This window comes from Macaca mulatta, chromosome 9 (genome assembly GCF_049350105.2).
Source record: "Macaca mulatta isolate MMU2019108-1 chromosome 9, T2T-MMU8v2.0, whole genome shotgun sequence".
Lineage (NCBI taxonomy): Eukaryota > Metazoa > Chordata > Mammalia > Primates > Cercopithecidae > Macaca > Macaca mulatta.
The window spans coordinates 56,832,395-56,902,743 of NC_133414.1; the positions used below are offsets into that span (position 1 = coordinate 56,832,395).

General features: G+C 48.8%; 1 protein-coding gene, 1 long non-coding RNA gene and 2 pseudogenes across 7 annotated transcripts; all 4 read right to left on the reverse strand.

Moving 5' to 3' along the window:
• Nucleotides 1-22,194: 22,194 nt before the first annotated feature.
• Nucleotides 22,195-39,253, reverse strand: CXCL12 (C-X-C motif chemokine ligand 12). 5 transcript variants are annotated; one of them, XM_028853226.2, is made up of 4 exons: nt 39,109-39,253; nt 34,943-35,060; nt 32,865-32,951; nt 22,195-22,434 (listed from the first exon to the last, which is right to left on the reverse strand). In XM_028853226.2, exons 1-4 carry the CDS (start codon nt 39,167-39,169, stop codon nt 22,431-22,433), a joined length of 270 nt encoding a protein of 89 aa, XP_028709059.1. In that variant the 5' UTR covers nt 39,170-39,253; the 3' UTR covers nt 22,195-22,430. The 5 variants fall into 5 exon arrangements, with proteins under 5 accessions (XP_028709059.1, XP_015002379.1, XP_015002378.1 ...); XM_015146893.3 differs by lacking the exon at nt 22,195-22,434 and adding an exon at nt 24,383-27,567; XM_015146892.3 differs by lacking the exon at nt 22,195-22,434 and adding an exon at nt 24,383-30,276.
• On the reverse strand, nt 27,122-27,323 carry LOC144331039 (uncharacterized; the record flags this gene model as incomplete). The annotated part of the gene is made up of 1 exon (XR_013397873.1): nt 27,122-27,323. It is a non-coding gene; the product is annotated as an uncharacterized LOC144331039 (long non-coding RNA).
• LOC144331040 (uncharacterized) lies at nt 36,179-38,949 on the reverse strand (annotated as a pseudogene). Its single transcript, XR_013397874.1, has one exon. The product of XR_013397874.1 is annotated as an uncharacterized LOC144331040 (transcript).
• A 29,924-nt stretch (nt 39,254-69,177) lies between the features above and the next one.
• LOC705728 (large ribosomal subunit protein uL6 pseudogene) lies at nt 69,178-69,775 on the reverse strand (annotated as a pseudogene).
• Between the last annotated feature and the right edge of the window lie 574 nt (nt 69,776-70,349).

A 70,349-nucleotide genomic window follows, 5' to 3' on the forward strand; every position in this document is an offset into this window, starting at 1 on the left:
GTTGAGAAGTCCAAGATCAAGGTGCTGGCAGATGTGGTATCTGGTGAGGGGCCTCTTCCTGGGTCACAGAGGGTGCCTTCTTGCTGTGTCCTCACATGGTGTGAGGGCCGAATGAGCTCCCTCAGGCCTCTTTTATAAGGGCACTAATCCCAGAGTTCCCATGATCTGATCACCTTCCAGAGGCCCCACCTCCTAATACCATCACCTTGGGGGGTTAGGGTTTTGACCCTACATTTTGGGGAGATAGGAACAACCAGACCACAGAACTGTCCCTGGGATGGTTAGGGCAGCCGGTATTGCCTCCTGGGGTGCAAGGCCCAGGTAAAGGAGGGAGAGCTCTGATGGGTCAGTTTGCACCTCAAAGGCATGCTCACCACTGGGCCCTTTCCTTTTTCTAAGAACTGGCCCAGGAGCTGCAGTCTCTCCTCAGATAGAAAGACTTTTTAGATGTCAAAACAAGGAATTTTTTTAGATGTCAAAACATGGCAATATGCAAAAAATTAAAAATATATACAATGTACAGCCCAACAGAACAATGCTGTTATCAGGCACCCAGGTGTGGGGCCAGTGTATGCTCCACCTGCACGGCTGGGGAGCTGTGCTGCCTCTCCACTCGGCTTTCAACCCTGTAGCGAGGGGACAATGAGTCCTGACCTCACACGGCGACTTTGAAGAGCAGGCACGCTGCTGTGTGTGAGGCCCTCAGCCCAGGGCCAGGCACACAGTCGGTACACGTGTGTACGTGACAAATACTACGACACCTTGGCTTGGGAAAGATTTATCATCAAAGTGGATTGGAGTGGGGAAGCTGAAGAGGGGAGACCAATTAAGATCCTGTAGCTCAGAGACAAGGCGGTGAGGGCCTGAGCTAGGGCGGCCTGCGGGGAGTAGGAAGGAAGGCGTGGTGGGACTCCCCAGGTTTCACTGCTGAGGGGCTGCTAGAGCCCTTCATGAAGGCATTCACTCAGGGAGCAGCTATGAAGTGCCCACTGCATGTCCAGTGCCAAGTGATGCACGGGGAGGCAGGGACGCTGCAGACCTAAGATGCTGCTGCTCCAAAACCATTGTCCTCCCATTTCTTGTTTTTTACTCTATTCCCCTATATCCCTGTACATCGCTTGATGCTCAAAGGTTAGATTTAATAAGTTTGAGGCGTCCTTGGGATTTCATGCTGGTGGTGGCAATAGAAAATGTGAGACTGGATTTTGGAAGTGAAAATGAGGACAAGGTGGAGAATCGGGAGTGATCGACTTAAAACAATTGGAATATTTGAGGTCGGCCAGAGGGGCAGTGTAGGGAGGAGAAGAGAGCAGGGGAGTATCATCGGTGTGGGGCTAGACCCTTTTATTCCCACTCCTAAGTCAGCGTGAAGCTCCCTGAGGCGACAGCTCACCATCCCGTGTCCCCCAGCACCGTAGACTTGATGGCAGCAGAGGACAGAGCAGGTCCTCAGCCTCAGGAGCCTAAACGACCCATCCCGCCATGGTTTGCATATGTTTGCCTGCTTGACAGCCACCAAAGTTTTTCATCTTATTTTAAAAACAAAATACCCCCGTACATTTAAATGTATGTAGGCATCAGAGCCTATAAATCAGTTGATTTAGAGTATCCTGTTGGCATCCATAGTCCAAGTCACATGGGGCTCAGATATCAGCTAGAAATGCCAGTCTCCTATCCCCACTACCTACTGCCCTCTCAGGCAACAGGAATTTTACTGAGGGGTGTATGTTAGATTTTTAGATGGGAAGAACAGTGGAGAACCAGACTGAGAAGCAGAAAAAAGGCAGGATAAGGACCAGGGTTGCCTGGGGGGCTAGGAGCCCCCCGCCTTCCCTCTCAGACATCAGCACCAGAAGGAACGCCATCCAGGTACTGTGTCTCACCTTGACTCTCTGGATTGAGGGTCATATCTCCCGGCAGCTCATCCCTTGGCCCAGCTTGGAAGTCAGAGACCTGCTGGATGGGAGCAGGGACAGGGAAAGAAGATTCTGCAAAACAGAGTCGTGCTGTTAGGGAGGGGGAATGGGTGCTGGAAAATCAGAGAAGCAACCATGCTCAGGGAGCTCTATATGACACCAGGACCCTGGGCATAATCAAGTACCAGAGGCCTTCAGTGTCCCAGGTACCCAGAGGCCTGCGGGGGTGGGGGTGGGGGTGAAGTGCTCAGAGCTTTTGGGAAGCAGCGTCAGCACTGAGCACCACAGAGAGCCCAGAAAAGCCTGAGCCCCTGGGAGGCATCACTTTGGAGCAGTTTCTGCATTTACTCTCTGCGTTGTGTGCCAGGGAGTATGTGGCAAACACCACGGCCTCATTCACGGCCTCCTTGTTACTCCCCTGTTCTGAATACCTTGGAACGATTCTGTCAAACTTAGAGTCAGCCACAGAAATGCAGCTTAGGATACCACTGCCCCAGGTGTGCTGCTGGGGTCTGGGCCCTCACCTGCACTCCCTGAGAGCTCCGTGCCCTGGAGAAAGGCCTCTGTGAGGGAGGGAAGAGCACCGACCCTGGACACAGGCTGTGTGGTCTCAGAGTGGAGCAGGTGTTCTGTGGTCCTCCCAGGGAGCCTGACCGATGAGATGGCCATCACCCTGCCCTGGATGCCTTGCCTGAGGGTGTCTGTGTTGCTGCTGGGTGAGTGCCAGCCCTCAGCTCACTCAAAAGCTTCTGGGCTATTTGCCTCACAGCAGTCGTGACCAGCTTTCCTGACTGGGGCCTGTGGAAAGGGAGGGAGAACATGTATCATGCTCCTTACCTCTGTTTGGCAATACTTGCTGCTGCCTTCATAGAGAAGCAGGTATAGATATCAGGTGTGAATCTGTCCAGATTGCAGTGGGAAAGCATCATTTTCCTTTACCTGTTTCAAATAAATTTAATTCTGGTCCCAAGCCACCACTTATCAGAGAAGATGAGGCACCCAGAATCAATCAGCCTTGGACTCAGCCTGCCATGGTCAGGTGCTGGCCTCTGTCCCCTCACTGTGCTGTCCTCTAAGAAAGGTGGGTGAGGCTGGCACAGGGGCTGTGGTGAACGCTCTCCCTTCCTCACACTCCACTGGGCCATCCTTTCTGCTCACCTTGTCCAGTCTCAGCACTTTCCCCATCAAGAAGACAGGTCTAGGGAACAAGAGGCTGTGCTATTCTCAGACCCAGAGAGGCCTTCCAGCACAGCATGGAGGACCAAGCTGACATTCACTACCTGCCCTTCATTCGATACATGCATCACGTCCTGACATGATCCTACGTAGTCACTGTTTCCTTTCTGTCTGCGCCACTTGGATGTAGACTTCATGATGCCTGGCCCTTTCGTTCATTTGCATCCTCAGTACTTACATCGGGCCCCAGGATTTATTTGGAAATCTGAGTGCAGGAATCACAGTGTAGGCAGGGAGAAGCGGCCACCTGAATGAGGAAGCCCAGCACATATAGATGAACCATCAAACAACAAAAAGAGAAGATAAAGGGTGAAATAGACAGCAGAAGAATTAGAGACAAATGATAGAAAGAGGCTGCCTGCAGAAATGAGCCTATGTACGGACAGTGGGGCTGAGGTGACTGCTTTTTATTGTAAGCTCTGTTGCAACACTGGGTTGTTACCATGTCCATACAGTCTCATGCTTAGCAAAGACATTCCTCCTTAATAATCAATAGTTAATTAATTAATTAATTAATCTTAATTAATGTTCCTATGTTGGCTGGGCCAATAGTATCTTCCAATAGGAAGATATTGATATTTACATATCTCTACCCTACCATTGTCATGGTTCCTCATGTTTTATGATGGTGGCTTCTATAGTCTCCATATTTGTCTTCCTGTCTCAATTTGCTTCCCCCACTAATTTAGTCCCCATATTGTGATCAGGTAAATCTTTCCAGAGCACAGATCAGATCCTGCTATTGCCCTGCTCTGAGCATTGTCATTTTTCATAAGATAAAGTTCATCTTGCCATATTAAACATTTATTGAACTATGGTCCTGGAGATTCAAAGATTCTTGCCCTCATGAGACTCACAGTCTAGTGATAACAGACGATATGCACAAGGCATTAACTAAGTGTTATGGAACTGGCAGGCACTAAGAGAGCCAGGTATACAAGAAGGGCACCAGGGGAGGAGGCCTGAATTAGTCAGCTGAAAATGGGGAGAATACGTTGGTTGGTTCAGCCTGGCCATCATTCACCGGTTTCTTCTGCTAGTGGAACTCTCACTTTTCCTTTGGGTAATTACTCCTTCTCCATTCCCCTGTGGCCTTCAGGACATTGGCACTCAAGGTTCAACTGCCCCAACCATCCAGGGATGAGCACATGATCTCAGCATGGCTTGTCATATTCCTCACACCTCTCTCTCTCAAGTATAATATGTCCTTCACCTTGTGGGACTACTATATAGCATGGACAGTTGAGCAGGTTGGACACTGCACTCCTATCCCACTCCTATAGCATCACGTACACAACATCTTGCTCATTTTTATATCTATCTTCTTCCTGCTCCTCAATGTCCTCAAAGTGAAGAGCATGTCCTCTTCTTATTCTGAGGCATCTTTGTGCAGTAGTTACGGGTGAATACGTGGGAGCTAGCAGCCGCTAGTAGGCTCTGTCACCTAATGATTTAATGACATTTGGCTTTAACTCAACCTAATGGAGCCTCAGGTCCTCTCTCTGGAAAATGGGAATAATACTGTTTTAGTCTGTTTTCTGCTGCTATAACAGAATACCATAGACCGGGTAATTTATAAACAATAGAAGCTTATTTGGCTCATGATTCTGGAGGCTGGGATATCCAAGAGCATGATGCCAGCATCTGGGAAGGGCCTTTGTGCTGCACCATCCCAAGGCAGAGGGCGAAAGAGCAAGCAAGTTACACAGAGCAAGAGGGGGCTGAACATGCTTTAATAACAAGCCCACTCTCTTGATAACTAACTCACTCCCACGATAATGACATTGAGAGCAGAGTCCTCATAAACTAATCACCTCTTGCTAGGCCTCACTCCCAACACTGTTGTTGCATTGGGGTTCAAGTTTCCAACACATGAATTGTTACGGACACATTCAAAGCATAGCAAATACCCATCATACAGGACTATGGGAGGAGTAAAGAAGGCAGATCTGTAAAGCAAGCAGCCTCTTCACACCACACCAAGCCTGGGGTGTAGTATGTGTCCAGTTAGGCAAATTAGTCTTGAAAACCTAGGAGATATACCTTTGCTTTGTGCTGGGCACTTGGAACAGATGGAAAGTCTGCCAGATCCCCCTTCTTTGTAGGGAGCACACACTTTTTCTAAGGTCTTTTCAGCATGTGACCTAACCACCTGCCTGCTTGCACGCACCACATGAGATAGACGTGTGTGGCCTACAGGCAACTTTGCGATCTGATTTCCCTGTGGACATGGCACACTTTGGTTGCAGGTAACTTACTCTTGCTTATTCCTTCTGAACTTTAACAGTAACCTTGAAAGGTAGACACTCTTATTCTCCCTACTTTACAAATTAAGAAACTAAGGCTCAAGATGGTGAAGGATTTTCTGTGGGTCACTAGGAGCAGGTAGCTAGTAGCAGTGTGGTCTCACCTCCAAAAAGTGTTTCTTTCCCTTCTTTCTTTCTTTTCTTTTTGAGACGAAGTCTCCCTCTGTCGCCAGGCTGGAGTGCAGTGGTGTGATCTCGGCTCACTGCAACCTCTGCCTCCCAGGTTCAAGCGATTCTCCTGCCTTAGCCTCCTGAGTACCTGGGATTACAGGCATGCACCACTACGCCCAGCTAATTTTTTTTTTTTTTGTATTTTAGTAGAAACAGGGTTTCTCCATATTGGTCAAGCTGGTCTCGAACTCCCGACTTCAGGTGATCTGCCCGCCTAGGCTTCCCAAAATGCTGAGATTACAGGAGTGAGCCACTGCGCTCAGCCCTTTCCCCTCTTTCACACACTCTTTTTCATTTGAAGAGCACGGTCACCAGGATTCACTTGAATTCCACCATGACCAGTCCCAATGTGGCAGCAACTCTCTACCCAAGTCCCTCTGTTTTTAGGGGTCACCATGCTAGAGAGCAACAGGGAGGCCTCTGTGGGTGCCAGGACCACCAGGTATTGATCCCCAAGGGAACAAGGGCCACATCCCAGGCCCTGAGAGCCCAGGTGAGCGCGTGGGGTTCCTGACGAGACCCACTTCTGAAGGATGATGTTTCTGACTTCCGCGCTTTAAAAGCAGGGAGTGAGCAGAAGAGGTCAGTCATGGGTTGATCCCCCAGAGTAGCACTGGCATTCATCAACTCCTTTTGGGCTAGCTGCTTTGCATTAGAGAAACTACAAGGTCACTCAGCTCACTCTTCATCTCTCTCCTGGGGCCACACTCTCTTTGCTTCTCTTGTTATTTTCTTACCCTGCTAACTCTTTGTCTCCCTCGTGTTTCTGTTTTTTCCTTCCTACCTCCCTCATCCCTCTCTCTGGTTCTCTCTGTCACCTCTTGCTTCCATCCTCTCCCTCTTTCTGGTGCCTGGTGATTGAGTCAGGAAGGTGTGGAATCTGTTTTCCTGCCCCCAGAACTGTGACTTCAAACCAAGGGAGGAACCGTTTGGGAGAAAGACTGAGGAGGGTTTAGCAGTTATCAAAGGCCCATCAGCGTCTGGGCGGTAGACTTCCTGTTTATACAGTCCTCCTCCTCCGGGGAGGCTCAGCTGAGCCTGGCCAGCTGTGGCCTGGGCAAGCCGTCAGCTCCAAGGCTCAGGATCCCACTGGTGCTGGTGTCAGGTCCTGCCTCTTACCCTTGGCCCCAGGCTCACTGAGAAGCTCTGGGGTTCCTCACACCTGATGCTGGTTTCCTCTGCACCCTCCCTCGCATCTCCCAGTCTTCCTCTATCAGAGGGTCCTGGGAGTGCGCACTTTTTAGGAGGAAGATGCTGGCGCGTCCACCCTTACCCCTGCAGTGCACAGAGGGGCTTGGTTGGTGGAATGCCTCTGACTCTCTGTCTTAAAGGCAGGAGCCCCGTGTCTCTAAACTGGAAAGGCATCTGGGAATTCCTGCATCTGTCCAGCCCTCACATACTGATTAAATACCATTCAGGTGTGAAATATGCAACTGTTCTCCTGCTCCTTCTAGGGCCCTAGTGACACAGATGGAGAAAGGCATGGATCTCCATCCGCCCTTATGCTCTCCTGAAGTTCACGTGCTGAAGAGGACATAGGCAGTGGGCAAGGAAACAAGGGACTGTCAATGGTGATGCTGCTGTGGGGCAGCTCGACAGGGACAGAGGCAGGGCTGGGGTGCAGAGGCAGTCTGCCCGACCTGACCAGGGGAGCCTCTTGGAGCAGGGATTTGTGGAATTGAGACCTGAAGAGTGAAGAGGAGACAGCCATAAGCAAATGGGAGTGCTCCAGGTAAAGGTCCTGAGAGGGCCCAGGGTTGATGGCATGGAGGCCTAGGTAGTTTGGAGAGGGGTTTGAGGAATCCTGGAAGGTAACCAGAGGCACACCTCACTGGGCCTGCGGGCCCTGGAAAAGAGTCTGGATTTGATTCCAGTGGCACGGAAAAGCCATTGGAAAATTTCCCTCCAGAGGAAAGGCAGCACCAAATTTATGATTTAAAGCCCAAACTGGCTGGCAGGAGCTGCTGGAGGGTCTGTCTCTACAGAGGACCCTGTTGTATGACCTGCACCATCCAGCAGGGGTCTGGGTGCTGTATCAGTGATGACTGAACTAAGCCCTGAGGCACTTGGATATCACACGCATGAGCTCCTCAATCCTCCCGGAAATGGCCACCCATGAACAGAGACAGACAGCTGGGGGTAGAAAGCATAGTGGCATAGTCAATGAAACACCAATTGTCCCTCAAGTGCCATCCCCAAAACCTCTTGTGAGTGTTTGCTCCAGGCCCATCTGGGTTGGAGGAGAAAGCAAGTTCCCCTCGCAGGCTGGGGGCACGCACAGCTTCAGGCCAACCCTTTCTACCTCCACACCCGATGACTCCGTATTGCTGGTGTGGAATGTGTTCTATTGACTCACACGGGCGGTGGGGCCCTCTCACCGTGGGCACAGAGTGGCTTGATGGAGATGGGTAGGCAGCAAGGACAGGGGTGCCATCTTAGAGGATTATCCCTGTGTCCCCAGGGCTGCCCACGGGGGGCTCCCCTTGAATCCTCACTTGGAAAAAGCCTCTTCCTGAATAATAAATGTTTAAAGCAGCCTTGTGACCCCACCGAGTCAGTCATGGAGGCCTCAGGTGACCTGCCACAAGACACTTGTCCCAAACCAGCCACCCCAGTGGGCAGTCAGCGTTCTGGGGACCTTATCAGAGGACATGTCCTTCTTTGGCATCAGGTGATCCAGCCTCCAGGCATATGGGAACTGTGGGGGTTGCATGTGCCAAGACTGCAGATTTCCCTCATCAGTGATAAAGACATTGATAAAAGGCTTTGCCACCCTAGGCCTCAGGGTCATATCGCAGAGGGCAGGCAGAATCGGCTCTGAAAATGATGAGAGGAGCCCAGGCTAGATTGGGAAGAGACCATCTTCTTGCCACACTTGCCCTGTTAGAAAGAAGCTGGAAGCTGACGTATCTTCACCTCCCATGCTGTGCTCTATACATGGAGTAGTATTTAGAATAATGATAGTGAGAATCATCTTCACGCTTTGAGTGTGTATTAAGTGCTTATTATGCTAAACATTTTTTCATATAGTTTCTCAATAAGTTCTCTCCTAAATTTAGAAATATTTTGAGATGACAAGGTTGGAGCTCAGAGAAGTTAAGTGACTTGTCTGAGGTCACACTCACATAGGCTAATCTGGACTATAGCTCAGGTCTTCCTAACTCCAAAGTCTAGGCTTGTAACACCTGAACTTAATTCAGACTAAAGTTGTAAAGTTCCTATTCCAGAGTGTGAGTTGATTCATTCTCAGCAAATCCTTTGGGCACTGTCGTAACTCATTAAGCTAAAATCCCCTTGGGGAATGTTTACACACAGTGCTGGAACTGGGTCAGCTTGTGTCCCCTTTGGAGTTGAAACCTGGGCCCAGAGTGAGCCGAGTCAGGAAGCAGCTCCACTTGCAGAGTGCTGAATGCTGCCTCTTCTTGTTTTATTTTTCCTGTTTCCATGTACTATAAAAGCAGCACAGGCTTGTTTCAAGAAATGCAAACATCATGGAAAAACATCATCTGAAAGTGTAACAGTCTGTACGTTAATCAGGGTCCCAGCAGAAGACAGATGGCACACTCAAACTAGGGTCATTTCAGAGGAGTTTAGTAAAGTCACTACTTGCAAAGGTGCAGGCAGGTCACAGGGTGGGGAAGCAGTCATCCAATGCAAAGGCAGGGTGCTTTGGGTAGATGGTTCCCCTGGGCAGAGCTCCCAGCCTCCATCAGCAGAAACCGGGAGTAACCTGGCTGGAGGGCTCCAGGGAAGAAACATTCTGACCTCAGCTCTTCCTGCTGTCTCCATAAGTTGCTGGTGGTGCAGACAGCAGTGCTCCTGAGTGGTTCCAGGACAGAGGTCTGGGCTGAGACAGTGGGGATTAGATTCAGAGGGGCCAGAAGGTATTCCTCACATCCCTCAGAATTTTATCGCATAAAGTAACCTCTGTGGGCAGTGATGTCTCTAAACACACTCCTGCGGACTGAGTCCAAAGGTCACTCGCCCACCTGGATTGTTCTCCCCACGGAAGCCCCTGCAGTTGGCTGCCCTGGAGTACTGCCAGGAATTGAGAGAGTAGAATGCAGTATTTGCTGCATACACAGAGAATGTCATGAATTGAATGAGAGCAATGGAAACATGAAAGGTGGGCAGGGAGGTGGTGGCACAGAGATGGGCTGAGAAGCAGAGAGGAGGATGGGCCAGCATCCCCATCCAGGCTGCGGGGCTGGGTCCCCACATGCTGCTTCTGGAAACCCTCCCCTCCACTAACTGGCTCCCTGCTGGCTCCATACACACATGTGTACACACACACACACACACGTGCATAGAAAGCTCCCTGTGCAGCCAGGGGAGGTGGCAGGAGAGGGCAGGTGTGATCACACATGGAGGCCCAGAGAGCTCTAGGAAGTTATCGAAGTTTGAGTTTGATTGAAAGCCACAGTGGCTTTGACGATGGGAAGGTGCGTGTGTGTGTGTGTGCGCGCGCACGCTAGGGGTGGGGTGGGACCCTCAAGGAATCATGGCAGCTCCAGGTTTTTGGCTGGTGATATCACAAGACAAGGAAGCTGGGAGTTGAATGTGCTTAGGTGGTAAGGGGGATGTGAGAATCACGTTTTCTCTTGGTCTCTGCAAAGGTTGAAATGCCTTTGACATCCAAGTAGGTAACTGAATAAATGAGTTGGAAGCTCAGCTGAGAAGTGAAGACCCAAGATACACGTGTAAGATTCTCAGCATCTGGATGTAGCACATGGACTCCAGAAGCTGCCTCACTCTGAGTGCTTCTGTGGATAGGAGGTGGGTAAGCTCACCTGCTTCAGCACTGGTCGGGGACCTGTGTGTGTGTGTACGTGTGTGTATGCCTGCGCATGTGCATGTTTCTGTCTCTCTCTGCCTCTTTCTCTCTCTCTCACCATCCCAGGACAGGTGGGAAGCTGAGGAGGGGAGGACGCAATCCCCGGAATGGGCTCTGCATGCCTTGCCTCTGGGCATCGAGGCAGAGCAAAGGGAGTGGGAAGAAATCAGAGAGAAAGGAGACCAGGAGCAGCCTCAGAGCCGGAGCCCAGGGTGAGCGCTCCCCGCCAAGCCCTGGGCAAGGGCAGGCAAAACAGAGCTCTCCCGGGACTCTCAGGCCTAGCATCCAGAAAGGGCTGGCTCAGCACTCCCTAGAGAGAGAGAAAATGCCTCAAGGCTTCAAGGAGACCATGGGCCGGATCCCAGGCACAGCAGCATGGGTTTGTTCTGCGATACAGGTGGCTGCTGCAGATTCCAGGCAGCCTAAAAGGCCCTGGGAAGTCACTGGGCTCAGGAACAAGGAGGGGCTTTTTCAGGATCTCTAGTGACAGAAACGAGACCAAGTTTTACATGCCCTCTGGTGCCAGCCTTCACCCCTGCCGTCCTGTTTGTATTGTGGGGGCTGGTTAGAAAGGGAGCAGCAGCAGGGGCTTCTCCTTAGGGAGGGAAACATGCCCGAATGTGAGCCAGTGGATGCCAGAAACCAGGGAACAGCACCCATGCCTCTTTGCAAGACATCCTGGGGAGATGTTTGAATAAGAAACCCAGACAGTAACTCCCCAGTCCTCTTGTCAGCTGGACGATGGAACTTCTACTCCCAGGGGCACTGAAGTCAGTGAGGAAGATCTTCCAGGCTAGCTCAGCCCAATCTAATGGATGATATCACAGTAATCAAACCTGGAAGAAATGCCCCGGACTCCCCTGGGCGGGAGCGGTGCTCATTGAGTGGGTGAGCAAGAGGCAGAATTAACACCCTGGAGTTGAGCATCTCTTTCAATCTTGAAGTCTCATGTTTCTCTGTCCCTGTGGCCCTGGACAGCACACAGTCGCCACTGGCACACTGACCAGCCCCACATAACAAGGCCGCATGCCCGCGGTCTGGAGCACAGGCTCCCTCTCACCCTGTGGTCCTGGACCTGTCAGAAATGCATATGCCTAGGTTCCACCCCGACTTGCCAAGCCAGAACCTCGGGGGCAATCAAGAACCCTGTGTCTCAGCTAACTCTGAGGCTCCCTCAAGTTTAAGAGCCACTGGTCTAGAGCAGTGACTTCTCACCATGGCTGGGCACTGAGATCGCCCACAGAGCTTTAAAACGCACTGCCCCTGGTCCACCCGAGGCTCTGATTTCACAGTCCCCCAGAGTGGATTTCACGAGCCAAATGGGCAGCCGGGCTGAGAGCCCAGGCCCAGACCTTCCCCCAGGAGGCCCCTTTTTCCTAGACTCACTTTTCTCATCTCTTTCCTTTGCTGTATTTCATTTACTAGATTTTTTTTTTCAGAATTTTCTACTTCTCTTTTCTTTCATCCACTTCCCTGAAAGCAGGTTAGGGTGATAGTCTCCTTTCCAAATATTCTTGGAGGAAAAGTACTAAACAAGAGACTTATGAGCAAGTCCTCTGTCTGGGGTTTTGTATGTGGATAGAAAAAATAGTAGATTCCGTTTTTCTGAATGTTTCTGTCTGTCATCCTGGGGAGTTTCAGTGTTCTATATTAAACTGGCTAAGGCATATTATTTGTTTGTTAAATAAAATGAATGTATTTTATGTTAACGTATTTCCCTTGGAAATATAAGTATAAGAAAGTCTTAAGAGAAATATTAGCTTGACATATTATTCAAATTATGATAATTTGGCCAATGCAAAATCCTCAGGGCATATCAGCAACACCGAGAAAAATGGCACTGCTTTGTAAATACGTAATGTGTGACAGTTTTGCTGCCTTCCTTCTTGGGACAGTAAATCAGGCTTTAACTGAGGAGAAGGTAAACAAACTTGAACTTGGCTGCATGACGGAAAAAGACTTTCAGAGAGGCGAGATGTGGAACGGCCAGCTGCCCTGACAGGGCCTGGCAGCAGGCATGGCAGGGAGGAAAGTGTGGGCCTGGTGGAGCTCACATCCCATGGGGAGGACGAACCATGGGCACATGAGCAAGGAAATCAGATGATGCAGAGAGCTCAGGCTGGGAAGGTAGTGGTGTGGTGCCGAAAAGATGACCCAGGAGGTGTCGCACTCGTTATAGGGGAGGACGCAGCTGCAGCCTCAGTGGTGTCATGGGGCTGCCAGGCTGAAAAGAGGTCCTGGGCAGGGGAGGATGCATTTGAAGACAGTAGGGAGGCAGAAGTGAGCCTGTGTGACCAAGGGAAAGGGAAGCTGGAGAGGGCTGATGCAGGGCATTCTTAAAGGGTTTCAAACTATATTCGCACTCCTTTAGAGTGGAAAAATCAATGCAGAGCATTTTTAGTTAGTTCCTGCAGTAAGCTTCTATAGTATCAGGCACGGGTGGGGAACCTAAAAACTGGATTTTTGCTCCAGAATCTAACACATTGCTGCCTTTAAAGCACTTTTCAGTTTCCTTAGAGGAAAGTAATTGGTTGGATCCACAATCCTAAATAGTTCAAGACAGTGATAAAGACTCTCCTCACCTCGCTTAAAATTAAATATTTAATATGATTTTATAAATTCTATTTTTCACTAATTTCAACTTCACTTACCTCCCCCACCCGCACCCTCAGACTTTCCCCAGTCTCTGCATATTTTTTAATACCACGGATGACCCCCGCTGCCATGCACAATGAGTCGGGCAGCCTCCACGTTTCTGTTTCAGGACCCTGGGAAGTGCAAAGGTGCCTGGACTTTGGAGCGTGCCCAGAGCATCACCATCCGAGGCTTGAGCTGTCTCCAGAGCAGAGAGCTCCCTCTGGTTCACATGAGTTTCAGACTAGATTGGGGGCTTGGCACGGGGTCTCTCCTAGCTTCTTTAGTTCCTGCCTAGATTCCAAGCCCAAACTTGCCAAAGATACTTTTTTCTTGTCTTATTTTGTTTCATCTTAATGTTGAATGGTGTAAATATGTAAATGAAAATGATGAGGAAGGACATATCAGTGCTGGGAACCTAAAACGTGCTCTGCTTTGATTCAATTTCTGTAAAACAACTCATGGTGTGTGTTGAAAGGAGACGGAGATGAAAATCTTACCTCCAAGCTGCACTGGACATTTCGATTTATCCTTGTAAACAACCTCTAGGTGGGAGCCAGGTTGAGAGGTGAGCATGGGGGATCCTGGTGGACAGCTCTCGGCCCTGGCTATTTGTCTTATTTTACTTGGAAACCTTTTTTTTGGCGGTGGTGGGGGGTGGGGGCGGGTGGGAGACCATCTGGCTATGATGAGTAGGGATCCGTCTTTGTTACACTGGCATGAGCTCATGCTGGACCCCCTGGCAGGCCAGCTGGTGGGGTGAATTTGCTGTGGAACCATTGGGAGTGAAAGACAAAGCTGGGAATCTGAACCCCCAAGAACATGGACATCCAAACATGTATGTGGAAATCTGTGGTTTGTGAACCATCAGCACAATTAAGAGAGGGTAAAATCCAAAAGAAAGATTTTCTCTTCACAGGTGAAAAAGCAAAAATAATTTCAAACTCTGTCCTTGGCAGCTGAATTACAATTGGATATGCTCTTGTCTCTTACAGAGACAGGTGTCTAAGTAGCCACTGAGGCTACCCCATCCCATTTGAAGTTATAGGTCAGAGAGCTGCAGTGGGTGGCAATTCACATATCCTTAGGCTATTTGTTTAAATAGTCTGTTCAAAGTAATTAAAATGTCTTGCAATGAGATCATGATGGTTTAGGGTAGAATTTTAGGAACTGGAAATTTCCATGAAATTGGGAAGAGGTGATGACTCTGGCTGATAACTTGAGGAATGGAGCTTAAAGCCCTGGATGTGGGGGACATTCAGGAGGAGGCTAAGCTAGGAATTAAGTAGCCCCTGGTGTACCCAAGACCAAGGCCAGGCCCTAGAGCACATGCATTTAGGATGATTCCTGAACCCTGACTTCCTAGTAATGTCCCGCCCTTGGGCATTTCAAAGAGCCCTGACTATCACAGCAAGAGTACACTGGGGAAAAGTCTAAGTAAGGCGACTGCAATCTTACATCCCTGCCTGTCCTGCAGCTAAGGAATGTCTTTAACACAGACAGACAAAGAGATGTCACCAAGAGCACTTGTCACTAAGAGATGAGTGATGACAACGGACATAGAAGAACCCCAAGAATTAAGGGAAGAACATGCATGTTTGAAGGATTCCAGGGACAAAGCCAGAGAGGGGAATCTTACCTTAATACTGCATACCCTGGCCAGGCAGCATATGCAGCCTCAAGGCCCCAATGCTAGCTCAAGCCAACACAAGTAGAGATGCTGGGGAGGGACACAGGTGGTCTCCAAGATGCTATTCAGACCCCTTTCAAAGTCTTGGAGGAACAAAGTGACCACGCATCCTGATGTGCCTTGGACTGTCCCAGTATTTGCCTATTGTTCTAGCAAAATGAAGGACAGAGTCCTCTTCTCTGTCAGAATGTCCTGGTTTCAATGATAAACTCTATGGCCAGCCTGTCAAAGAGTGAGGGCAACCCCAGGTGGCCCTGTGCAAGTCATTCTCTTTCTCTTGCCTCCAGAGCAGCCAGCCCTGAGTGTGGCACAAAATTGGCACTTGGGAAGACTTAACTGGAGTAATTTTTATTGTTATTATCCCCCTTATTTTCTACCAGTCTCCTGGCTCCTGTGTTCGTGCTAACTGGTCAAGGCAGAGTCTAACCATTCCTTTTTCCAATTCCAGAGTGCATTTCTAGCTCCTCCCTTCTGAGCTCAGGGCTGCTCAGGGCCCAGGCCAAGTGTTAGCCAACATTGTCATATTGCATGGCCCTGCGTGTGCCGGACCCCTTGAGAGTTCAAGTAATGTTGCCCTCCACTCGGGGGCAGCTCACAGCCCAGCAGAAGTCAGAGAAGTGTCTGATGCCCTTTTGGTTCAAGGTGACCCCCTCTCATCATCACAATCCATCCCTACCCACTGATACCTTCATTTATCCCTCCACGGCTGTGGCTCAGACACACAGGAAGGAGGAACTCAATGCAGACAGCTCAATAAAAAATGTGGAGACTCAAGCTTCACCTACTTTTCTGCACATGGCTTAGGAAAGTGCTAACCTTGCCTGTTTTCTCATCTGCAAAACAGAAATATTATCTCCCTTGCAGGGAGCAGGGAGTATTAGTCAGAATGTGCTAAGCACCTGGAATGTAGAAGGGTGCAATGAACGCTAGGTTGGTATTCTTACCTGCATTCAGGCTCCAGTTCTGCCCACCTCCAGGCAGTCCAAGGCTGTCCCTTCTCCCTGTTCAGGGTGAAATGGATGAGGAACCATAGACAAGGAGACCAGGGCTTGAAGAGCCTCAGAGACTTCCCTTCCCAGATCTCCACTGTGGTTTGTGATGGGTGAACACTGACCGCATTGACTACATGACTGGCATTCCACCTCAAACCCTGTGGAACTCGAACTTTTCTCTTCCTGGGCTGGTCTCCCTGCTTGTACCTGGTTTACAGGGAGTATGAGGAACCCCAGGCCAGGCCAGGGATTCAGATGCTCCAGAAAGCAGCTCCAAGTTTGGGTGAAGAGAAGAAGCATCCAGGGAGGAAGTGCAGCAAGAACCTGGGGCTTCTCCAGGCTTTCCTGGAGGAGGAGGGGAGGGTGACGGAAGAGGGCTGGAGGAACAGGAGGCTTTGCATTTCCATCCATGAACGCAGCAGATCCCACAAACTCCCTCACTCTTTGACAGGCTGGCCATAGAGTTTATCATTGAAACCAGGACATTCTGACAGAGAAGAGGACTCTGTCCTTCATTTTGCTAGAACAATAGGCAAATACTGGGACAGTCCAAGGCACATCAGGATGCGTGGTCACTTTGTTCCTCCAAGACTTTGAAAGGGGTCTGAATAGCATCTTGGAGGCCACTGATTGTCCAGGGCAATGACCCCCTCAAGTCCCCTCTTGGGAATCTTAGAATTTGAGTTTCCACCTTTCCAGGAAGCCATGCTGTGGTCCCTGTCCCTGTGGCTTCCTGAGAAGTCAGCAGGGGGCTCCATGAGCCTTGCCCTGCTGGACCAGGCTCCCTGAGAAGGTTCTGTGGTGGGGTTCAAGATGCGCCGCACTCAGCATTGGGTTTGTGTACACAAGAGCAGTGCACTTTTTCGACCACAACCTACGATAAACATGGTATTTTACATCATCATCATGTGTTCACCCCCCCACCATACACACACACTCAAGACTTGTTCTTCCCCATAGTAGATGTGACATATGCCAAAATTTCTCATTTTATTCTCTTCTTTCTTTTTTATTTGAAAATACATTTTTCTTTCTTTTCTATTTTGTTTCTTTAAAATGCTGTTTCTACTAGTTTATGTTAATTTCACAACCTGACTTTGTCCAACATTTCCATAAATGGATTCTCATTTAAACCCCAGAAATATCCTTGGGTCATCCAAGGCAAACCATGGACCTGAGCCTGGCAGCTCCTGTGCTGCCACCTCTGCCAGGGAGACCGCCTTGCAAACCACAAGAGAAGGTTGTTAAGTGCACTGGCTCCAAACAGCCCAAGGATGGGCTCCTGCCTCCCATATCCCAGCTCTGAGACATGGGGCTCATGGCTGCTCTGAAGCTCCGTGTCTGTGTCCATTACATGGAGAGGGCTGGTAGCTCATGGGATTTTTGGGACAACTGGAGGACATGGTACCTGAAAGTCCTGTGTGGGCCTGGCAGGCACAGGCTGCCCTGGAAGGTGCATGACCTAGGTGTTGGTCTGTCCCTAGCAGGAGTTCTGTCCTGAACTAAGGAAACGTGCAGTGAATGCATTAGGCTCCAGTTCCCCTTGGCCTCCTGAGCAGGGAGAGGCCCACACAACCTGAAGGGCAGGCGCTCTCTCAGAGAAGGAACTGGAACAAGCTGGTCCCTGGCAGGCCTCCTTCCTCAGTGAAGGCACCAACAGGGCCCTGGAGGGTTCCCACAGTGGCCAGAAAGAAAGCCACCTCCCCCAAGGCTCAGGAATGCCCAGAATAGTTGTTTCCTCACGGCCTACAAGTCCATGTGACCCAGGCTGAGGGTCCCACGTTCGGGGAAATGCCTGGGAAGGGGAAAGGACAAGGGTAGCCTGTGGCTGCATCTGGGGCCTTCCAGACTGACCAAGGCCGATCGCTCCTCCTCCCCATCAGCTTGCCTGGCTGCAGCATAGACTTTGGCCACTGTCTGGGAAAGCTGAGCATAGCCACCAGTGCCAGCCACCATCCTGAGCTCTTGGCCTTTCCCTCAGCTCCTCCCTGGAGGCTGGCCATCTTGCTCAGGTCTGGCTGGGAGCATCAGCCTTTAGGCCAAGCCAGCAGCAGCCAGAGTGGACGGAGGCCTCCACCTGGCAGGGCAATGGGGAAGGCATGGAGAACCCTAGAAGGGAGGCAGGGGTTCCTATGGTTACAGGATCAGGTTTGGAGCCAAACCGACTCACATCCAAATCCTCACTCTGTCACTTCCCAACTGTGTCCATTTTTGGAAAGACTCAGCCTCGGCTTCCAGTACTGATTTTGTGAAGAACTCCACTCGGTGCTGTCTCTTTCCTCTAGGGCCCTGGCTATGTCCTGAGGTCTGGCCAGCCATCCGCTGCCGCATGGCAGGCCTGTGCTGAAGCACCAACAGCAGAGATCTGTTCCAAGGCTCAGGAACGGGACCTGCGGCCGCTGTGGTCACCCCCTGGGGCCACCGGCTGCAAAGCCCAAACCAGCTGTGTCTGTCCCAGTGCTGGCCTGCGGTTTGCACAGGCAGCATGTGCAGGCCCCACTGGGAGCAGGGAAGCCTCGGAAGGGAATGCCTCTAGGTAAGGGATAGTTCTTAAATTCAGGCTCACAGGGAATAAACACTGTAGTGTTTCTCATGTGCTGGGACTCCAGGGGGAAGGGCCAGACACAGGGGAGTCTGCAGAAGGAGTAGTGCGGGTAACTACTGATGTACCAATATTGGAGTGAGATGGACTTGGGTACCAGTGTGACCTTGGGTGTGCAAATGAATGCACAATCCTGGAGGTAGTTTCTGTCTTCATTGCAGAGATGAGTGGAGAAAGCGTCCAACATAACTTCCTACTTAGCTATTGTGCCATCATTCCAAAATTATTGTAGTACCTTCTATGTGCCAGTCACAGCAACTGATAGGCAAACACAACAGACCAAGTCCTCCCTTGCTGCACAGCACAGGGAAGCAGGCAAGAAATGAACAGATGTGCTGGGCAGTGTGATGGAGAGGAGCAGCAGCAGGAGGAGGCTGGGGGCGCAGCAGCAGGGGAGGAGGGGGCTTCTGCAAAGGCTTTTCTGACAAGGCCATGGTGAGCAGAGGCTGCAGGAAGGGAAAGGTGAACCACGTGATGATATGCAGGTCAAGAGACCACCTGCTGCAAAAGTCCTCTGCCAGGGGTGGGCCTGACCTGTTGAAGTAAGAGAAGGAGGCCAGTGTGGCTGCAGCAGAGAGGACTGAGGTCAGAGACATGCCAGGCTGGTGGGGCAAACCTTTGTAGGCTGTTACGTCACATGGGCTGGGAAGCCACTGGAAGGCTTGAGGAGGTGGGCTGCAGCCAACCATCATCACAAGCCACTTCAGCTGCTTCTGAAAAAGCCTGAGGGTGGACAGTCAGGGGTTAGCACAGTGATTTAAGCAGGAGGCCCCTATGACTTGGACCAAGACAGTAACAGTGAGAAGTGATTGGATTCTGGAAATCTTTTTATGATAACTAACTGGTTTTGTTAATGGTTTAGCTTGGGGTTGTGTGAGAATAAAATCAATCAAAGATAAATATAAGGGCTTTGGCGTGAGCCACTGAAAGGATGAGTTGCCATTTGCAGAAATGGGGATAAACAGGTGGAAATTCAGAGTGTCATTCTGCATATGGTGCATTTCAGAGGAGCAGCTGGGTGTACAAGTTTGGGCTGGAGACAGCACTCTGGAATTCCTTCACGTTTCCATGGTGTTCAAGACCAAAAGAACAAGTGAGTACAACTGGTGCTCAAGAAGAGCTAGGGGCCAGGTGCAGTGGCTCCCGCCTGTAATCCCAGCACTTTGGGAGGCTGAGGTGGGCGGATTACCTGAGGTCAGGAGTTCGAGACCAGCCTGGCCAACATGGTGAAACCTCGTCTCTACTAAAAATACAAAAATTAGCCAGGCATGGTGGTACACACCTGTAATCTCAGCTACTCAGGAGGCTGAGGCAGGAGAATCGCTTGAACACAGGTGGCAGAGGTTGCAGTGAGCCAAGATCATGTCACTGTACTCCAGCTCAGGTGACAGAATGAGACTCTGTCTCAAAAAAAAGAAAAAGAAAAGAAAAACAAAAACAACAACAAAATAAGATGAGCTAGGAGCACTGAGCCCTGAACGCTGTCACAGTGAGCTGTCTGGAGGAGAAAGAGGAAGCAGGGAAGGGGAATGAGAGGGTGCGAAGCAAAGAAACGGGCAAGAGTGGCCTCCTAAAGGCCAACCAGAAAATGTGCTTCAAGGAGGGCGATCGACAATGTCAGGCGATGCCAAGGGACTGAGGAAGCTTAGCATTGATAACTGGCCTTTGGATTTCCCAGCATGGGGCTGACTGGCCTCCTAGTGCCCGAGCACCTGCAGCGCATGAGCCATAGGGTCAAAATGCTATTGGGCGTAGGCTCAATGAAGGGAGAAGTGGAGAGACAATGGGCATGGGGAACACAGACAACCCTTTTGAGGGCTTGTGTGTGATGAGAAGCAGAGATACTACAGAAGATGCAGTGGGATATAGCTCAGAGATCGTTTTCAATGGTGCTTTGCTTTGTTTTTGATAGGAGATATTATAACATGTTGGCAGGTTAATGTAAGCAGTGAAAAAATTATGGTGTGGTGAAAGGGGAAGTCAGGAGAGGCATCCTTGTGCAGGTAAGGACTGCTTGTCTCTACGTCCCAGATGCTGCGGGCCCGGGAGGGGGGTGACAGCAGCTACAGTGCATATATATTGGATGAGAGGGTGGACAAGAGGTGAAGCTTGTGAAAACCCCCTTCTTCTTCTTCTTTTTTTTTTTTTAAAACTTTTAAGTTCAGGGATACATGTGCAGGCTTGTTGTATAGGTGAACTCGTGTCATGGGGGTTTGCTGTGCAGATTATTTCATCCACACGTATTAAGCCCAGTACCCATTCGTTATTTTTCCTGATCCTCTCCCTCCTCCTACTCTCCACCTTCTCACAGGCCCCAGTGTGTATTGTTCCCCTCTGTGTCCATGTCTTCTCATCTTCTAGCTCCCACTTATGTGGAACATGTGGTGTTTGGGAAAACCCCCTCCGTAATGCTCCCTTTCATTCTGTGACAGAGGAAGCCAGATCATGAGCTGCAAGTTGACAAAGGAGAGGAGGAAGAAAGCTTAAGGAAAGGCAAGAAAGTATGGAACAAGCCCCATACTGGGCTGAGTAGAATCAGGCAGCTGAGTATGAATTTTGAGAGTGGACAGCAGGGAAGAATTTTTTCTAAGCTCCGATCAGCTTTGGAGGTGCAGGTGCAGGTGCAGGGTGGACTGAGTGAGACTTAGCTGGGGAAGGTTAAACAGCAATTGACAGCTGGGTCCTTCATTCTAGGCCCGGGGCTCTTTCCACTCGGCTGCCAAGTCCACAAGCCCCACTTGCTACCCCAGGCCCCTCCATTCATAGCAAGAATAGGAGGGTTGGGGAGTTCAGAGGCTTCACCTATGGCTTCACTCAGCTTTGTTTCTGTTTGGTTTCATGGGCCAAGAGGTGGACACAATTCCTTATGCTCTTACATGTAGCAAGGCAATAGCCTTGAAATCCGAGAGCAGCTAAGATGGGAACCCCAGGGTTGGGCTCTGACTTGACCAGAGGCTGCCGCCCAAGGCCTGGTGCTGCCTTGCAGCCTGAAGAGTCAGCTTACTCATTAAGTCTGTGAAACAACCATGACTAGGCACTGGCAGGAAACCCTGAAAAGGCATTATGGAGCTTCCTCCTAGTGGTGGATGCCTAGGAGCGGACTCCACCTGAGGACAGCTAAGGATTTAGCTGTCTCCAGTTTGCTATGCTCAGCAGATACACAGACTGTGTGGTGGACCCCAGCCTTCCCTGTACACACCTGTGGCTGTGCCAGAGCTCTCCTAGGCTGACAGATGTTCACCTGTCTCTCCACAGCTGATGCTGGGCAGGCAAGGTGGGTGCTGCCTGGGTCCTGTGTGCCTTATGTGGAGGCTTCAGGAATGCCTCTGGGTCTTTGATCAATCCTAATGGGTAGCAGGCACGGCTAGGGAATCTGTGTGGTCTAAATCAGGGGTCCCCAGCTCCTAGGCTGTAGACCAGTAGGGGTCCACGGCCTGTTAGGAACTGGACTGCACAGCAGGACGTGAGCTGTGTGTGGGGGAGCACTACTGCCTGAACCCCGCCTGCTGTCAGATCAGTAACAGCATTGGATTCTCCTAGGACCGAGAACCCTATTGTTAACTGCGCATGCCAGGGATCCAGACTGTGCACTGCTTATGAGAATCTAACTCATGCCTGATCCTCTGAGGTGGAACAGTTTCATCCAGAAACCACACTCACCCCACCCTGCACTGTCTGTGGAAAAATTGTCTTCCAAGAAACCAATCCCTGGTGCCGAAAAGGTTGAGGACTGCTCGTGTAAATGGTCTTTCTTTGGAGCTTGCAAGTTGACCCTGGTGATGATTATTTGAGTGTAAATAGCAGAAATCCTCATTTTAGCTCCAAGAGGATTTACTCGGAACACACAGAACCCAAGGCAAGGAGTGCGGCCAGACCTCACCAGGGACCAACGCCCTCCGAGGTTCTCCAGGCCCTCCATGGGCAGCCACAGGTTGCTTCCCTCTAGGGCTTCCTGGTCTTGCATCCCCACTTCTCTGAATCTGTTTCAAGCAGTGGAGGCTCCTTCCGCTTCTGTCTCCCGGCGGCCCACACTCCAGAGTGCCCAGTCCTCAGCTGCAGGCACAGAGAAAGGGAGCAAAGTCTGATGCTGTTGAATCACAGCCGTGTACTCCTGTGATAGAAAATCAGATTGGCTTGCAATATGCATCTGGTGTCCACTTCATGCAATCAGCCGTGCTGAGGGAACCCCATCACTGTGGGGGTCCAGCTTTCTCAGCTGTGTTTGTACCTCCCACAAGTGATGGGAATGAAGAGGCTGCAACCCAGTGCCCTGTGCCCCCCGTGCCAGACTCCCTGTGTGAGCTACACCTCCGGCTTCTAGAATAAGTCCTCTTTCCAATTCACAGGAGGATACCACCTGGGCTCTCCATGCCAGCCCTCATGGGCTCAGTAGACCACCCCTCCAAAGAATTCACTTTTCTCAGGTTTCACCTTCACAAGCACTTTTTAAGCGAATCCTCACTGATGCCTAAATTAGGGGTCTTTTCTGTTTTATGCTTCCCTGATGCCTGAATACACCACAATCTATGAAAATACCCACTTCTCACACGGCAGTCGTCAGACTGCAGGCTTCGTGGAATTAGAGCGAGTGTGTCTTGCTCCCCACACTCCTGCGGTGCAGGAGTGGCATTGCAGCTGTTGTTGGCCGAGTAAATGGGGGACAGTGCAAGCGTGCCAGGGCTCAGGCTTTCTTTCTGATGCCAGGTCATTTTGAAGGATTGCCCGTTGTTGATTCCCAGTGCTAGGATAGCTGTGTGGTGTGCTGGAGACACAGGGGATAAGACCCAGTGACTTCTCCTCATCCTTTATCTGAGGGGCAGGCTCAGCTTCCAGATCACTTCCTGCTCCCTTGGTCTCTGAGCTTTGTTAAGGGGCTCAGCAGAGGCAGATGTGGGTCTTATTCTAGCTCTGTGGACTCCAGGAAACAGGAGGTGAAGAGAGGGAACAAAATGGGGAACTTTTGGGGTGGAGGGGTGGGCTTTGTCCTGTCCCTCAAAAGCTAGCTGCTTCCACACACTCTCCCAGTCTAATCCTCCTGACCCTTGGCAATAATAAGCTTCGGTGTTGCAGCTGGGAGACTGGAACTCACAGAGATCAAGGGATGCATCTCAAATCACAGAGGGAGCAGAGAGTGAATGGGACGCAAGCCCCAGTCTACTGATCTTCCATGAAGCCTGCACAGGTCCCCTGACACCATGCTGCCCTTCCCGGCCTGCTCTAACCCTTCTCCCTTTCCCAGTCCATCTGCAACTTAGCGCCCACATGATGACCATCCCATTAAGTCACGGGAAGGTTTGGCACGGGATGATGTGATCACATCTGGACCAATGGGGAAGAGGGCTTGAGGACCGGATAATCTGACTCAGACATTCGGAACTTTTGTGCTGACCTCTCCTTTCCAGCAAGGTTGACTGTGGATGACAGCGAATGTGCTAGAGAGTGTTAAGGGCTGACCTCTGTGAGGACCAGAGTCTGTTTGCCGGGCTCATCTCCTATGCCCCATGTCCAGGACAGTGCTGGCTAGTCATTGCTAGATGACAGAATAGTGTCTGGATTCCAGCAGGGTCCCTGTGCAGAGCAGGAAACACACAGAGCATTGGTCCTCAGCAATTATCATCAGGGCCAGACCTCTGTTGCATTCTCCCAGGACTGAGAAGGGCAGTGTGGAAGTTTTCCTCCTCATAGCTGTCAGGAAATACCTGAGACCCTTGCACAAAACCATCCCTTGTGGAGTAGAGGAGATGCTGGCCTTTCAGAAGCAATTCTAGCAAAACCAAGGACACGCAGAGAAAAGGGAGCACCTTTCCCTGCTAAGGATCAGCTGTCCAGAAGAGGCAAGTATGCCTCCAGAGTTCTCAGCTGTGATTAGCATGATTACAATGCCCTGTTTTCCATGAACCACTGTAGCCAGGATTACACAACCCTCAGGTTTGGGTTTGAGGGGAAAAAACCATGTCCAGAAAATTCCAAGTAGTAACACTAATTTCAAACTGTTGGTGGCTACATTTGAGTACAGATCTTTATTAGGAAAATTATAAGTGCATATACATTTTTTCATTGGTATGACTTCAAAGTAGAAATTGTTGTTTCTCAAAGAGTTGTTTCTTATTGATTTATTTTTTAAAGCACACTGCATATAGGAATCGGCCTTCTCCTGGACCATTTTCACATTATCTGGGAGATGCAATTGAAACAATACAATATACAGTATTCATCACATTTAACACTGAATTCTTCACTGCTCAGAGACTGAGAGTTCAGCGAGGTTGCAAAATAACAAATTTTCTACATGGTTTTGTCAGTGGTCTGCTTAGGGGATTTGGAAGTTTCTAGGGAGTATTTCCCAGGAATGAGGCTCCTTCAGAATGGGTCAGGGAAGCTCTGTAGAGGGATCAGAGCACTCAAATTCTCATCCAGCTGGAAAAGGGTGTAGCACCTGGGAAAGGCGATCAACTCCCAGTCAGGGAGTCCACGGTGATAACACCAGTCAGAAGATCACACCATGGAAGGGTCCAATGAGATCCAATGGAAAGACTTAGAATGAACATCTAAGGTTGTGGGTCGTGGGGGAGTGGGGGGAACTTTCTGCTATTCAGCCCCTCTGCTCCAAGCTGAACCTTTTGTCTCAGGAAGTAATGTCTAATAACAAGCAGAGTGCCCTCTGGAGCCTCCTCGCTGGTGTCTCAGTGCCTGGACAGAGGGGGACACACAGTAGCACAAACACGTGGCACAGACTCAATCCCAACACACAGCCAGTCCATGAGCCTCTGGCCCCTTCCTCTGGGTCCTGATGCAGAGCTGGCAGTGAGGGCCTCCAAAGAGGTTACAATGAGCCCAAGGGAATGTCAGGTAGAGGCAGCACCAGGTCCCAGGACAAATGAGGGAGCCCTACTCAACAGCTCGCTGACACACTTGACTAGCAGTTTGAAAGCAAAAGGAGATTTGGATTACAAGAGACTTTTCCCTTGCAAAGGAAGACTGTATTTAAATGCATATTGCTTTAGCTGGGCAGTCTCCACCAAGGAGCTGATTGTTAGCAGAGGAATTGTTATGCAAATAATCTTCCCTGCAGTTTCTATTCTTATCTATTTTCTCCCATGAAGGAGAAATAGAAATGATTCCTCTCCTGACTGTAGTCAAGATTTAGGGTCATGTTTGTTTCCTCAACCAAGAATTCAATGGTCTAGGTTCATGGATTGGGGGCAGGTAAGGCCAAGTTCTACATGACAGATTTTAAAATATCTTGGATTACCTGGATAATGACTGCCCCACTGAAAACTCAATTATACTGCTATAGTGAGAAGTTAATTTCAAAAGGTTTTGAAAGAGTTCTGTATCTTTATAACTAATAAAGATCCCTCAGGCTCTAGTTTTTCAATGTAACATAGCTAGATTGAGGATTTTAATTTTTGTTTAAGGGACAATTTTGGTTGATGGATTTGCCTTCTGCCATGAAGATCTAATTTGAAATACTTATAAAAATACGTAACACATATTACTAATAACTCTACAGATTATTAAATTCAAAAACATTTACAATTCAAGATTACGCCACTATAATTTACTTCCTACTTCCTACATGTTACATACAGTTTCCTTGCTTTGACTTCCGTGTTTTCCACTTTCTTCATTAATTTTTTTTTAAACTGGGGTCTTTAATCAAAGGGGAAAAGTATTAGTAAGACTGAATGAAAAACAAAACAAAAACCCGCAAGTGCTTGCCTTTGTCAAAAGTGAACATTTTAAGTGGCTTAGTACAGCTCTACTGACTGTCCTCAGTGGAAGGGGAACACTCCAAATGTCAGGCAGGTTGACTTACTCTTTGCACAGCACATCGCTCTCTTAGAGAAATGTCCTGTGGGAAGGGCCCGAAGCACAGGTGACACGCAGAGCAGAGAGGGCCCGGGGAGGAAGGCAGGAGATGATGGCAATGCCAAATGGTGAAGAAGATGAGGTAAGATGTGAATTGGGAAGAAATCTTCATGTCCAGGATTGATTATTTTACGGGCTGGGTTTTAAAAACCAAAACCAAGTTGTGAATGCTTGTTTTCCGCAAGCACTGCTGGGCTTGGACCTACTTTGAAGGTACTGACAACTGAGGGAGAACTGATGGGGCAGCAAGCCTCTGGGGTCAACCCTGGTGCACACCAAATTCCCTTGGGCTCTGCCCATGGACCCAGCATGGTTTTGTGATCAGTGGGGGAACCAAGGTAGTTCACCCCAAAGGAACACGGCTCTGATCAGGACTGCACTCTAAGGGGAATCTCCTCGCTCAGAGGCTCCATAGGGGGAACAGTGCATGCATCAAGACACTGGTCACAGAGGAGGATGCTGGCTTTGAACAAAAACACAAGATTGGACAATGGACAATATTTCAAACAAGACACAGATGTGCACAGTTTTCAGGTAACACAAGACATTTTCATTTCCTGCTTGGTGCACAGTTTATATGAAAGCTTTGGTCCTGAGAGTCCTTTTGCGGGGCCATGGAGACAGTCGTGGACACACATGATGACGGATGAGACACAGAATGATGAGCAGAACGTGGAGGATGTGGAGGATGTGGAGGTGCTCGGGATGAGGGCTGGGTCTCACTCTGCCCTGACCTCACACTGCTGCCTCAGCTCAGGGTAGCCCTGCTGCCCTCCCAGAAGAGGCAGACTTGGCTCCCATGTGGATGGAGAAGTGGGTGAGCCTCCCGTGTGGCCCTCCACCATCCCATCCCAGAGAGAAGCCTTCACTAGGCTTTGCCCAGGTTGACTGGTCCTGGCACCCACAGGCATCCCTCCTGGTGGTTCTCCACCCTAGGGCTGACCACGGGGGCGAGGTTCCTTCAGCCCAGTCTCCCTAGCTGCACAGCTCAGAGAATACAAAACCCAGGAGCCCTGAGTCAGAGGAGCGGCTCCATGGAAAGACACTCTAATAAGGCAAGTACAATAATGGCCTTAGTCTAAGCTCCTATGTGTCACCAGTGACACTGAATAATCAAACTAAATGAAAAATAAATGTCATGTATTTTGCTACATAATCAAATGGTGAAAATATGGCAAAGTGTGCAAAACAAAGCCCTGGGACCCTGCCCTGGCAGGGGAGGCTGTGGCAGGCCCTTCCCTAACACTGGTTTCAGAGCTGGGCTCCTACTGTAAGGGTTCCTCAGGCGTCTGACCCTCTCACATCTTGAACCTCCTGTTGACAAGAACAGAGGGAAACACCATTAAGGCAGGTTCCCCCCACACCCAGCTGGCTCCTGCAGGGCGACTGCCTGCGCGGAGGCCCTGGGGCCACTCCCTACTTCCAAGTTGCCACCTTGGCCATGCATCTCCCTTCAGAGGCCCTGGGACAGCAGAGGGGAGGGGAGTGCGAGACGCAGCCAGGCTGAAGCGGAAGGACCCATGGACGGCAGAAAGCAGAGAACAGACACGTGGCAGACATATGAAGGCACAGAGAGGCCCATCAGAGTGGTCATACGACGGGGACAGGGCACACTGCTTACCCGGCACTGGCGTGGGACTGGGGCTCAGGATGCTGCTGCCTTGCATCCTGGCCTCGGCTCTCCCAAGAGACACTTTCATGGCTTCCAGTAACCCCTCGCCCTCGGAGCCTCTCAGCCAGGGGCCATGCCACTGCAGGTGGCCCCAGGTGGGGCTGCTGGAGGTGGCACAGGGCTGGGTGCACAGGCGGCCAGGACTTCCCAGGAGGAATGCATGCTGGACAGAGTAGTGACCATGGCGCACCCCTCATCTGGCTCCGACTGGTGTGAGCACTTCCTAGTTTCAACCCACCAGGAATCCCGGTCAGGCTCTTCGCTCTTCCATGGCGACCCTGTCTTCAGCAGCGGGTGTACCACCTGCTCCTAGGAGCTTCATAAGCCACTTGGAAGCCACAGTGAGCCCCCAGGGCATGTGCAGTCACATCAAGACATCAAGACAGGACAGACCTTGCGAGCGTTCTCAAGGTGGGACCCACTCTCAGTCCCTGCAGACCCTGCTCCCCAGGAGTGGGACGGGAGGGAGGCAGCATTGCTTGTCACTGCAGCAAGCAGTTTGTATCCTCAGGCAGCCTTAGCCGGGCCCTCTGTCCCTGGGGAGCCAACAGCTTTTCATGCTGACCTGGACAGACTGGCCACCCCTCCCCAGGCACAGAGCCCTGCTGCATGTGGAGTCCGAAGAACACAGCCAAGCAGGGGGGGCACAGGTTGGCCCTCTTGGGGCGCTTTTGTCAGAGTCCCATGGAGCACAACGGCTACTGGCTTCCACAGGAAAGATGGCAGCCCCAGGCAGCCCACCCAACAGCCCTGTGCCTTAAGACGTGGGGAGGGCAGAAGACTAGGGCACCCCTGTATCCAGGGCTCAGGCCTGTTACCCCCAGTGCTGGCAAGAGGAACGTAGGCCTGGAGAGTTGTCCAGATAAAAGGGATAGTGGCTGGAAACAAAGGCCTTTGGCTGAAGCATCCTAGGATGCCTCCACAAGGAGGAGAAGGCATGGCTCTGATCACAGGGAGCTCATTAAAGCTCAAGGGGACACGGCGCTCCGGGTCGGGGTGTGTCTGACATGCAGGGGTCTTGGTGGGTTTTCTCCTGAATTCCATGTGCTCCATCCTCCAACCACTTCCTCTTTTTGCATTTATTAAAATTATGACCCAGGTTCGGGGTGCAGGGTGGGCAGGTGTTTATGTGAGGTGGAGAAGGGCTGAGAAATTCAATGCATCCTTTTTCAGAGCACTACTGAAACGGGGGCCTTGCTCTTCCATCCTCCCAGTCCAGATTAGAGAAACTTGGCAAAAAAAATCTCACATATACATCTACATGGGCAGGGACGGAGGGTGCAGGAAAGTTCTAGAGCTTAAGTGGTATTTGCTTTAGGCAGATAAGGTATTTCCCATGAATGAGGACCGAGGCGGCTGCGCCGTGCAGCCCGAGCACACGCCATCACACAGGAGGCGGGAGGAGACAGGCTGGGATCCCCAGGGATTCAGGACCCTTGCAAAGTTCCATAGCACATCTGTCCTCCACGTGGAGGACCTGTTTAAAGCCTCTAAAGAGAATTGCCCAAAAAGGAGCTCCCTGAGAAGTGTTTCCACATCTGCTCTCTGAGAACGCAGCATTCCCTCCGGCTCACCCCACACAGTTTGCAGAAACCCACCCGGGCTTGGGGATCAAGCCACTCCCACAACCCAGGAAGGAGAGGCTGAAGAAGCCCCTTCCCAGGTGGCAGAGTGGTGGAGGGAAAGGCAATGGGTATTTGGAAAAAGCTAGGGCCCAGCCCTGAGGCTCAGTCAGTTTTCACCTTTCCTGAGGGCCACAGAGGGGTGGTACACCCCCTTCCTGGCAAGGCCACCTCTACTGGGCTAGCAGGTTGCCCTGCACACTGGCCAGGTGGTTACAGCCTGGTCTCCACAGGAATGCAGACTGTAAGTGTGTGGAGCTGGTGAGCTCCCCAGTGAGCATGGGCCTTCTAAGAGAGGAAGTGGAGGGTGGGCTGAGGGGCTCAGCAAACCTGGGCAATCCTGGAGCTCCCAGGCTATTCTGGACAGAGTCCTGAGCACACAGGCTCCACGTCACAGACCCCTGCCCCAGTCTCTGCACAACTACTTTCTTCATAACTTAGCAGACCAATAAGGGCCTTTAAAAGCACATAAATACAGAAGTTGGTGTGGCTGGCAGGGCAGCAAAGCACTGCTCCCCCACGGAAGTCTGAGACCCTGCCCGGTCTGCATGGGGGTCTGTCCTGGAGGAGGATCGAGCAAATTTACAAAGCGCCGAGAGCAAGTGCACTGTGGTCCATCTCGAGGTGGCAGATAACTAGTTTTTCCTTTTCTGGGCAGCCTTTCTCTTCTTCTGTCGCTTCTTTTTTCCTATCTTTTCTTTTTTCCCCACTTTTTCTTCTCTGCGCCCCCTTAGATAAAATTAGTAGAACCATTAATAATGTGGAAATAAACAAAACTTCGTCTCAGTCTGCATACGATTTAACACTGGCCCATGTACCAGTTAAACTGTGCTTTCAGTCTCAGACCTGGAGGCCCCTGGTCAAAGCACTGTTTATCAGTGATTTACTAAGATAAATTGGACATTTCCTTCCATTCAAACAAATGTTCTATGGGCTCCTAGAACACCTTTGTGAATGGGTTACGGTGACTGCCAATCTGCCAACCTGAATCTGGTTCCCACTGGGGACAAGGAATCCACATCTCAGGGTACACCCAGGGCCAGGCTGGCCATCGTGGTCCTTGTCACCTTGCCCTGCCCTGCTCTCATGGGACTTTTTCTCCTCAACGCAGGGCTGAACTCTTAGCTTTCTCTAAGAAATGCCTGCATTTGGACATTTGGAGGCTGCGGGCCCCAGGTTCAGACTGCCATTTGGAAGAGGAGAAAAAAGGCAGTGGTCCCACCTTCCCCTTTCTAGACGCCTGTGAACCCTCCTGGGAATGAATGCAATTGTTCTGGAGAGCAAGGGAGAGAGCTGGTTAGCAGATTTTTATTAGAGCAACTGGCTCGTGACTGTCACATTAAAATGATTCAAGCTGAATGGTATTTAATGATTTATGGGGTGAGGCCACCTGTCCCTGTGAAAGCTTGATATTAACCACGGCCTGGAGTCATGGGATTTTTACATGGGAAAATGTGAAAGGTTGATATTACTAGGGTTGAGTCTCTGGGGATTACATGGGGATGTTAGGAGAACCGAGGAGGAGGAGGGAGGGAAGAGGAATTAGTGAGTCAAATATTATTCTTCAGAAAACCAGCACTACTATTTCAATTGGGTTTAAAAAAAAAAAAAAGATCCAAAAACTTGAGCTGCAGATCTAATCTGCTCGTGAGAAAAAGCCCATACACTGTCACACATGGGCTGTGAGAAGGGGTCTCAGGCACCTGACCACAGGCAGGCTTAACTGTATAAACCAGAAACGTCTATGAGCTCCATCACTAACAACTAATGAATTTTATTTCAGGTAAATAAATTCCCACATACAGTAGGAGGTTTATACCATGAAACAATTAGCATTTTATTGCTAGTGCATATAAAGTCACATTTGATACAATTTTAGTACAAGTGAAAAAATACACTGTGGCTAACATTGAAAAGCTGCAATCACATTTATATATCATATATATTTCTTTACAAATTGCCAGTAGTTTGAGATAATAGAGAAGTATAAACTACTGACATTCATATGGCTCCACTTCAAATATATGAATTGTTCGACTATAAATATATTCTGAAATACATTTGTTTTCTAAAGAAACGTAAAAAAAAATGTGCACAAAAATATATATAAAAATGCCTTGCAAAAAGTTACAAATAACACCAGGACCATCTGTGGATCACATTTATGCATGGAAATGTCATCTTGCCAACAGTTCTGATTGGAACCTGAAACCCTGCTGTGGCTTCAGGGGCGGGCAGTGGCAAGATGCTGGTTTATTCATTGATTTTTTCACTTCTGATTTCAGAAACCTCAGAGTTTGTAGTGCCTCCATGGCATACATAGGCTTCAGAGGCAATCACAAAACCAAATCGCTCAAAGCGAGCTCTCAGATTTAAAATTGCGTTTGATTCTGTAAAGACTTGTCTTTTGTGGGTAAGCAGGGGGACCATCACACATCCCCAGGACAGGGCCAGCTCCATTTGGGAGGAGGCCAAAGATAGATCTCACAGAGGGCCCGAGCTAGGGGGCAGGCCCTGGGAGGAGAGGGATGCAGGGCACAAACCCCAGCGATCACCCTCTTCCCGGCTGGTGCGGCGCTGATCAGGCTACAGAAATGAGAAGCAGAAGCAGGATTAAGCATGCTCTCGGAGTCGGAGAGAGGGTGGGAATAGCTGGGAGAGGGGTCTCTGAGCACAGTCCCAGTGACAGTGGCTTCTACATGGAGCCTACAGAGCCAATCACTGAGGTTGAAAGAGGAGGTGAAGGCGGTGGCAGTACCCAGCCCCAGTTGGTATCTGAGCGCCACAGAGGCCTTCCTCCTGGGAGGGTCACTGCTGCAGGAGCCTCAGCGTCTGGAGGAAGGATACTTTTTGTAACTCCCTGTTGAGCCACCACCTGACTGTGCCCAGACTCCCCAGGGGAGCAGAGGAGATGCTCCAAACAAGCCAAATTCAGATCTTAAAGTAATCGTTGGTTTAAAAAATGAGAATGAGAATGATGATGATTGTGATGATCATGAAGGAACTAACTGCTTGGAAATGCTGTTGATAATACAATTTCTTTCTTAGAAAAACCCCAGTAATAAAAGCTCCAACGTGCACGGGTACAGGGCATGGATGAATACAAGCTGCAATATCATACCGTACGCTATAAATGCGGTGTCTAAATGCTGGCAAACCTCAGGCCCGATCCCAGATCAATGTGCCCACCCCACACACACACCCGGTCCTCATGATTAAGGCCCCCTCCCCCACATCTTTGCCCTTTCATCTCTCACAAAGTTTTAGTTTTCCTCAAGTGGGTCTAGCAGAAAGTCCTTTATGGCTGTTGTGCTTACTTGTTTAAAGCTTTCTCCAGGTACTCCTGAATCCACTTTAGCTTCGGGTCAATGCACACTTGTCTGTTGTTGTTCTTCAGCCGAGCTCTGTGAAAACAGAATGGCAACAGTGTGCGGCTGCACAGGAGGAAGGCACTGCTGCCACGTGTGCATCCGCTCCCCCAACACCCATCTAGGGCCCTTGCTGGCACCCCGTGCTCCACTTGGCATGCTCAGGCTCCAGAGGTGCTCGCGATGTGCTGGGGAAAGCTCAGCGCTGGCAGTGCAGGAAGTTCCATTACAGAGACATGGAAATGTGAACAGAAGTCTTTCCATGGCAGTGCAAGGGGAATTCATGTAAGGGAGCATTTGAGCTGTCTTTGAAGGGTAAGTAGGAGCTTGGAGAGTAAATAAAGAGGAAGGGAAAATCAGAAGCAAATACGCCAGGGGGGTTATCAAAGCACGCAGAGGACACTGAGGAAGGGGAGGACAGGATGCTCTAGGCGCCTGTGGAGGGGAGAATGGAGAGCAACAGATGAGAGGTTTATTTGGATGGGTCATCTTGATAGACATAGGGCCGACTTCAGGATGGGCGTGAGGAAGCCTGGAGGCAGGAGGCCTCCAGAAGTCACCGCAGTCTGACCAGGAGGGTGACCAGCCAGGGAGGGGAGGGGCAGTGCAGGTGGCTTACCAGAAAATAGTTTCTAGAAAGATTTTACAAGTTCACTGAATGTTTCTTGGTCTCATTTGTTTTTAAGTTCACACTCTCAAGAGCTTCCCTACAGGCAAACTCCTGGGGAAGGCCTGATTCATCTCTCTGGATCTCTTGCCAGAAAGCCCTAGGTGCCAGGGAATGTCACACAGCCCAAGTACTTAAGGGTCTTGAGGACAGCTAAGCCCCAGCACAGTGGCTCAGGGGCACCCAGGGAGTCTTCAAGTCCATTAGGTGAAGAGGGTTGCAGAGGTGGGTGTGGCTCGGAGCAACCCACAATGGGGTTCAAATCTAGGCCCTGCCATTTGTTAATTTAGTGTCTGTTTAGACCTGAGAATTGTATTTGGCATCTTCAACTTCAAGCAGGTCCATGCTAGCTAAATTCAGTATCTTTAAAATACTCTTCACAAGAGATAAAGTATCATGTTGTAGACAAAGTACTGAAAATATATTCATCTTCTAGGGCCCTAAAATATACTGTAAATAACAAACACATTCAAGGCAGTAAAGGGTGAACTCAAAACTAAAAACAGTTTTCTAAAATCAAAACTGAAAACTGTTGGTGTCGGGTGGAAAAGTCTTTGGGAATTTGTAACTTTGATTCCAACTGCTGTCCCCACTCCATTTTTTGCACTGGGACTTCTGAGCAATCAAATCCTCTCCAAGAGACTCCCCGAGCCCTTGCTTCCCCGTGTTCAGACACAGGACCTCGTGAGCATGAGAGGGCCAAGCTATAGGCTTTCAAGCACATGGCTTTCTTCCTGCACTTCTTGCGGTTTTCTGCACCCAGCTGAGATTCTCCTGTCTTGTGGATGTGTGAGATTTTGGCCTTTGTTTCCCAAATGAATAAAATCAAATGTTAGCGGCTGCCATCCACACCAAATAACACCAAAACCTCATATGCTGTACTTGAGAAAATACAGGTAAGTGAGCTGAAAATGTTGAAGTTTCACCCAATGGTTAAAGAGGACTTAAACTGAATTTAGGTCTTGTAAGTTAATGGAGGGCATCGGATCCCTGAAACTGGCAGGCCATTTATCACTGTTATTAGCTAAGGGCTGGCTAATTTAGTAGGCTTCAGTCAAAACCTTGGCAAAGCCCATAGTTTCTCCAACATCTAGCTGTGCTGTGCTGAAGAAAGGAGGTTTGGAAAGAAGAGAGAACTACTACAAGCACAGCAGGGTGTGCAGGCCAAGAACTGCTTTTAAAATTCATGGCTGGTGGCACACTAAAGGTCCTCATGGTAAAAATAGCTGCCACTAATTATGCCAAGTTCAAGGTTGGACACTTGGCTTATGTTACTTCTACACCTTTAACAAGACTTGGGTTAGATGTTACTATGTTCGTTAGATGCAACTTTGTTCGTTAGATGATGTTCAAGACTTACACAATCTGAAGGGCACAGTTCGGAGTGTTGAGAATTTTGAGATGCTTGACGTTGGCTCTGGCAACATGGCTTTCGAAGAATCGGCATGGGCATCTGTAGCTCAGGCTGACGGGCTTCCCTAGAAGAGGTAAGGAGAACAAGGCACTTGAGTACCCTGCCAGATTTTGGTAATGTGTGCCTGGGTCTGCAGCAGTTGCTGCAGCCGTTAAGGATCAAGAGATGGCATCACCGGGGTGAGTTCCAGGTTACTGGTGCATTTTGGGAAAGGCCATCTCCTCAGGCAGCACAGTGAGTTCTGGCTAAGCTCAGACTCAGCTTCTACAGGGCAAGGAGACCAACAGGGCTGAGGAGAGCTGGACCCTAGATGAGGGGGGAGATTAAATTAGAAGCCACCTGCTCAGTGTCTTAAGGTAAAGGTAGTAATTATAGGAGATAACGGTTTCAGTCCAAGGTACTGAGATTCCCAGTTACTCTTTGTAAAATAAATTCCTCAAGGGACAGCTGAGAAAGATCTCTTTTCTCAGGGAAAAGGAAGGGGGACAAGAGGCTCCAGGCTCTCTGGCCTCTCTCCTCTGGCCCAGGCCTCTAGCCAGGAAGCACAGTAGCGCTCAGGAATGCTGCCCTCCCCAACCCACAGCCCCCTCCTCACATTCACCTAAAGCTCTGGAAGGCACAAAAGAATCCTGGCTGGCTTCCTACCTGTGAGTCCCCTGAGAGCAGGCCAAGGGCCCACCTTCTGCCCAGCACTTCCCCCAAGGCTTGGAGATTAGTGGAGCTGGAGTCAAATGTGGTTTTCATTGCCTAGGCAGGGATTCTGTAGCCTCAGGAATTGTATTAAGATCTTTACAAAATCACCAATTTACAAAATGCCATAATTGACACTCATTAGTGTAAATTAGCAAGGGGCTCCTGCAGAACCCACTGCTCAACCTTTAAATATAGAATTGCAAGCCCTGGAGGGCTGGGATTTGTGTGTGCTTTTTGTTTTTTTGTTTTTTTCCTTGCAGATTGTATCCAAGCCCCACTTAATACCCCAAATTATTTGAACTTGTGGATCCTTTCATCAGAGATTAAATGTATGTCCAAGAATATTTAGTCCAGAGTTTTTTTTTCTTTTTTCTTTTTTTTTTTTTAAGCTTGCCTGTTTACAAAGTTCTGAGAGGCCTCTGTCTGAAGTTCTGCACCTTTGGGAAAGAATGCTGGGGAAGCAGGAAGAAATCTTGAGTAAGGGGCTCATTTTATTTTATTTTTTTCTACAGGCTGCAATCAATTGAGGGATGATGTGGACTAAGAACAGCAGTGTGTATTTAGCCACCAAGTTGCAGGAAAAGGGGACCACTTGTCTCCCCACTTCCTTGTCCCCGGGACCAAATGCAACTCCCTGAAACCCAGGAGAAAGCCGAACATCAGGTTGCTGGTGACTCATGGCACTGGAGAGACCCAAAGCAGCCTTCACTTTTGTACCTGATCTAACTCCAGAAAGGCACCTCTGGGGCTCGCTTCCAGCAGCTGCACTGGGACCCTGCAGGTGAGGTCAGCACTGCACTGTAACCAGATCACCTGGGAAAGCCACCACCAGGGCCGCGGCCTGCAGCCTGGGTAACTGAGGAGCTAAACGCTCCTCTCTGAGTGTTGTGCCTACAGGTTTCCCTGGATTTCTTTTGGGCCCTTCCAAGCTGAGGCAGGGGGTGGGTTGGGGGTGGACAGGAGAATAGGAGCCCAGTAGTGAGGCACAAGCCCCCCTCCACCCCGCCCCCAAGCAACAGTGAGCTTGAAGGTATGCATCCAAGGGCAAATGCCGCAGCCGCCCCCGCTGGGGTGGGTGGGGCTGTGACTCTCCAGCGCCCAGAGAAGAGAAGCTCCTCTGGCTCCCCTAATCAAGCAGCGGTGATCAGGCCAGAAATCAGAACCTATTCAGAGCTCAACACACAGGCGCTCTCTCCTCTCCCCCTACACCCCTGGGATTATCCGTTTCCTTCAAAAGCAATTCTTGTTTCTACTTTCAGGACCTAAGGCCCGCCTGTCAAGCAGCGAATTTCAACAGGTCTTTTTAAAGTGACAGAGCCCCCAGGTGTGCTTACCAAAAGAACAGGGTTTCGTGTGCACCTCATGTGCTCTTTCCTCCAGCTTTTTGTCAGTAAGACTAACTTTCCCAACCGTTCTGGATGTAAATCCGTGTACTGGCAAGAATCCTGACTGGCTCTGATGGTACCCCGGATTTGGGACCCAGTGAGCTTGGCTCCAGGAGTTTTCAGAAAGCCTTCCAGTCTAATGCAGAGACAGGAGCCCAGCTGGCCCCTCCAAGCAGGCTTAGGAAGGGGGCCCACCCTGAGTTTAACCCCGGGAAGCCCAGGAGCCCAGCTGCCTGACGGAAGTCAGCCAGTGGGGGAGGGGCAGGACCCCTGGCCGAGCTCTCTCCGTAGTTCAGCTTTAGGACTAAGTGTGGGGCCAGAGGGAACATAGGCACAGCGAGGTGGGTGGGGGGGGGGGGGGAGGAACAAGCATTCTGGCGATGTGTACAAGGAGAAGCAGACCTGCCTGGAGCCTGGCCCCTGCCCTGGTTACTTGGCTGCCAGTGGGGCAACTCTGAGGGCCATGTCACCCTTCCCAGGCCAAGAGGAGACTGGGACGGACCCCACGTCTCTGTGCTTCCCCCAGGTCAGCTGCACCCATAACTCAAGGACTGGGGTGCCTCATTCCAATCCTCTCTCTAGCCCTCTAGGGGAGGGGGCAGCACCGTTTCCCAGAGCGGTGCACTGTGACACCTCCAACCTCATCCCACCTCTCAGTCAATAACCGCCCAAACCAGAGCCCTTATAGGAACAGAAGAATATCCAGCAATAAAATCTAGAAACATGCCCCATGACTTGGGGGGTCAGTGTGGAGACACTGCCTCAGGGACTTTTCAACAACGACAAACATTCCCAATTGCCCTCAGTCTGTGTCCTGAACACTTCTCAGGCAGTCCGCCACGACCCCGGGCGGCCCAACCTCTCCTGCGCGGCTCAGCTGCGCTGGCCCTGCTCACATCAGCGCGCAGTCCACGGCCAGCGAGGACGCCGGGGCCGCGTCTGCACGAACCCAGTCGAGGGCCTGAGGCGCGCTGGGCCCGCACAGCCCGCGGCTGCAAGAGCACTCGGGGTGTCCTTCAACTCTTTGCAGGAAACTTCGCAGCCAAGGAAGCGCAGCGGCCTGAGCCACAGGGTTTCGTCTCGTGTGTTCAGAGGCAATAGTTTATTTTGGTTTGCAGCGGTGTCCTATGACAGGGCAGCGAGTTTCTCTTCAGCGAAAGAAAAGAAAAGAGCCCTCTCCCAGTGAAACGGGACACTAAGGTTCCCAGTGGCTTAGGGCCTTGGAGATTGAACTTTGCTGCAGCTCTCATTCCGGGGCAAAGCGCTTGGCCGGCTGGTGACAAAAGCGCCTGTCTGCAGGTGTGTTTGGGGATCTGGGGAGGGGGCGTGGGAGGCCCGGAGGGTCCCTAGGCTTCTCTCGGGTGAACCCGAGAAGAGGCAGGGAGGTAGAGGCTGGACGCGCGCCCAGATCCGCGTCGCTGCGGACCGCGGAGCTGTGCAGAAGCGCAGCCTGGCGGGTGGCACAAGCCCGACAGCTGCGCCGCGCAGCCCGCCCGCGCCTGGCCCAGAGCCCCGCGAGGGTGTGGGGAGAGGATAGGCTTCGCAGGGAGCCGAGGCTGCGCGGCTGCATCGGACCTCACAGCCTCGAGTCGCGGCATGAGGCGAACTTTGCAAAGCGCGCTCTCACCATGCACCCTCCGACCTCCAGTACTGTGCTCAGCGGGACCTCGGAGCCCATTCGCCGCTGGAAACCGAGCCCCGCGCGGGAATGCAATGGCCGCGGGTGTGGGTGGGCAGGGGTCTGGGATCCGCGATTCCCCACCTCCGCGCCTTCCCGCGCCAGCCCCGAACGCTCCCTCGGGGCATTCCTGCCCAGTTGTCCCGCCTGACCTCGCTCTGCAGCCAGCCTGAGGTCGGGCGGTCGCTCTCTGCAGGTCACAAAGCCTCGGCGCAAAAGTAGCTTTGGACTCGACACCGCCGGAGCTCCCAGCGAAGCGAGCTGCCTCCACCCCCACTGTGCCGGGCGGCTCAAACTGCAGGCGCAAGCAGAGGAGTTGCGGCTCTGCGCTGGGCCTCCCCGCCGAGGGCACTCACCGTCGCTGAGGCAGAGCGTGGTCAGCACGAGGGCCAGCACGACCACGACCTTGGCGTTCATGGCGCTGGCTGGCGGGCTGACTAGCGCGGGTCGCGGGCCGGACGCAGAGCGGGCACTTCGGCTAACAGAGAGTGAAAGTGCGGCGGTGGGAGGCGCGCGCCGGGCGCTTTACATGCGAGAGCCAGGCGGGGCGGGGCCGGGCGCACGGCGAGGGGCGGGCCCGGAGCCGAGTGCTGGCCGTGGCCGGGGTCTCTGACGCTCTACTCCCTGGGCGGCGTCCCCCACCCCTCCCCCTCGCCCCTCCCCCTCGCCCGCTGTGCTCCGGGGCCGCAGTGCGCTTCGGCCTTTGACCTCAGGCTCCGCTGGGCCACGCACCGCAGGCCCGGTCTGCAGTGAGGTCCGCAGCCTGGGTGACGCCGGCTGGAGGGCCGCTTGTTGTCCCTGTGACAGGGCCCCGCTGGAGAGACTGAGGACCTTAGGAGGAAAGTGGGGCGCGCGTGGAAAGCTGCAGGATGGGGCCGTTCCATGGCAGGAACTGAATGAGAACCAATGAAAAGCAAACGAATTGTTCCCGGGGCTGAGGGACTGCTGGTGGCGGCGGTCCAAGGCAGCCGAGGGGGTCCAGCTTTCTGTGCGTGGGGGCTCAAGCTTGCAACCTGCCCGGCTAGCGGTGCTTGGTCCGCGGGAATGAGACCGGTCTTGTCTTTGCAGTCAGCGTGGCTCGGACTCCAAGCCCATGGCGCCACCAGCCGAGCCTCAGTTTCCTCACTTGTACAAAGCAGAAGGCGCCGGCGGCCGTCAGTAAAGGGAATATAGCTTTTGTAGCTCCGACCTCTCAACTGTGAAATGAGCTAATCACAGGCCCACCCTGCGTTGTGGGACTGGGGAGATTCAATGAGACCCGCCCCACGCCGCGAAGTCCTCTGCATCGTTTCTGACAGGCAGACGGTACTCAATAAATGGAAGCTGTAAGTCCTTTAAACCTAAGTATTTCCTGCCTTACCCAAGAAAAGCTCCACGCGACCCAAATTGCTGAGACAAGAACTCCTCCACCCGGACCTCCACCTCCTAGGACAATACTACTGGCGTCTGCCATTTGGGTCCAGAAAACTCTTCCCATGGAGCCGGCCCTCGGCGTTGCTTAGCTCTCCGGATACCACCGGGACACCTCAGATGGCCCCAGCCCGGCGGCGAAGGGAGGGTGCGGGCCGGCACCCAGGAGGCGCGGGGGTGAGGAGAGCGCCCCTTTGGGCCTCTCTTTGTGACCGCGGGCTGCCCCGGCCACCTCTCGGTGTCCTTCCCCGCACAGCGTCCAGCGGAGTGGGGTCAGTCGCCGCGTGCATCCAGGGGCCTGCCCTGGGGACACGTCCCTGGTCCTGGGGAGTCCTGGCCATCGGGGAGTGGGCTGGCCCGCCAGGCCTGCGGTCAGAGGCTCCATTAGGCGGGGGCGGTCAAACAGGAGGCCGCGAGGGCTCCGGAACTCCGCTGGTAGGAATGGGTGTTTTCTGCGTGTTTTTTTTTCCAAAACCACTTTTGTCGTTAGATGGCTGTGTGCCGGCACTCCATCCATCCATCCATCCGTCCATCCATGCACCCACCCACCCACCCACCCACTCTGGGCACTGGGCTTGGAGCTGGGAACCCCACTGACTTGGCCCTTGCCCTTAAAGAACTGAAGGCAGTGAGGTCCAGTGAAGAAGGCAACTGTCGGGCGTCCGCAGGTCTTTTCTGGGCTGGACGGGTGATCCTGGCCGCGTACTAGCAGCAGCGCTGGGGCTCTGGCGCCCCCTGGTGGCAGCGCCTCCCTCCCGGCTCCCAGAGCTCTGGCGCGCTCCGTTCCTGCGCAGCTGGTGAAACCCGGGAGGGCGAAGGGGTCCACGGGAAATCTACACCCCGGCGGAGGGCCGCCCTGGAGTTCGGAGACCGACCCCGCGGGAGCCGGGCGGCTTCGCTTGCCCTTAAATCTAGCCAAAGCAAAAGCCACCGCCTCTCGCTGCGTCGTCTTCTTTTTTTTTTATTTGCCACAAAATCAGGTGGGCAGCTGGACCTAGGATCTGTTCCAGAAGCCTGAAAGGCCCGCGTGGGCTGAGTCGAGAGCGTACTTCAGGCCTGGCCGCCGCCCCTCCTGCAGGCGCCCTGCGGCCCCAGAGCGGAAGCTAGTGTGGCACCCATCGGGGCCATCCCTTCCGCTAGTCGTTCGTTGAATACTTACTGAGCGGCACCCATCGAGGCCATCCTTTCCCCTAGTCGTTCGTTAAATACTTACTGAGCACCCACTATGTGCTAGACCTGGGCTACATGTTTGAAGTACTTTAAAAAAGGCACTAAACGTTTAGAAGCACATGGCACTAAGCCTAAGTACGCACAAAATACTTAGAAGGTCATTAAATGCTAGCGAAAGATGCAGCACAGGAAAGTGGGGTGGGAGTTAGGATTTTAAATAGGGTAGCCAAGGATCCATATTTTAGTTACAAGCCTAACAATTTTATAATTTGGCGATTGAAATTTAAAACCCTGTACACTCTGGGGGCCTCTGCACCGCCTGCACCGCAGGCGGCCATCAGACCAGGCCATTTTAACATGGCTCCAGCTCACTGGGCCACAGGGGCACCTCTCAAATTTGGGTCAGCGAAGCTCCCCACCCTTTTCTCTGTGTCCTGTGCTTATGCTTATGCTCAAAAGGTTCTACCTTTCTTTCTCTGCCTGGGAACTCTTATTTCCCATAGAGCCCTACAGCAACCCACCTTCTCCCTGAGGTCTTCAGACTCTGTGCCACTCTGCCAGGTAGTGCAGGGCACTTCGACTCCTCAGGGATGCCTTGTTAAGCACAGTTCAAGTTGGGAGGCGGGGTCTGGCTGCTGAGTTAAAGGCAGGACATCTCCTGGGCTGGCATGTGTGCTATGTCTCTAGACCCTTGGGCAGCATCTGCCCACGCCCCTCTGCCTGGCCTGGGCTGTTCACTCCTCCAGGGCCCAATGACTGGGCCTGCAAGAGGGTCCCCAGTAGGGATTGAAGGTTTACACTAAATCCGTGTTGTACAGTGTGTAATTGACAAGGTGACTTCAGGTAGTACTCTGAAATTTGTAAAATATAGATTTATGTGTTTATTTTTTAAAGTAATAAGAAAAAATATAACTAACAGTAAAGGCAGATATTTCAGATATTGCTCAGTTTTTTTTTTTTTAAATATATGGTTCAAGTTTTAAAAAGTAAGTCATTTGAAACTAACAGCAAGTACTAGTCTAGGTGGCTGGAGACATAGCAAAAATTTTGACAGCAATACAAATAGATCTGAAATTTGAAAACCTTTTCTACATGAAGAATATTTTTTGTATTTTTTTATACCCTCCCACCCCAATCCCCCTTTTGAAATAAATATTTGGCCCCAAAGTGCTGAAACATAAAACCATACAAGGGAAGCACAATGTCTTCCTCACTCGCCCTGCCAGGTGAGGCTGGAGAACGCTGGTCCAGGAGCGCTCAGGTTGTAGGAAGATTGTGAGGCCCTATGGGATCCCTGGACACCCTCGGCCCTGCCACCCCTCCAGGAGTGCTGCTCTCCCAGCTCCCATGCAGTCCTGGAGGGACCCACGGGAGAAGGTTGCAGGTGCTCACCCCTCCCAACCACCCACATCTGCCCTCACCCCTTTGACACCTGGCCCTGGGGTTCAAGAGCAGGTGGCCTATTCCAGGAACCAGGAAGCCTGGTGTGGAAGACAAATCCTCACCACCTTGCTGATGTCATCTGTGCAGCAGGTACACTAGCTGGCATGGTGGGCTTAGTCAGTGTGAAACCACTTGGCCCAGAGAAGGCCCTTAGGAAGATACTGAACAGTGTACTTACATAGGACTTTAGTTTGCCTTCTTTGAATTTGTCACATTTGGTACTTTCAAAGACCAAGCTTGCAGAATAAGTCCCACTGTCTCAGCTTTGAAGACATGGAGTCCAAGTCTCCATGGGCTCTGAGCCCAAGGCTCAGAGCTGAGGGCCTTGGCCAACATAACAGAGCCAGGCAGGAGCAAGGGTGCATCTCTCTGGGGCCAACATCTCTGGATCATGGAAAATCAGCCAGGCCCTGGAAGCACGCTTGGGGACATAAGTCACTCCCATGGCAGTCGTCCAGGAAGCCTTTTGGAATCCCGTACCCAGCGCCAGGACTTGGCATTTGACCAGCTGGCCATATTTTTCCCATCTAGATCCCCACTGGCCTCAAGAGCCAGTTGCAAACAGCCCCAGGTTGCCCTAGAGGGAAGGACCCCTGGGAGACAGAGCTGGTCCCCACTGGCTCTGGGCACATGTGTAGGCAAGCAAGGCACACGGTCAGGGTATGTGCATGTACAGCAGGCCAGGACTTCTGTCTGAGCAGGTCCTGCCCAGAGACTCCCTTGCTTGACAGTGCTGAGGCAGGGGGATCTGAGAATGTAAGAATGACAAACTCAGTTTCTCCTTACTCTCTTTTTTTTTTTTTTTTTTTGAGACGGAGTCTCGCTCTGTCACCCAGGCTGGAGTGCAGTGGCCGGATCTCAGCTCACTGCAAGCTCCGCCTCCTGGGTTCATGCCATTCTCCAGCCTCAGCCTCCCGAGTAGCTGGGACTACAGGCGCCCGCCGCCTCGCCCGGCTAGTTTTTTGTATTTCTTAATAGAGACGGGGTTTCACCATGTTAGCCAGGATGGTCTCGATCTCCTGACCTCGTGATCCGCCCGTCTCGGCCTCCCAAAGTGCTGGGATTACAGGCTTGAGCCACCGCGCCCGGCCTCTCCTTACTCTCATAACACAAAATACTTCTGTTACTTCAGATATGTGTGTGGGGTGGGGTGGGGTTTCCCCACATACAAAGCCAGTAGTCCTTCAGCTGCAGACACCAGCTGGCTGTCCTCTAATTCAATTCAACTTTGAAACTCTACCTGGAGGTAGGCTCAGGCCCCACAGGTTGAGGCCCCAGTGCCACAAGGCTGCCCCTACTTCAGATACCAGTTGCAAGCCCTGGGTTGTTTTCCCCGTGCTTCTGACCAAATGACCATAAATTAGGGTTTCTACGACCCCATCCTTGGGTTTCATTAATTTGCTACCACAGCTCACGGAGCTCAGGGAAGCACTTATGTTTACTGGTTTATTAAAAAGAGTATTATGGGCTGGGCGCGGTGGCTCACAGCTGCAATCCCAGCACTTTGGGAGGCTGATGTGGGTGGATCACTTGAGGTCAGGAGTTCGAGACCAGCCTGGCCAACATGGTGAAACCTCGTCTCTACTAAAAATACAAAAATCAACTGGGCTTGGTGGCAGGCACCTGTAATCCCAGCTACTCGGGAGGCTGAGGCAGGAGAATCGCTTGAACCCAGGAGGCGGAGGTTGCAGTGAGCCAAGATCACACCACTGCACTCCAGCCTGGGTGAAAAAAGCGAAACTCTGTCTCAAAAGAAAAAAATAAGGGAGGTATTACGAAGGCTACAGAGGAAGAGATGCACAGGGTGAGGTTTGGGGGAAGGGGACATGTAGCCTCCATGCCCTCTCAGGGCACCATCCTCCAGGAACCTCCACTGTCCTGAAGCCCTCTGAACCAAGCTCTGCTATATTTGTATAGAAGCTTCATTACATAAACATGATTGATTACATCACTGGCCATCAGTAACAGCCTTCAGCACTGTTTTCTTTCTCAGAGGCTGATGGGGTGGGGCCATAAGTTCCCACCCTCTAATCCTGCTTGGTCTTTCTGGTGACTAGCCCCCACCCCGAAGCTACCCAGGGTTGCCAGCCATCAGTCAAGTAAACCAAAGATTTTAGGAGTTGCATGTCAGGAAGCTGGGACAAAGACCAAATATATATTTCACAATAGCGCAATTGGTATTTCCTGGGACATTCCCAGGGACCGTCGGACTACCAGGGCTCATGTTCTAGGGCAAATCAGACCCAAGGCCCCAAGGGTTCAGATCTGTGCCCTCAGTCTCCACACCAGTTCCCAGGAACCAAGTAGTGAACCCCTCCTGTGCTCAGTCACCACAATCAGGCCTGGATGCCTTCTGCCTCCCTCTCCTAGCTCCACCGCTCTCTCCTATTCCCCTTGCCTCTGGGCAGACTGCACTCAGCAGCCAGGGCTCCACTGAAGGTTCTAATACTGGAGTATACATCAGTCCCTACCTATCAGAAACCCTTAGAGTGTGCACACTGAGAGTGTGAACAGCATTGACACTAGAGTCACCCTGTGCTGGGCGCCTTCTGTTGCCTCCTTGCATCTAGCTGATGAGGTGGGTTCAATGGCAAGGCCATTTCCTGAACTAAGGAACAGAGATCACAAAACTATTATTTGTCAGGGCTGGAGTTTAAATCCACTCTGAAGTAGGGCTGTTCCTGGTGAAGAAGAAAGAACTGGCTTGCCACATAAAACACAGCACGCCCAGTTATGTTTGAATTTCACAGAAAAGCGAGGGTTTTTTGTTTGTTTGTTTTTGTTTGTTTTTGTTTTTAAGTATCAATGTGTCCCAAACATTGCATGGGGCATGGGGCATATTTATTAAAAATAACTTTCAGTGTTTGTCTGAAATTCAGGTTTAAGGGAGCATCCTGTATTTTCATTTGCTGAGTCTATGCTCGTCACATTGCCATAGGCCCCCGCCTTGTGGTCTTCTGCCTGGCCCTTCAGAACATGTGGTTGAGGTTGAGAAGGGAGGTTATGGAGTCACTCATTTTTTTCATTGAGAGAATTTCTCGACTTTTATTAACACAGAGATGCTAGAAAGCGGTGCAAGAAAGCAATATAGGAATGATCTTTTCTTGTTCTCTTTTCTGGGATGAGCAGTGTAACACAGCACCTGCCCCAATCCTGCCCTTCCAGAAATAGTCCTGGCCATGCCTGAAGCAAGGGTAGGCAGGTCTCTTATCCCCAGTATCACCAGCCCTGCTCTTCCTCTGGTCCCAGCAGATGTGTATGATGCCCAGCTACTGATACTTTTTCCATCCCTTTCAGATGGGTGAGCTGTGTGTGGAGAAGGAGGGGAGAAATATCCCAGTAAAGAGGGCCACGTGAGCAATATCCTGGGCTGGTGGGATTCTGCACGCGAGGAAAGAGCTCAAGAGCTGCTGTGGGTTGTGAAGGAGGAGCTGGGTCTGCTGCCTGCACAGATGGTCCCTTCCAATTAGAGAGGCCAGAATTCCAGCTCCACTGGCCCTCCTTGTTTGGAAGAGGAATTTGTACTTCTTTCTTCACCCTACATCCCTGTGGCTGGGTGTCTGTAGTCTTACTGCATGGATGATGTGGACTGGGCTGTACACAGAGGCTGCTGAGGGAGACTTTCAAGGCTGAGTGCAAATGTAGGCTTCACCAGCAGCCTGGCCTAGGGCATGTAAGTGGGAGATGGACTCAGGTGGGGATACCTCTGAGGTATCCATCCATTCGTCTACTCACCTACCCATATATTAATCCATTCATCTATTCACCCACCGAAACATTGAGTCACCCATCCATATATCCATCCAACACCATGTACCCATCCATCCATCCATCCATTCATCCATTCATCCACTCACCTACCCCTACCCATACATTAATCCATTCATCATTCACCCACCGAAACACCCAATCATCCATCTATATATCCATCCAACACCATCTACCCATCCATCCATCCATCCATTCATTCATCCATGCCTTCATTCATCCATGCACCCCTCCATCTATCCAGCCAATTATCCATCTGCTCATCCATCCACTCATCCATCACTCCATCCATCCTACACCATCCAGCCAGCCAGCGAGCCATCTCTCCATCCATCTGTCCAGTCAATTATCCATCCACCCATCCATCTGGCTCTCCCCTTCACCCCCTCCACACCAGTCCTCTCCAACTGCTTTAGTCCTGAGCGATGTTTTCCATAAGGAACAGAAAGACATACCTCCTGCTTCCTGGACCACAGGAAAAAAGAAGCAAGCACCAAAAGCTCAAAACCTGGAGATCACTCAGCAAACTTTAGCCTTGAAATACATCAAAACCTTCACCTTTCTCTGCTGAAGGAATGGCCCTCTCTTATAGGCAGGGAGGGTTTCTTAGTGAAAGCCCACCCAGGGAGGAGATGAGGAGAGCAGCATCTGAGCACATTTCACCCCACAGTGCCCATCCCATGAGTATCCTCCATAAATTACAAAGAAAGAAAAAAAAATCGGGAAAAAACAAACCTTTATTTCTCTGTTTACTCCTCTGCATTTAATGAGCAGTTGTTAACATGACTGAAACCATCTGATGATTTTTACCAAATGGAAAAATCTCCCTATAGGGGCAATAAAACAAATATTCAGGATAGAGAGAGGCAGTCATAAAAGACATTACCCGGTTGTAAACGGAGGCGGGTGGTGGTGATCTATTACCCCTGCCTCGGCAGCTTTCAACAGAGTTCTGGGATTCCAGGAGAGGCCCTGACCCAAGGCAATATTTACTTCTGCGGCTTCTTCAGCAGGTCAGCATGGGTATAATTCTGTCTACCAGTTGACTAGAGCTGAGGTTTTGAGCAGGAAGTGCAAACCCTGAGCACTTATAACTCAGGAGGAGTGAGGCACCGCTTCCCAGAGTATGCCAAGAAAAGCACATTGTACTGTCCTGGCTGCAGGGGTGAGGCTCCTGCACACCCAGGCCATTATCAGCTTTGTGCCCTGGCCAACAGTGCCTCTGGTTGGTGCATTTGTCAGCCGTATTTTACCCCAGAGCTCTGGGAGGCTCGTCCTTTTTTGGTATACCACCACGTGGAGAGAGCAGAGTTTTAGTAGTGCGGCTGCTTCATGCACCTTGGTAGAGATAATTAGACCCAGAAAAGATCTTGAAGTCTGAACGGAAATTTAAAATCAAAGCTTAAACTTGCAAAGACAGGCATTCCTTCCCCAGGGACCAAACACAAAACTGCCTCTGGAGGTGGCCACAGTTGTGCCAGCCCCTATAACAACCTCAGCGTGCCCAGATGTTAGATAGACCCAAAGGATCACATAGGCAGGCCACACCAGCAGCTCACATGAACTTAGCAGCGGCATTGCAGAGCAAGCATGCTTTTCCCATTTTCAGATCAGAGAGGGAGGTAACTTCCCAACACCACAGGAACCAGCAGTGCAGCTGAGGCTCTGACCAGGGCTCATGCTATGGCCCTGCATGTTCCCCTCATGCTTCCTGGTCTGGCTGTAGAAGTGTTTAGTTTTTGGTTGCTTTGGATGCAGAAGTGCAGACTCCCCCCGATCCTCTTGCCTACTTCAGGGTGCATTCACGGGTATGCAGTAGGGATCTGTTGCATCACAGCTAGGCCCTGCCTGAGAGTTTGGAAGAGTTTAATAAACTTGCAGAACAGCTGACCACAAAGACCAGAATAAGGCTTGGATCCCTTTGGTGTGTGCCCAGAGCCAGTCATGGGGTCTGCACAGCCTCAGAGACCCAGGCTGGCTGAAGGCTGCAGCATGGGATGGGCTGGTCACCCAGGTGTGCCACAGCACTTGCTCCCACTTTTACATGCCAGCCAGCACCTTCCTGGGGGGGGGGGCACGAGGCATGGCTCTCAGTGCTCCTGAAGAGGGGCTCCTTCAGCCTTACTCTTGACGACCTGAAATGCTCATGGGTTCTTAGAATACCAGTTCTTAGAATGAAATGATTCAAACAGTCTTTGGGTGGTTAGAGGACCTGGAGGAGGGGGTGATGGTCTGCTCTTTTTTTTTTTTTTTTTTTTTTGTGGAGGCACCAGAATCTCTGAGGATGACATTTTTCTGTCCTGCAGAAGTGCAGGGAATTACAGCATTTTTAAATTATTCATCTTTACTTCTTCTTCATGGAGCGCTCTAGTTGGCTTATGAAGGAACTGTCCTGTGCATTTTTCTTTCCCATGGAGCTACCAGGTTCCCATCCTCATTTCGCCAGTGAGGACTCTGGAACTACAGACCTGAAGGAGGTTACTCAGGTGGTGGTGGGGCACCAGGGCACCTGGAGGGGTCACACCCTGGGTTCTGTGGTCTCTAAAGGTGGGTGCAGAACTGAGAGGGCTGGGAGCTCTGTCAGGTTTTACAAAGAGTAGCTTGTTGGATGCTTCTGCAGGATCCCTGTTAGATGCGACCTTAGGAAGACACAAGACAAACAATCTCCTCCCAACAGTCACTGCCTCACTCCTACAGGTTCCCTGGGTTTCTGAAGCCAACTTAGTCTTAACACAAGGGGGGTTTCAGGCAGGTGTCTGCACACAGCCAGGCCTGGGGCACTCCTGAGTGTCAAGGAAAACAGGTTTGAAGCCCCCATTCCGTTGCTGCTTTCAGCTTGGCCCCCTGAACAGGTCCTTAAATGGGAGTTTGTTTTCTGTAATCACCATCTCCTGGAATCTGGGCAATCACGGTTTCTGTGGGAACCAGTCTGTCTGCAGGCCCAGGAACCATGGAAGATGAGAAGCAAAGATAAATTGGTCTCTTTACCCAGGGGCCAGCCCCCTGTGAGTGTTGAAGAAGGGAATGGAGCGGGGCTTAGGGAAGGAAGAGGAGAGGACTACGCAGAGGTCCAGAGAGAGAATACATTTTCCAGGAGCAGCCCTGTGGTAGGAGGCAGAGGGTGCATGTGTGTGTCTGTGTCCATCCTCACTGTTGGACAAGCCTCTGCCTCCAAGAGTGCAGCAGGAGCAGCTGAGGGCGGGGCCAGGCCGGGATGTGCTTGCCACCTTTTTCTCCCTCCCTCCCAGGTCATAGAAATGAGGCCCTCCTCTTCCCTTCCCCCTGTCCCCATAGCCCAGGTGTGTGCTGGTGCCTGCCCCAGAGGACATCTGGGGCCAGGAGGTACTTAGGTGGTGAACAGCTGGACTGATTCCGGGAATGACAGAGGACAAAGAAACAAAAAAAAGGAACTTGTTTATTCAGGTGGAAATGCTTCACGTGTGCAAAATTTGACCTCCATCTCCCTAGGTTGCCAGATGGTGGATATATTTAGTTTATATGTAAGAAAGAGGAAGAAACTGGATGGAGAGCCAGTAGTCAGGGCTTACAATGGCCCACTCCCCACTTTGGGCTCAGAGGGACACTGTGCATGCCAAGAGAAGTGGGGTGCCACTGGGTGCCCCTGGGAAGAGCCTTTGCCTCCCAGCCTGGCCTGGCCTCCCAGTGTCCTCTGCAGGATTGAGGGAGCTGCTTGGCAGATGCCAAGTTTAGTTCAGATCCTAACCACCGAGGGGAGAGGTGCACTGGGCGTCTCCACCCCACACCCAGGCCTCTAGGGCAGAACTCATTTGACCTTTATGGTTGTGGATTTGGGGGCCTTCAGAGGCCACATTTCCACCTCCAGCACGTCAGCCTGGGGAGAGAGGGTCAGTGGTGAGCCAGGCCACAGCTCAGGGCTGCACTCCTGTCCACTAAGCCCCTGCTTCCCAGGATCAGTTTGTGGAAAGAACCTAAAAAGTCAGGACACTCCTGTCCTGGAACACTCAACAGCTTCTCTGCCCCTCCCCATACTCACTTTTCCTGAGTTTGCTTTTCCCGAGTGACCTGATTGGCACCCCAGTGCCTACATGTTGTTGGAGACAAGGAAAGCGAGTGTCAGGGAGTTTGTCACCAGTGAGTGGGAAAGACGGGATCTGAACTCACGGTCAGCAACAAATCCCAGCTTTCCCGGTCATGCTGCACAAGCCGTCTCAGAGCAGGAGGGAGGAGGCCTCTCACCATGACTGGCTGCTTCTCAGCTGGGCCTGGAGTCTTAGGCTAGAACTAGAATTTGCAAGAGTCCCAGGACAAGAGCTGGGGAGAGGGTGGCAGAGCTGAGAGGGTTACCTCTGGGGCAATTTGAAAGGTTTCATGAAGGAGAGTACCTGAGCTAAATGTTGAAGGAGGCAAAGATTAAAAAGTAGAGATGTGGTGGATAGAGCAAGAGGGTTTGGGGAACAAAGAATGAGGGTGAGGCCACAGGGCTCATGCTGGGAGCAGCAAGGAGAATAGTTTGGTGAGTAGCAGGTGCCTGAGGGGTCATCAACAGACTCCACGGGGAAGGCATGAGGTGACAGGTCACTGAGGCCCTACATGTCAGTCAGACCAAGGAGCGGAGAGTTGCCCTTCAAGCCTCCGTGTCCACTTGTCCTCATCTGCAGGACATTGTAACTACCTTCCTTTTCGCTGGAGCCCCCACTTCCCAGTGCCCTGCTCTGGAGGGTGTCTGTGGAGTGCCTGGGGTGTCTGGCTCATGACTGCTCTTTCATGTCTGGCACGCACTGCCATTTGAGAACATGATAGTGGCCACACTGCTGGGGCCAAAGCCACTGTCAGACCCTGGCTGAGCCCAGGCCCCTCAAGCTGCCTGCTGTCTAGCTGCCGGATCAGGAGCCATGCCCCTTTCTGTGCAGTGTGAAGAGGGCCCCTCCTTCTCACCCATGCCTTGCTCATGCCCTGAAGAGCTTCCATCTGCCTGCAGCTTCCCTTTGGCCATCTCAGGTTCATGAAAAAGGGGCTGGCCAGGAACTAGCATGCCTCCCACAGTCATCCCATCCTCCTAACTGCAGCTTAATGCCACCATACCCTTCTCTCCAGACATCCTTTCTGCCACTCCATATCACCAGTTAAGCCTGGCAGGACATGTCCAGGATGACCTGAAAACCCCCAGGCAGCCAAGGTAGCCCACAGCTAGGATACTGCCGAGTTTGGGGAGCAAGCGGCAGGCCCTAGCAAGCCTTGAGCACAAGACAGCCATGGTCACAGACTATTTATCTGTGTATTTACTTTTTTAACAAGCAGCACATTTATTTGGGGAGGGAGGGAAGTGAGCAGGATGGTCAGGGGTGTCATCAGGTTGAGATGTCGCCTGAGAAAGGCCCCAGTCCACCCCAGGGGAGCTCCAGCCCTGCAGAAGTGGCTCTCATGCACTGCCCTGATGGGGTGTTGGATGTCACCATCCCGGGAAGAGGCAGGACTGTAGGCAACGCTGCTTCCTTCAGTGGAGGGCAGCTTCCGATGGGTGGCCAGCAGAAGGGCTGGCTGGTGGCCGTCAGCCAGGAGCTCTCCCAGCACTGGGGGAAGCTCGTCCTTCAGGCCTGGTGGTCCCTGGTGGGGAATCCCAGCATCCACAGTCTACCCCTTGCTCTGCCAAACCCTGGCTTGGGAGGGTTTTGTGTTAGAAGGGGAGCCCAGTCAGGGAAGGCACAGGATGTGGACTTTGAGGAGTCCCTGCACGCAGGAGGCCCCTGTGTGTGGGCAGCCAGCTTGGACAGGCAGGTTGATGAGATCTCTGTGAAGTCTCTGGGAATTCGGTGGAGTTTCATGGGCCAGGTTTAAGATGAAATGTATTTTAAAGAACTTTTTATGATGGAAATAGCAGGAATATAAAAATTCCACTGGCTTGTTGGAACAGAGTGTCTACAAACCTTTTGCGAGGGCTTTTGTATTAGTCAAACAGTTTTACAGTCACAAGTGACTAAAATCCAACAGAATTAACTTAGGCCAAGGTGGAGGAATGGGCCAGGATGGGATGGTACAGGAAGGGAAGGGAAAGAGGGGAAGGGAGGAGAGGGGAGACAAAATTAAATCTGCCTCTCTCCCCTGTCTCTGCCTACTCTCACATACTTGAAATGGAGGAGAACCCTGCAGCCTGGCCCCAGACTCTGAGGAAAGATTGTGCACTGAGCTCAGCCAGGGGGTCAGTAGAGCTGGGTCATGTGGCCACTGCTGCCTGGTCCTGGTGGAGGGTCCCGGCGCTTAGCTTCCCCCACTCTCCTTCTCCCATCCAGCTGCTAGGATGAATGCAGATGAGGCCTGGGGCAGGGAATGGGGAAGGGCAGTAGCTGGGGGTTAGCAAAGTTTGAAGTCTGACCTAGGCTCTCACAGCTGGCCAGGGGCTGCCACAGGGCTCCAGAACAAGCACTGGTCTCCAGTCCTTACTACCAGCTTTTTTCAAAACCTAGTAGGATACTTGGGACATCGGGGCATAGGCAATCATGCCCTTCTTCTGAGTCATCAGCCTGGCAAGGCCCAGCATGGGTAAAGAGGGGTGTCAGGGGTTCACATGGCTACCTTGTAAGTTCCTGAACTCTAGGTCCACAGGAGCCCCTCAGTCCTGAGCCCACAGCAGGCAGCTCCAGACACAGGTGGCACAGGTGACATCAGTCACCTAGTCCGAGCACCACGGGCTTGCAGGCAGATGTGCTACGAAGCCCATGGTTGACCATTCTGTTTCTCAGCACTGTCTTTTTATTTATTTATTTATTTATTATTTATTTATTTATTTATTTATTTATTTTTCTTTTTTGAGACGGAGTCTCACTCTGTCCCCCAGGCTGGAGTACAGTGGCGCGATCTCGGCTCACTGCAAGCTCTGCCTCCTGGGTTCACACCATTCTCCTGCCTCAGCCTCCCAAGTAGCTGGGACTACAGGCGCCTGCCACCACGCCCGGCTAATTTTTTATATTTTTAGTAGAGATGGGGTTTCACCATGTTAGCCAGGATGATCTCGATTTCCTGACCTCGTGATCTGCCCACCTCGGCCTCCCAAAGTGTCTCAGCACTGTCTTTAAAGGTCAGCGCAATACTTTCAGCACGCAAACACTACGCAAGAAAGAAGCTGGCATTGAACTTAGGCTTCCGGAGCATCTCTTATGGTCTGCACCCTCCTGGGAAACAGGCATATGTTATCTATGGTAATTGACACAAAGATACTACGAAACAGGTGATTTTATAACCATTTGTTAAATTAAGAAAGAAATCGGCTTAAGCAACATCAGTAACTCACCCAGTTCACCCAGTGAGTGGCCGGGATGAATCTGGGCTGTCTGGTTGGAGCCTGTGAGAGCTACACCACCTGCCTCTGTCAGGTGGCAGCTCCTCCTGCTGTGTTCTGGGGAAAGTGCTGGGGAAAGTCAATTAACAGCACTAGACCTGGCCTGCAAGCCAGCATCCTCACTTGCAAATAGGGCTGAGTGGAGTCTTTTGATGCAAAGATTAAGTATATGTGAAGGTGCCTTGTAAACTGTGAAGTGGCATGCACGTGGCACACAGAGGTGTCAGGATACTGGACCCTCTCAGCTGATCACTACACAGGACTATGAAGATGACAAGGGTAAGTCCCGCTTGCTTTACATTTATTTTAAAAGCCCCTCTAGCATGAGAGAATAAGGTGAACCGACGGCTCCTCATCCCACTCTCTGAATGCGGCTCATTTTTCATCTGCAGGCAGGCAGCTTTGCAAACAAGGTTCTGAACCTGAAGCTCAGAGGGTAAGCGAGACCTCATGCCCCCTGGGGCCTCTGCTTGCTCCATGTTGGTGCCCCAACGTCCAGGGATGCAAAGTACAGAGGACCTTTAGAGGCCACACCTTGAAGTGCTCATTCAATGGACCGAGGGATGAAAGTGAGGAGAGAGTTAGGGGAGCTGCGCGAAGTAAGTGCGGGCTGAAAATGGGATGTGACCCAGGACATCCAGGATGGTCAGATTTGGCCAGGAGAACTGTGAAAACGAGGAAGCTGATCCCCAAACCCCACGCCCTTTTGAAAAATCAACCCTGGTGGGCGCAGTGGCAGAAGGACCTGAGTTTGTTACAAAGACCTCAGCAATCCTCTCACTCTCCTGACCTGTAAACACCAAGAGCCGAAGACAATGCAAGTGTCAGACGCTTCTCCACCCCCAATGAGGCCTGGGAAGCCCAAGTTGATTGGCTTTCTTTCCAGGAAGGCAGAGCCCAGACACACTTCAAGGTGGATATTTCTGTTTGTTTCCTCCTCAAGGAAAGCACAGCTGAAGAGCTCACATATTCCACACCCCCTTTTCAAGGCTCATTAATAAGGAGCCCAGGGCAAAATCATAAACATGGCAAACTCCACAACCCACCAAGGCCGGCAGAGCAGTGAGAGCTGCATTAATGGGGAATTTCAGTGAAATGCCGCCCAGCTCCTAAATTCATACCAGATGAGTTCCAGAAGATTAAAGTTATTACAATAAAGCCCTGGGGAATCAATCACGCTCTGCTTTGTAACCTTCTTGGTTTTCCGCATCATTCACACAGACCACTTTCTACAGGGCACTGGGGTTTTCCGTAGCTGGGCTGGACCCACAGGCCCCAAGAAAGCACTTCAGGTTAGAAAACCCAGCGAGAGGACAGGCTTGGTTCAGGCCAGTGGCTGGGATCTGGCAAGTGGCTTGTTTAGTGACCAGTAACAATGGGGTGTGAGAGTCTGGGGTGAGGGGTGGGCTCCCTAATCCCAGGGCTGCCTGAGGCATGCCCCTGGGGGTGGTCACTGTTGGAATCTTGATAAAAAGCAGCCTGAAAGCTGGAAAGTGGCTTGGTAAAGAGTGGAACCGGCACAGTTCTCTTTGATACTGTTTTGATGTTTTCATTTTTTATCCTTTTTTTTTCTCAAAGCGCCTCCCAGCCATTGAGGATCAATCTCAAGTCCTGTGTGCTCAACCAGGCTCCTGGTGAGCCAGTGATCCTGTGCCGTTCTCCCCCTGAGACCCCAGTGGCCACTCGCACTGTCCCTGAACTCCTGTCCCCAAGTGTGAACATGGTTCTCATTCTGCATTGCACTCCTGGGAGCAGACATCAACTCTCTCTGCCTCCACTTTCTATAAGAGTTACAGATGACAGAGGTGCAGAATAATCCACTAAAGAGTCTGCAACCTCTAAGGCCCAGACCTGCCCTGGGGGCTCTGCCCCGGCCTTCTGCTATGTCCCTCCAAACTCCAAGCTCTACAAAAGTCCCAAGTTTGTCCACATTTTGGTGTTCAAGCCCCAAAACCCTCTGCCCCATCCTGAATGCTCCTTCCTGCTTCGCGATATTGAGTGGGACGACCATCCATTCCCTTCAGAGAAGTCCCACGCTTAGCTTCAGAAATGTAGCTTGGTCCAGGGACCAAGCAAGATATTCACGAAGCTGACCGACACAGGTGCATTTCACACTTCTTACTTGTTTATTCTTATTTATGATAATATTTAACTTAGGATCAATTCTCAGCGTTTGTGAGAGCTATCTGGAGTTTCTTTTTCTGTGCAACTTATTTTTTGGCTTTGATGGCAGAATTCTATTAGCTTTCCAAAGAATTATCTACAGACTCTCCCCTCCCCCAACATTCTTGCTCTCGGTCAGTTTAAACAGAATTCAGCATTTGAAAAACCCTATCCAGAAAACACCGGAGCCAGTGCCTTTGAGGGCTGTAGTTCTTTTACAACTGTTTGATTTGCCATTTAGGCATTGCTATCTCTTCTTGAGTCCATTTTGATCATTTGCATGTTCCTAGAAAATGGCATTTTATTCAGGTTTTCAGAGTTATTAATGTGTTTAAGTAATTCTGTTTTCTTCTTTTTCGGACTCTGGTCATTTGTGCTTTCTCATGCTCTGTTTCTTTGCCCCCTGCCTCCTTTCCTCCCTCCCTTTCTCTCTCCTTGCTTTCTTTTTCTTTTACTAGTTTTTGTTTTCCTTGACTGGGCTAATTAATATTTTGTTGTATTCCATTCTGTTTCATTCTGTTCCATTCTCTTCCCTCACCAAAAACATACCTTTCACATCATGGTCAATTGTACGAGGCTTTTCTGTTGTTACCGTGATTCTATTTTTAACATTCTTTTTAGAGACCTTAATCAAAAGAATTATCATGTAAAATTAGTTCATTTGTTTTTATTGGTTAATATTTTTCCTGAAAATATTAATGGCTATATATTTTTCTATGAACACAGCTTTAATAGTATTCCAAATATTCTGAAAAGGAATATTGATTTTAAGGAAATTCCATGAGGGACTTTTAGTTTTTCTTTCACTAAAGTATTGTTTAGGGAAGAGCTTTTAAAATTTCAGAATTGTTCACTGTTATTATTGCCATGAGTAAACTTTTATTATGTATTCTTACTTTTCCTTTATTGATGATAAGAAGGTGGTTTTTGTTGTTTTTCTTTCTTCTTTTGAGTTTGAGGTTTTCTTTGTGAACAATAGAAAAGGATACACATTTTCTGTTCACAAGGCATGGGGACATATGTAAAATGTCATACATGTTTATATGAATATATATGTGTGTGTTATATATATGATCAATCTATTAATGGACTCATTTGGATTCTCTATGTTTCACTCTTCCTTAATTTCTTGACATACAGGATTGAGTGAGAGAGCTACAAAGCACAAAGTCTTCCAGTGATTTTGTGCTTTGTCAAATTTATCCTTTTATTTATTCCAGGTTTTGTGACATTTATTAATGCTATAATGCTATGTAGTAAATAAAGGTTCTTGACAGCTATATCTTTAAATCAGTTGAGCAATAAACATTACAAAATATTTTATATTTTATGTTGAACACTTATATCAAATACAATATTTTTTATATTGAACACAGTTTCAATATTTTTTGGTCATGAATGTACCTGTGTATAATATTGACACCCAGCTTTCTATTTGTTTACATTTAATTGGAATATTTTTGCTCTTCATTCTGCTTTCAGTCTTTCTAAGTTCCTTTATTTTAATTTCATATTTTGTAGAATACAAGTAACCTGGAATTAGGTTATTTTGTTTTGGTCCTGACTGATGACCCTTCTCCTTTGGGTTAGGCTTATACACTCATATTTATTGCATAAAATATACACTGTAAGACGTAGCTTTGGCGTTTCCACTTGAAAGCTTCCTTGGTTTTTAACTTTTTTCTATCTTTTGAACTAGAATCTGTGTTCTGCCTCCTAAAAAACATCACCAGTAATTTAGAAGCAAGAATGTCAGTTTTTAAACCAAAATGTTGATTATATTTGCTTATACAATGTTGCATAACATTTGGCACCTTGGTGAGAAGTCAGATTGGAAAATTGCCCATGGTTCTGAACTTCCTGTGATTTGACTTCAGTGTATTTTTTCCAATAGAGTCGCCTGTTGCCTATTACAATGAAGTTAGATGTCTCCTGACCTCAGCCCATCTGTCAAGTTAAAAACCCTGTTGGATAAAAAGTTTCTGCTTCAGTCTTGCTGCCCATGTCCGTGGGAGAAGCTACAACAGGGGATTTACTCTCCTGGCCCAAATCGGGTCCAGCTTCTGGACCTCCCTGCTCCATGCTGCGGGATACTGGACATTCAGGGTGCCTTTCTGTCAGCCCCACAACACAGTCCCACTGGGGTGGCTGACTTTGTGCTGACCTTGTGTCTCTGAGCTCAGTTTCAACTGGGGTGTATCTGAGGGTTAGTCTTCAGAGACCTTGGAATGAGGTAAGGCTTTCCTAGTTTCATGTAGGTGATTATTTTTCCTTTTGTCTATACTGAGTTATTTTGGTTCATTTGAGAAGTAACTGGGCAGGAGGCTTGTTGACATTTACTTGAAATGCCATCCTTTGTCACCTCTAAATCAATTTGTTCTCTTCTCCAGGATGGGATCTCTTTGAAACAAGAGTAGTTTCATTTTCAAGGTGGGGGCTCTAGCACCTAGCCCAGTGTGTGGCAGGCAGGGAGTGCTCAGGGCATGTTTGTGGGGACTTTTCTTAACAGTGTGCTGGGCTAAATGAGGGAGTGGAAGCCTCCGCTCTGCAGCGAAGACAAGACAATTACCATCAGCCTCTGAATTCCCATCACCATTGCCACCAGCTGGGCCATAGGTGCTTGTGCAGCCACATGGAATACCTCCTTTGTTAGAAGTACCCAGTTTGGACACTGTGACCCTTTGGCTAGCTTTCATTTTCATTGTATCTCTTCACGAATTTTTAGATTAAAAAAAGATTTATTTAATAAAAATAAAAATGTATTTCTTTAAAGCAAGCATTTAAAACATATAGTGTGTATTTACTGATATTGATTTTATTATTAAAAAAGACCAGAAATTCCTTGGAAAACATAATTAATGGCCAATGTTGAGGATGGAAAGTTTAACTTTCACTGAAGAAGAACCATTTTCAAGTTCATATAGACAGTAAATTAGCCTCTGGAGCAATGACTCAAGAGCCCCAGCCATCTGGAGAAGTGGTTTCCATGAGAAAATTTACAGTTGCTTGGTTGTATTTTAGTGCTTTCAGTTTGGTTTCTCTTGAGAAATTTCCTTCTTTTGGTGAAGTTATTTAAATTTGGACATGGCTTACATGGCCACCAGAATTCCAAATTCTCATTATAAGGGAGTCAATGCCTTGGCCATATGTTCATGATTCCTCCTGTTGATAAAGTCTCCTGATGAACAAATATTCATTTTTTTTCCTAAAGGAAATTGCTATTCCAAATTTGATAACAGTACTTCGAGTTTCTATTTCAATAATTCTGACAACCCTGATGGAGGAATCACTTTATTTTCTCCCTCCCTCTTTTTCTTCATTGTCATGAGTGATCAATGAATGAATGAGTTTAAAGAAGTGAATGTTGCATCAGTAAGAAGATAATTATGTACATGTCTGTTTCTCCACTTGGTAATTTTTTATTGTTTAGAAGCAGAAGATGGATTAAAAAGATAAAAGCCATCAGTGTAATAGACAATATAAGGCATATTGTAGCTTGTCATTAATAAATATCCCACATCATGTAGGTTTTGCTTTGGTCAACAAACTTTTACCAAATATGCCTAGTGTTTTTGATGAAACTGCTTGACCACTATTGACTTGGAGGATTAGTGATAAAACTGAAAGATCGAGGAAATTATTTGGAGAATTAATTCTATGAGTGGACTTTTCTAGTAACAAAAGGAAGAACTGATTTTTGCACAAGCTATGGACAAATTAGGTAGTTGTGGACACTGATTCCACACAATACACTGGAATTTAACCCAGTGGTTCTGCCCACTCCTTGCAGTGCTCATCCTTACCTTGCCTGCTTAGATTAAGTTGAAATAAATCTTTGCCTAGTCTGTTCCATCTGTTCTATTGACTTGTTACAGACACACACAAACAGACACATACATATGTGTGTGTATGTGTGTATATATATGTATATATATGTATATATATTTAGTGATTCCCCTAGGGTTTGAAATATACATTTTCAAATAATCTGAGTTTACCTTCAAATACTATTAAATCACTTCACGTCTAGTGCAAACAGCTTTCTTCCCAATTGTTGCTCCTATCTTTTGTGCCACTGTTGTCAATTATTTTACTTCTACATAAGTTATGAATATACAATCTATTGTTACCACTACTGTTTCAAATTTTTGGCTATCTTTTAGAGCAATTTAAAATAAGAAAAAAAGAGAATTTTACCTTCATTTTTTCAATTTCCAACACTCTTCATTTCTTTGTGTAGATACAGTTCTCTAACCAATACCATATTCCTTCTTCCTGAATAAGTCCCTTTAAAGATTTTTGTGGAGGGAGTCAGCTAGGATGAATTATGTCTGTTTTCATTTGCCTGTGAAAGTCTTTTTTTTTTTTTTTTTTTTTTGAGGATATTTTCACTGGCTATAGAATTCTGGGCCAAGGGTTTTTTTCTTTCAACATTTTAAATGTATCACGCCATTGTTATTGTTTCTGACGAGAAAGTCTCTTGTAATTCTTACCCTTGTTTCTCCTTAGGTAATGTGTCATTTTTCTCTGCCTTCAAAATTTTTCTCTTGGCTTTTGGTTTTCAGAGATTTGAATATATGTCAAAGTGTATTTTGTTTGTTTCTTTTATGTTGTTTCCATATTTATCCTACTTTTTTCTCGTGAGTTTCCTGGATTTGTGGTCTGGTGTCTGTCATTAATTTTGGAAAATTTTTAGATGATATTTCTTCAACTTTTTCTTCTACTCCACTGTCTTTCTCTTCTCCTAGGATTTTAACTACATGTGTCTTAGAATATTTGATATTATCCACAGCTCTTGGATGTACTTTTTAAATTATTATTATTACACTTTAAGTTCTGGGTTACAGGTGCAGAACGTGCAATTTTGTTACATAGGTATACATGTGCCATGGTGGTTTCCTGCACCCATCAACCCGTCACCTATATTAGGTATGTCTCCTAATGTTATCCCTCCCCTATCGGCCCACCCCCTAACAGGCTCCAGTGTGTGATGTTCCCCTCCCTGTGTCCATGTGTTCTCATTGTTCAACTCCCACTTATGAGTGAGAACATGCGGTGTTTGGTTTTCTGATCTTGTGATAGTTTGCTGAGAATGATGGTTTCCAGCTTCATCCATGTCCCTGTAAAGGACATAAACTCATCCTTTCTTATGGCTGCATACTATTCCATGGTATATACGTGCCACATTTTCTTGATCCAGTCCATCACTGATGGACATTTGGGTAGTTTCCAAGTCTTTGCTATTGTGAATAGTGCCACAATAAACATACATACTACGTGTGTCTTTATCAGAGAATGATTTATAATCCTTTGTGTATATGCCCAGTAATGGGATTGCTGGGTCAAATGGTATTCCTGGTTCTAGATCCTTGAGGAATCGTCACACTGTCTTCCACAACGGTTGAACTAGTTTACACTCCCACCAACAGTGTAAAAGCGTTCCTATTTTTCCACAACCTCTCTAGCATCTGTTGTTTCCTGACTTCTTAATGATTACCATTCTAACTGGCATGAGATGGTATCTCATTGTGGTTTTGATTTGCATTTCTCTAATGATCAGTGATGATGAGCATTTCTTCATATGTATGTTGGCTACATAAATGTCTTCTTTTGAGAAGGTGTCTGTTCGTATCCTTTACTCATTTTTTTGATGGGGTGGTTTGCTTTTTTCTTATAAGTTCTTTGTAGATTCTGGATATTAGCCTTTTGTCAGATGGATAGATTGCAACAATTTTCCCCCATTCTGTAGGTTGCCTGTTCACTCTGATGATAGTTTCTTTTGTTGTGCAGACATTCTTTAGTTGAATTAGATCCCATTTGTCAATTTTGGCTTTTGTTGCCATTGCTTTTGGTATTTGAGACATGAAGTCTTTACCCATGCCTATGTCCTGAATGGTATTGCGGAGGTTTTCTTCTAGGATTTTTATGATTTTAGGTCTTATGTTTAAGGCTTTTATCCATCTTGAGTTAATTTTTGTATAAGGTGTAAGAAAGGGGTCCAGTTTCAGTTTTTTGCACATGGCTAGCCAGTTTTCCCAACGCCATTTATTGAATAGGGAATCTTTTCCCCATTGCTTGTGTGTGTCAGGTTTGTAAAAGATCAGATGGTGGTAGATGTGTGGTGTTATTTCTGAGGCCTCCATTCTGTTCCATTGGTCTACATATCTGTTTTGGTACCAGTACCATGCTGTTTTCATTACTGTAGACTTGCAGTATAGATTGAAGCCAGGTATGGTGATGCCTCCAGCTTTGTTCTTCTTGCCCAGGATTGTCTTGGCTCTGCGGACTGTTTTTTGGTTCTATATGAAGTTTAAAGTACTTTTTTCCAATTCTGTGAAGAAAGTCAGTAGTATCTTGATGGGGATAGCATTGAATCTATGAATTACTTTGGACAGTAAGGCCATTTTCACAATACTGATTCTGCCTATCCATGAGCATGGAATGCTTTTCCATTTGTTTGTGTCCTCTCTTATTTCCTTGAGCAGTGGTTTGTAGTTCTCCTTGAAGAGGTCCGTCACATATTTTGTAAGTTGTATTCCTAGGTATTTTATTCTTCTTATAGCAATTGTGAATGGGAGCTCACTCATGGTTTGGCTCTCTGTTTGTCTGTTATTTGTGTATAGCAATGCTTGTGATTTTTGCACGTTAATTTTGTATCCTGAGACTTTGCTGAAGTTGCTTATCAGCTTAAGGAGATTTTGGGCTGAAATATGGCATTTTGTAAATATACAATCATGTCATCTGCAAACAGAGACAACTTGACTTCCTCTCTTCCTATTTGAGTACCCTTTATTGCTTTCTCTTGCCTGATTGCCCTGGTCAGAACTTCCAATACTATATTGAATAGAAGTGGTGGGAGAGGGCATCCTTGTCTTATGCTGGTTTTCAAAAAGAGTGTTTCCAATTTGTGCCCATTCAGTATGATATTGGCTGTGGGTTTTTCGTAAATAACTCTTATTATTTTGAGATACATTCCATCAATACCTAGTTTGTTGTGAGTTTTTAGCATGAAAGGTTGTTTAATTTTGTCAAAGGCCTTTTCTGCACCTATTGAGATAATCATGTGGTTTTTGTGTTTATGTGATGGATTACATTTATTGATTTGTGTATGTTGAACCAGCCTTGCATCCCAGGGATGAAGCCAACTTGATCATGATGGATAAGTTTTTGATGTGCTGCTGGATTCAGTTTGCCAGTATTTAATTGAGGATCAGGGACATTGGCCTAAAATTGTCTTTTTCTGTTATGTCTTTGCCAGGTTTTGGTATCAGGATGATGCTGGCCTCATAAAACGAGTTAGGGAGGATTCTTTCTTTTTCTATTGATTGGAATAGTTTCAGAAGGAATGGTACCAGCTCCTCTTTGTTTGTCTGGTAGAATTTGACTGTGAATCCATCTGGTCCTGGACTTTTTTTGGTTTGTAGGTACTAATTATTGCCTTAATTTCGGAGGCTGTTACTGGTCTATTCAGAGATTCAACTTCTTCCTGGTTTAGTTTTGGGAGGGTGTATGTGTCCAGGAATTTATCCATTTCTTCTAGATTTTCTAGTTTACTTGCGTAGAGGTGTTTATAGTATTCTCTGATGGTAGTTTGTATTTCTGCGGGATCAGCAGTGATATCCCCTTTATCATTTTTTATTGCATCAATTTGATTCCTCTCTCTTTTCTTCTTTATTAGTCTTGCAAGTGGTCTATCAATTTTGTTGATCTTTTCAAAAAACCGGCTCCTGGATTCACTGATTTTTTTGAAGGGTTTTCTTGTGTCTCTATCTCCTTCAGTTCTGCTCTGATCTTAGTTATTTCTTGTCTTCTGCTAGCTTTTGAATTTGTTTGCTCTTGCTTCTCTAGTTGTTTTAATTGTGATGTTAGGGTGTCAATTTTAGATCTTTCCTGCTTTCTCTTGTGGGCATTTAGTGCTATAAATTTCGCTCTACACACTGCTTTAATTGTGTCCCAGAGATTCTGGTACATTGTGTCTTTGTTCTCATTGGTTTCAAAGAACAACTTTATTTCTACCTTCATTTTGTTATTTACCCAGTAGTCATTCAGGAGCGAGTTATTCAGTTTCCATGTAGTTGTGCAGTTTTGATTTTCTTAATCCTGAGTTCTAATTTGATTGCACTGTGGTATGAGAGACAGTTTGTTGTGATTTCTGTTCTTTTACATTTGCTGAGGAGTGTTTTACTTCCAACTATGTGGTGAATTTTGGAATAAGTGTGATGTGGTGTTGAGAAGAATGCATATTCTGTTGATTTGGGGTGTAGAGTTCTGTAAATGTCAATTAGGTCTACTTGGTCCAGAGCTGAGTTCAAGTCCTGGATATCCTTGTTAAGTTTCTGTCTCTTTGATCTGTCTAATATTGACAGTGGGGTGTTAAAATCTCCCATTATTATTGTGTGGGGGTCTAAGTCTCTTTTTAGGTCTCTAAGGACTTGCTTTATGAATCTGGGTGCTCCTGTATTGGGTGCATATATGTTTAAGATAGTTAGCTCTTCTTGTTGCATTGATCCCTTTACCATGATGTAATAGCCTTTTTTGTCTCTTTTGATCTCTGTTGTTTTAAAGTCTGTTTTATCAGAGACCAGGATTGCAACCCCTGCTTTTTGTTTTGCTTTATATTTGCTTGGTAGATCTTCCTCCATCCCTTTATTTTGAGTCTATGTGTGTCTTTACACGTGAGATGGGTCTCCTGAATACAGCACACTGATGGGTCTTGACTCTTTATCCAATTTGCCAGTCTGCTTCTTTTAATTGGAACATTTAGCCCATTTACATTTAAGGTTAATATTGTTATGTGTGAACTTGATCCTGTCATTATGATGTTAGCTGGTTATTTTGCTCGTTAGTTGATGCAGTTGCTTCCTAGCCTCGATGGTCTTTACATTTTGGCATGTTTTTTCAGTGGCTGGTACTGGTTGTTCCTTTCCATGTTTAGGACTTCCTTCAGGAGCTCTTGCAGGGTAGGCCTGGTGGTGACAAAATCTCTCAATAGTTGCTTCTCTGTAAAGGATTTTATTTCTCCTTCACTTATGAAACTTCGTTTTGCTGGATATGAAATTCTAGGTTGAAAATTCTTTTCTTTAAGATTGTTGAATATTGGCCCCCACTCTCTTCTTGCTTGTAGAGTTTCTGCCTAGAGATCTGCTGTTAGTCTGATGGGCTTCCTTTTGTGGGTAATCTGACCCTTTTCTCTGGGTACTCTTGACATTTTTTCCTTCATTTCAACTTTGGTGAATCTGACAATTATGTGTCTTGGAGTTGCTCTTCCTGAGGAGTATCTTTGTGGCGTTCTCTGTATTTCCTGAATTTGGATGTTGGCCTGCCTTGCTAGGTTGGGGAAGTTTTCCAGTATAATATCCTGCAGAGTGTTTTCCAACTTGGTTCCATTCTCCCCATCACTTTCAGGTACACCAATCAGACATAGATTTGGTCTTTTCACATAATCCCATATTTCTTGGAGGCTTTGTTCATTTCTTTTTACTCTTTTTTCTCTAAACTTCTCTTCTCACTTCATTTCATTCATTTGATCTTCAATCACTGATAAGCTTTCTTCCAGTTGATTGAGTCGGAGATGTTTGATTGTCTGAAGTCTTCTTCTCTCAACTTGTCAAAGTCATTCTCTGTCCAGCTTTGTTCCGTTGCTGGCGAGGAGCTGTGTTCCTTTGGATGGGGAGAGGTGCTCTGATTTTTAGAATTTCCAGCTTTTATGTACTGCTTTTTCCCCATCTTTGTGGTTTTATCTACCTTTGGTCTTTGATGATGTTGACGTACAGATGGGGTTTTGGTGTGGATGTCCTTTCTGTTTGTTATTTTTCCTTCTAACAGTCAGGACTCTCAGCTACAGGTCTTTTAGAGTTTGCTGAAGGTCCACTCCAGACCCTGTTTGCCTGGGTATCAGCAGTGGAGGCTGCAGAAGAGTGAATATTGCTAAACAGCAAATGTCACTGTCTGATCGTTCCTCTGGAAGCTTCGGCTCAGAGGTGTACCCGGCTGTATGAGGTGTGAGGTGTCAGTCTGCCCCTAGTGGGGTATGTCTCCCAGTTAGGCTACTCGGGGTCAGGGACCCACGTGAGCAGACAGTCTGTCCATTCTCAGATCTCAAACTCCGTGCTGGGAAAACCACTACTCTCTTCAAAGCTGTCAGACAGGGACATTTACATCTGCAGAGGTTTCTGCTGCCTTTTGTTTGGCTATGCCCTGTCCCCAGGGGTGGAGCCTACAGAGGCAGGCAGGCCTCCTTGAGCTGTGGTGGGCTCCACCCAGTTCGAGCTTCCCGGCTGCTTTGTTTACCTACTGAAGCCTCAGCAATGGTGGGTGCCCCTTCCCCAGCCTTGCTGCCACCCTGCAGTTAGATCTGACTGCTGTGCTACAATGAGGGAGGCTCTGTGGGCATGGAACCCTCTGAGCCAGGCCCGGGATATAATCTCCTGGTGTGTCATTTGCTAAGACCCTTGGTAAAGCACAGTATTAGGGTGGGAGTGACCCAGTTTTCCAGGTGTTGTGTGTCACAGTTTCCCTTGGCTGGGAAAGGGAATTCCTTTCCCCTTTGTGCTTCCTGGGTGAGACAATGCCTTGCCCTGCTTTGGCTTTTACTTGTTGGGCTGCATCCACTGTCCTGCACCCACTGTCCGATACACCCCAGTGAGATGAACCTGGTACCTCAGTTGGAAATGCAGAATTCACCCATTTTCTGTGTCACTCACGTTGGCAGCTGGAGGCTTGAGCTGTTCCTATTCAGCCATCTTGGCATGGATCTCTTAGCTGATTTCTATTGCTGTATTTTCAGATTCACTGATTCTTTTCTCAGCTGTGTCATATCCACTGAAGAGCATGTTGAGACATTCTTCATCTATGTTGCTGTACTTTTTGTCTTTTCTGTTTCTATTTGATTGTAGGATTTCTGCCTCTCTTCAGAAATTGCCCATCTGCTTCTGCATGTTGAACCTTTCACATGAGAACCTCTAAGGTATTGATCACAGTCATTTCCCATCTCCTGTCTGACAGTTCCAACCTTGGTGCCATGTCTGATTCTGGTTAGGATGCCTGCCTTGTCTCCTGGACTGAGCTGTGAGTTCTTGTGTTTCACATGCCTCCTGTTTTTGTTATTGTAACATTGTTGGAAGTTGAGCATCTTATGGGGGTGGTGGGTATGGAAGTAATTTTTTTTTACACTGAACATGAGCGTGCCTTTCCTTCAGCATGGAGGGTTGTGTTAATGCTGTCACCACTTTGGCTGAATTTGAAATTTGTTGTGCTCTGGTTATCCTCAGAGCCAGAGAGTTCCAATACCTCTGGTTATACCTTGTGTTTAGGGTGTGAACTACTTTTCCAGAGGGTTTTCCCCACTTCCTGTATTCTACCTGGCTTAGGAGTCTGGCTGGGTGGTTTTGGGTCTTCTCTTTGTGTTGCTGCCTGTGAAGAATCTGTTGTTGCAGTTTTCCCAGCTAGGCGCCACTGCCACATGTGCCTTATGTCTGTTTGCATGGTATTGGGGGAAGGGAGAAGGGTACCTCAGACGTTCTGAGTAGGCCTGGACTCAGGCAGGCTCAGTGCAGCTGATGCTTTCCTAAGTGCCCTGTACCTGTCCCAGCTCTAATGAGGGGTCTCACATGTTTCCCTGCCTTCCCTAGGCATACACATTTCCTTTAATATTCCCTTGCCCCAGCTGCAGTGGGTTTCCACCCATGCCCCCAGGAAGCAGGGTGCATTGCTCTTCCTCTGAAGATTAAGGCTGCTGTTCCCTTCTCTAAGCAGGATGGGGAGGGAGCTGTCTCAACATTCTCAGTGATCTTCCCTGGAAGTGGATTTTGGGCTTCATGGAGGAAAACCTTGCAAGAGGTACTAATGCCCCCCAATCTCCATCCCCTTCAGGTGTCCTCCTTCTCATGCTAGTCATGCAAAAGGTGTAAGATTCAAAATAGAGTCACTTGTGTCAAATCCTGGCCTAAACTGTGGGTGCAGTGAAGAGGATGAGGGGAGATAGCCTGAGGTGAGGTTGGAGAAAGGGCCAGAAGCTGGGTCTTGCAAGGCCATGGGGGCCAAAGGAAGGAACTGGTGTCATGCTAAGGGAGCCAGTGGAGGCACTGGAATTTGGCACTTCCTTGCTCTTATTTACTTTTAAAGGAGGCTTGTCTGAAAGTTTGGGAGAGGGTGAGTAGGCAACAGGGTTTATAAGGTCCCTACTCAACCCCAAATCCCATGACCCTGTCCCATGTCTATATCTAGTGCAGGATAATGAGTTTCTGCTTCCATCTCTCTCAAAATACTACTTATCCTTTACAACAGAGCTGGGGAAGGTCATGAAGGGAGGACTCTCACCCATAATTTAACTGATAACAGTAGCTATCACAAAAAGTTATTCCAAACCACAGCTTACTACGTGAGTCACAGAAGGGCAGAGAGCTGCAGATACAAAACTCCTGCCTGACACACTGTCTTATAAGCCCGACCCCAAACTGCAAGGGCTTAAACCGAACTCCAAGAGCACAAATCCTATCTAACAACCACTGACAACAATCAGAACTCTCTGGCTCTTGTAAAAAGCCAATAAGCTTTCTTCTTTTTGGCGTCCACAAGAAACCATTTTGTTTTTCCTTCCAACTTTTAGGTTCAAGGGATTCACGTGCAGGCTTGTTACATGGGTAAATTGCGTGATGCTGGGGTTTGGTGTACAAATTATTTCATTACCGAGGTAGTGAGAATAGTACCTGACTGGTAGTTTTAGATCCTCATTCTTTTCCCATCTTCCACCATCCAGTAGGCCCCAGTGTGTACTGTTCTCTTCCTTATGTCCACGTGTACTCAATATTTAACTCCTACATGAGAACATGTTGTATTTGATTTTCTTTTCCTGCATTAATTCTCTCAGGATATTGGTCTTTAGTTGCATCTATGTTGCTGCAATAAACATGATCTCATTCTTTTTTTTAAGGCTATGTAGTATTTCATGGTGTATATGTACCACATTTTCTTTATCCAGTTCACCACTGATGGACACCTAAGTTGATTCCATGTCTTTGTTATTGTGAGTAGTGCTGTGACGAACATATGCATGTGTGTCTTTATGGTACAATGACTTATGCACCATTTAAATATCACAAGTAGGTCTTAGGAGTCATCCGGCATCTTGTTTCTGTAGCTGGACAACTCTTAGGTCTTATTCATCAGCATGCTGAACAGTTCCTTTTTCAGAGACATAGATACCATCCAAAAATGTCCTGATATGCTTGTATTTCACTGTTGTGGCTTGCTGAATCAAAGCCGCTGAATTTGAAACAAGCTCAATGTCATTTCCTTCAAGGATTAATTCATCTTTCTGAGTTTGACATACTGAACAAGCAACACCTGGTCTCATCCGAACCCCGTGGATGTATTTTTCACCCAAGAAATTTCGGATTTCAACAAAAGACCCATTCTCCTGGATAACGACATTGATGGGGAAGTGAGCATACACAGACCTCATCTTGTAATGGAAGCCCAGTGTAACACCCTTGATCATATTCTGTACATGACTACAAATAGTCCTAACCATAGCCAGTTCCTTTCTGTTACTTCACCGTTTGTCAATCTAGAGCCTCTTTTTTTTTTTTCCTTTCCAAGAAGACTGAGTTCTATATTGATGTGATTGAAGTCCCTCTGCAGGGTTCCTCTGGGGCCCTTCACAATAACTGTTCGTCACTTCAGAGTAATTACATTTTCTGGAATGTCGACAATCTGATTGCTGAGAATGGTCTTCATTCTTGCAGTACACACGCCAACTAAAGAGGCAGTTCTGTTTTAAGTTCTTAGAGAAATCTCCAAACTGATTTCCACAGTGACTGAACTAATTTACATTCCCACCAGCAGTGTGTAAGCATTCCCTTTTCTCTGTAACCTTGCCAGCATTTGTTATTTTTTGGCTCTTTAATAACAACCTTTCTGACTGGCATGAGATGGTATTTTATTGTGGTTTTGACTTGCATTTCTCTAATGATTAGTGATGTTGAGCATTTTTTTCATATGCTTATTGGCCACGTGTATATCTAATCTTCTTTTGAAAAGTGCCTGTTCATGTCTTTTGCCCACTGTTTAATGAGGTTGTTTTTTGCTTGTTGATTTGTTTAAGTTCCTTTTAGATTTTGGCTATTAGACCTTTGTCAGATGCTTAGTTTGCAAATATTTTCTCCCATTCTGTAGGCTGTCTGTTTACTCTGTTGATAGTTTAGTTTGCTGTGCAGATTCTCTTTAGTTTAATTAGGTTCCACTTGTCAATTTTTGTTTTTGTTGCAATTGCTTTTGGGGTCTTCATGAAATCTTTGCCAGGGTCTATGTCCAGAATGGTATTTCCTA

Excerpts from the sequence above, each read along its gene's own strand:
- CXCL12 (XM_015146894.3), bottom strand. The coding sequence starts at position 39,169 with ATGAACGCCAAGGTCGTGGTCGTGCTGGCCCTCGTGCTGACCACGCTC. Across the intron at positions 35,061-39,108 it reads CACGCTCTGCCTCAGCGACG|GGAAGCCCGTCAGCCTGAGC; the intron begins GTGAGTGCCCTC and ends TACCTCTTCTAG. Across the intron at positions 32,134-32,864 it reads CTGGAGAAAGCTTTAAACAA|CCTGATCAGCGCCGCACCAG; the intron begins GTAAGCACAACA and ends TCATTTCTGTAG.